Source organism: Astyanax mexicanus, chromosome 19, assembly GCF_023375975.1.
Source record: "Astyanax mexicanus isolate ESR-SI-001 chromosome 19, AstMex3_surface, whole genome shotgun sequence".
NCBI lineage: Eukaryota > Metazoa > Chordata > Actinopteri > Characiformes > Acestrorhamphidae > Astyanax > Astyanax mexicanus.
This window is the reverse complement of record NC_064426.1, coordinates 27302465-27354540: the sequence shown is the minus strand read 5'-3', so window position 1 is coordinate 27354540 and position 52076 is coordinate 27302465. Positions and strand designations below refer to the sequence as shown.

The window sequence follows — 52076 nt, the reverse complement described above, 5'->3', positions numbered from 1 at the left end:
TTGTGGTTCTATTTGCAGCGCGTTTTTCTTTTTGCAGCGCGTTTTTCTATTTGCAGCGCGTTTTTCTTTTTGCTGCGCCTGTGTTGTAATTTTGATGGATGTGTTTTGTGCTTTTGCAGCGCTTTTCTATTTGCACTGCGCTGGGCTTTCTCGGCCACCGTACACAATCATGGCGATAAGCAGAGAGGTTTTCCTGTTAGAAGGTGAGGTAAGATTATTTAAAGCCTGGGTGGAACAAAGAACAAAGCCTTCTCTAAAGGGATTCCTTCTGTAACATAATGTCCCATAATTAAACACAGAGGGAGGTAAAGGGAACTAACAATACATTACAGTACAATTACACACTCGTTCTGAGTCAAGGCAGTGCAATTATAATTATGTAGGTTTGGAGTGGCAAGGATAATGATTTGAGCAGCTGAAATTGTGATTAATTGTGTTTAACTGCAATATTCAGTTTGTTAAAAATAACACAATTTGTTCAACTATACAGGAATAGATGTGCAACAGGGGGAAAATATCCATATAAATCTCATACAATAAATTCAGTGTATTTTTCTCTCTAGAGCAAATGGCTCATTCATTATGAGGTGTTAGACTGAGATATTTAATGTATTTTGTAATAAACCAATACTTTGCTATTTTCTTGGTTTAACACACATCACCACAATTACACAAAAAATATAGGCAACAGAAAAAATAATGATGCCTTTTAACTTTCAATGAAAGTCAGTATTATTGTTGGCCCATTTGTGAGAACAACAGTAAACAAAAAGACAGAAGGTTTTGGATGATAGTGAACATATAATTGTACCTGCAGACTTTTTACAAAAAACACATTTTGTAGCACACATTTATGTAGGTTCTTGGGGGATTTGTTTTATCCGTCCTACAAGCATAAGAACGTTCCTCTCTAGGAGTTTTCTCAAGCTAGTCCACCAGTATAACCAATGTGCATCCACAGCATCAGACAGATTCCTAAGCTTTACAGTTGTGAAGGTTTTCTTTCATAAAATGCAGTTTATTTTTTCTACCAAATTTGGCTTCTCTTAATTTTTTGTAGCACATGAAACTTTGAGTTGTGTGATGTAGTCACAGTTAATATTTTCTTTCTTTGTCTTCCATTTACCGGTAGATTCGTAAAATTTTTGCTTTAGTCTGTCCATCCCACCAGTATACAAACAGTTCTCTCCCAGAGGTTTTTACATCTCACAGATTCACCTTTTCCTCCTTTCTCTTTTCTCCTTTCCTAATGGTCAGATCATTTTTAAAGTAAAGATGTTGGTTCGGCTTCTGCTTTGCTTATATCTTAGCCCTTGCACTGCTTAGGGGGTCCAAACACAGGTAACATTGGCACACTGATTTGTATCTATTTATTTTTATGTTATTAAAGGCTTGATAACTATCTATAAGGATCTGATTAAAAATTGCAAAGGATGTTCAACATTTTTTCATAAGACTGTATATATAAACAGTGTTTTTTAATAAATTAAATAAATTAAAAAAGGAAAAACAATACATTTATTCCATGTTTCTTTTAATATGGAATGAAAGTAAATAAGTAAATTATTTAATTAATAAATGTACATTTTTGTTAATTAATTTATCATTTGTGACAAAACATTTATTTATTATTTTTGTTTTTTCACAGTACTAATTTTTTTTAAGTGTATTTATGAACCATTATTTACATAATTAATTAGCTTTTTAAATAAACTTCTTTCTTGCTAGGTTTTTAGCCAGTGTTTTACCTTGCTGTAGTAATTTCCAGCACAACCTACCATGTGGCTCTGTGTTGTATATGTGGGTCATACCATTTGTGATCATGGCAGGGGAGTCTGGTAGGATAGAAACGTCGGTCCATATTGTCACCTCATCATTAAATAAATGAATATGCATTGTAAGAGTTTTAAATAGCTATATAAACAAAATATAAAACATTTTGAAGCAGTATGCCCATGTTTCTTAACAATCAGCAGGTTAAGCAGTGTTTGGTGCGCTATGTTTTGAATCGGTATTGGTACAGCCCATGGTTTCTGCTGTAAGATGCTCTCTGTGTGAGTTTAGCAGTTAAAAAGCTGACCCAGCTGACCAGCAGCTATGAGGTGAGAATTAGAGACTATTTTAGAGAATATTGTGTTTTTTTAAGATTTTTAAGCAGATGTTTAGAGTAGATGTGGTTCATTTCATGTCTTGCACCACTGTGAGTGTAGTAGGTTAGGTGGTTAACTACCGTTACCTAGCGCTACTAAATAGCTACGTTATAAACTCGCCATGTTTTTGAGAAGTAACGAGACAATAGTTTATTATTCTGCCAGACTCGCAGTGTAAGTTATCTGTGTGTTATAACGTTAACGTTACTTATCCATGGACACTGTAGGTCCAGGTCTAGGCTTCTGTCAGTGTGTTGACATGTCGAGACATGCCCTGAATATAGCTACACACAGGTGAACTAGTTATTTAGCTAACATAATATCTAAGAGTTAAGACAGCCCGGCTGAGGTAACACTAACTCAACTAGTTAATGTTATGATTCTTAAAATAATAAGGATATTTTATTTCATTTAGTTGAGTCTGCTTTTCTGAATGACGCATGCGCAGCTCTATCGTTTCGATACAAACTGAGTCAGGACAATTTGAAAGCACGATAAAATCCACTATGAAATAAAACACAACATAAAATACCAATATAAATAACAGTTATATATAAATATAAAAAAAATACACTACGGGTTTGTTGTACAGTTGTAGAATACTCCCTTTTCCGTTTATTTTTGCCATTTAAGATATTCAGGTCCAGTCTATAACTGTAAATGGAAGTTACAGTAATGGTAATGGAAATGGTAACTATCTTACATGGAATTTTGCATTTAGCTACATTAAAACACACTAACTAACGTTAAATAAAAAAGTATATTGTGATTTTAGCACACAATCCATTGGTATTAATCGGTAGCAATGTAAATAAACTAAGCTTTGGAAATGCATAAATAAGCTACAAAAACCTAGGTTAGGTTAGCTAGCTAACCTAGCTAGTTAACAAACTAGCTAACTCAACTAACTACGTTAGAAACCATGTTTTTAAGGATAACGTTAATCTACATAAAGAAAATAAAGCTAACGTTAGCTATTATAGTCAGACTCGCCATTTATATGTGTGTAAGTCATGCAGAATGAGCTTAAATGCTACTGTAGGTCCAAGTCTAGGCTTCTGTCTGTCTGTCGACATGTCGAGACATGCCCTGAATAGATACGCTAGCTAGCTAGTTAACTAGCCTAGCTTAAAAAAAAGCTAACATTACCAGGTGAAGATACGCCGGTTGGCTGTTCAGCTAAGGTACCTCTAACTTAGCTAATGTTTTAATCCTTAAAAAGGTAAAGATATTTTATTTTTATTTGACTCACTTGGCAATAAAGCCTTGTTCTATGGGTGTTCTAAAACTTTTGACAGTTAGTGTACATAATAGGTCATTATTAATGTCTTATGGACTGAGCTGATACTTGCTATTTTTAACTATAAAGTTGTGGTACCGTACACTACACAATGCAGTCTACATCATATGTTTCAGCACAAACAGCCTTTTTGTGATTTAAGTTGCTAAACACACACATTAGTTTAGGTAACCCTTTAAATTCCTTATTCTGTTATCAGTCTTTTTTGTTTGTTTATTTTTCTCTACTTTTCTAGGAAAGGTAATGTTGGATGAGTGAGCAAGGGTGACCTAATATTTTAAACCAATCACCCAACCTTAGTACTAAACCTTTTATGATCATTTTAGAACAGGATAGACTGAACTGAGCTAGATGCAGGCCAGGGGAAATGCTTTTTGGGCTCAATGCAGTGAAATCCTCACAGCAATATTCTGGCATTTAGAATAGAGCCTTCCCAGAAAAATAAAGAATAAAAAAAAGAAACAAATTCTTTATTGTATCCTTGAGTCCAAAAATAAACTGTTGTATTAGCAGGTATCTACACACCTTTTGGACATATGTTTTTAATTCAAAGTGAGACACAAGCAACTTACATTGTTACCAATATTTCATGAAACAATATATATATGTCTTCCCTTAAGATTTCACTGAAGCTCATACACACATTTTTTTGTCCTCTCATACAGCATGCTCAGGCTTCAGAAGAGGCTGGCGTCCAGCGTCTTGCACTGTGGCAAAAAGAAAATATGGCTGGATCCAAATGAAACCAATGAAATTGCCAATGCCAACTCTCGTAAGAAAATCAGATCAGGATCTTACATGCAAGTTTGTATCTTGTAGCATGTATCATTATAATTTAATTTTTTTATGTCTGTTTTTACCTCATCTTTTAGGACAGCAGATTCGTAAACTGGTGAAGGATGGGTTGATCATTAAGAAGCCTGTAACAGTTCACTCCCGTGCCCGCTGTCGCAAGAACATGCTGGCACGGAGGAAGGGTCGTCACATGGGGCTCGGTAAGGGCACTTGATAATAACTGCTTTAAGCTGATAGCAGATTCGCCTCTTTATGGTTATGGTTTTTCCTGATTCATCATCTGACAAAGATTTTTTTAGTATGTCCTTATTAGTTTCTTAACATATTGTACATCTTGTTTTAGACAGCAATATGTATCTCATTATTGGTAGTTCCGAGAGTTTATATATATAAATAAGCAAATAGGCCAAGTTGAATGTTGAATGAATAGGATCAGACCTTTTATGTACTGTATAAAAATGCAGTTAAAATATACTGAACTGATTTTATTGTGGGCAAGCATTCCATTTAATACAATAGTATTAATGTACAGCATATTCCTACACAATTAGCTGCCTAAGCAATTTAAATTGCAGCCACTTTGCCTTTGTCAAATAAACCAACAATTTTCCGTTCAAAGTGATTATTAACAGTTAACTCTAAAAGTGGACGTTTGCAGTTACCTAATTGGTCCACACGTTGGTTTAAAGGGAGGATCTTAAAGTACAGAGCACCATCTAGTGGCATGAATAGCAAGTTCATTACTCTTTAGCAGGTCTTTTCTTCCATGTGGTGTTTCCATGACAATCCTAAAAGTTCATTTGGATCACAAATGCAGCAAACTTGCTGATTATTATAATACTGCCCACTGCAGTGAACAGAGAGCATCTGCTGTATTTCACTAGGCTTGCAGAAAAAAGGTTGGGGGAATGGTGCAGTAGAAAACTGAGCAGTTACTCAAGTGTACTTCATTGGTTTCTTGTCACAATTGCATATTATTATACTGCATAGAACAGTATGTCAACAATACATATACCACATTTAATTCAGCTCACTTACATTGTGTGCTGGGTGAATTGCTTTAAACTATGTTGAAACAGCAGGTAAAAGTGGCACAAATCTAAGCTTTTTGTTGTATGTGACACAGAATTTGACAAGTAAAATCTATTGGTGTAGTGTTTTTCATAGAATTGTGTGAAGGCAGTGTTAAAGTAAGACAGAAAGCTTAAAACTGTTAAAAGAAGTTAGAGTCAAGAACAAACCAAGGAATTGGCCATGCCCAAAAAACATGCCCTATAAGATTGAGCTTAAATGCTATCTCTTCAACAAGCCCTGCTGCCAGCCACTGGAATCTCCTGTGATGTTGGTGAAGATGAAATGAAAACTTGAACCTGAACCATAGTGTGAATTAGTGATTGCAAAAGTGGGACTTGTGAGCTGATCAAATCAATATCCACCACAGTGACATCTTGTCGGCAATCAGGCATTTTACTGTTTGTTTTCAAGTTCAAAATGATCCCAGCAGACAGCAGACCTATTTTTTTTTAGGTCCTTTCATTCCACAAATGTTAATGGTTTGACAAATTATGAGAAATAAATCATAAAGCAATGCAGCATTTGGCGATTTGTCTCCACAAAAACAAAACAAAACAAAAAAAAAACTGTTAAAATTCTGTCATGTTATCATGTGTTGTGCTAAAACTTTTTTTTAGCTGCGTACCCAAGAATACAAAAAGATTTAGAACAGTGTGACATAAAATCTGTTCTGAGGCAGTGGATTTTCATTTTAATACGGACTTTGAAGCAATGTTTTAAAACAATGTTTCACTTAGTGTGAGCAGCCTAAAAAAATCACATTAAAGCTTCTTTATCTGCTGTGTGAATGTATGGTATACACAAAAAATGAGCAGCACTGGATACGTCTGGTGAAATATTAATAAAATCATTATGATGGTTTTGGTAAGGCCCTAATCACAAATTGATGCCATTGTCAGATCTGTCACAGGTTTGGTATCTTTAAAGGCATTATTTTCATGTACAGGTAAGAGGAAGGGAACAGCGAATGCCCGTATGCCAGTGAAGCTATGCTGGATGAGACGGATGCGGATTCTGCGCAGACTGCTTAGACGCTACAGAGAGGGCAAGAAGATAGATAAGCACATGTGAGTTTTTTATGGTACATTCCCACATACACTCTACAAATGTTTGAATGTTTTCAGAGATGTAGAACAATCCTAGAGGGCTGGCCATTCATAAAAAAAATGTACTGTATGTTAAAAAATGTATTAAACTGTATTATGGATATAACTACTTGGATTTGACATTGCTTTGCCATTATGTAAATGTAGTAATTAATAACAATAATTTGTCTTTGTCACTGCATATGTATTTAATATTAGCATTTTTTGTTGTATTAAATATAGAAACACCAATCAATGTACATATAACAAAATGCAGTCAGTGGTGGTAAATTAGCTTTGTGCTCTTACAGGTACCACAATCTGTATCTAAAGGCAAAGGGAAACGTGTTTAAGAACAAGCGCATCTTGATTGAACATATTCACAGGCTCAAAGCAGACAAAGCTCGCAAGAAACTGCTGGCGTAAGTGTCCCATTTACATTTATTTTGTATATTTCAAAAGCAAGCACAGAGTCTGCCTCTGTTGAGTGTTTAGAGTGGAATTTAAAAGAATTAATGCCATGCTCAAGTTGCCATTGTAGTGAGGGAAGATTTAATCAGCCACCACTTTTGGTTCCAAAAGGATCTTTCATTTGAATGCTTTTAATGTATATATTAAAGCAAGAGTCCATTCGTTTTGGGGATTTAGTGACCTCTCTGATTAGGAATGTGACATTGCATAAGGCATGCAGAAGAGAACTTTTTAAAGGTGTGGTTTCCTTTCAGAGGGGATGAATGTAATCAATGTAATTAAATCTTGGTGAAGGAAATGTCTGCAGAGGATGGAAAATAATTGTTTAGCTAATGTTGTTCATATTAGCATTATATTGGTATATTGGTTTGTTTTAGGTATTTTGTAATGTTTAAAGAAGTCAGTATAACGGTTCTTGAACAAATGTATTAAAAGTATTTATTGATGTAACAAAAAATGGTTAATCTATGGTATCGTTTAAAGAACTTCCTGTAGAACCTTCTTTTTCTAGAAGTAGAAAATCATTTTAACAGATGTCTTCTCTGTTCTGTAATCATGTAGTGACCAAGCGGAGGCTCGTCGCTCAAAGACGAGAGAGGCTCGTAAACGCAGAGAGGAAAGACTGCAGGCCAAGAAAGAAGAAATCAGGAACCTGACCAAAGAAGAGGAGACTAAGAAATAGACAATCTGTCTATCTGAGTGTTAGCATGTGTTAGAAATGTACATGATTCTTTATGAATAAAATACAGGATGTATTTAATTAAGATATAATATATATGCGTTATTAATCTAGCTCTGAAACTATATGCTGACTCATTTTAATCCATTCAGTTTAATTTTTAAATTAATTAAAATGTTATTATTTACTACAAAATTAAGACGACACATGAAAAATAGAAAAATGATAGTGGAAAACCACTGCTTTAAAGGGCTGTACAGTCAGACAGCCTGGAAATGGTGGTTAGAAATGTACATGATACATTATGATTAAAACTCAGGATGTATACAATGAATATATAATATATAATGTGTTATTGATCTAGCTCTGAAACTCTATGCTCTCATTTTAATCCATTCATTTCAATTTAAATACATTTAAAATGGTATTATTTACTCTATAAAAAGCAAGATGACATGAAAAATTGATAGTGGAAAACCATTTCTTTGAGGAAATGTACGGTCAGACAGACAGAAAATTGAATCTTTTGAGATATCTCTTGTCAGTGAATATGTGAACATTGTTTTTTTGCCACTTTTTGTGCAGCATTGTAATGGAAATATTTGCGGTTCAACATATTTGCAGAATTTATGTGTCAGCAGAATAAAAGTTATCTACTATAAATTGTACTGCTACTGTTGCTTCTGTTTGTATTTGTGTTCTATGTGCTATTTTTTTTATTATTTTTTTTAGCTTCCCAACTCATTACAAAAGTATTAAATGGAGCATTATTATTGCAGAGAACACAGTTTGGAGGTCAATACCTCATCCAGCCCTCACCTGCCACTAGGTATGGTGCCAATATATGTTTCTGACATCTGTGTGAGTAATTGTGCACCTTTTTTATGCACTCATTAGAAGGTTTTGTCCACACACATTTGGACTTACAGTGTATGTAAATTCACAGTTAAAGTCTTAGTGTGTTGTGTTATACAGTTGCTTTAAACTCTGAACGTGTAGCAGGGATGGGTCACTGTTCATTGTACACTACATTCACATTCATTTTTGTGGTTGTTTACGTTCTATTTACACTCTTTATAGAAATCTTGGATCAGAAAGTTAAAACTTAAAAAACTTTAAAAGTTTGTCGCCATCAAGTGGCGGCTGTGCAAAGTGACACATAAAAGAGTTGCCTTGGTCATTTCTTTAATCCAGACCTGGGCATTGTATTACCTATCCGGCTCTTGGGATGTCATATGCGCCCCACATAAAGTCAATTAGAAATCAAACATATATAAGTGCAATACAACTAAATTGCTGTTATTTTTATTATGGTCCTTTTCCAATTTATGTTAGTTACATGTTTCCATGTTATGATCAGTGCGCATTATAACTTTTTATTCCTTTAAACATTTTAGGTTCTGCCACCACATTTCAATATGACTTAGTTTAGAGTTTGAAAAGACCATTCTATAGGTTTTAAAATTTAATCCGTGTAAGATAGACTTGCTTGTGTTTTTTGGATTATTTTCTTGTTGTATATCCAAACTATACTTCGATTACAACTCTGACACTCTCTTTAAGAATTTACTCAGATACAATGTAACAGTATTGAGTACAGCATCTCCAAACCTGTACATTGTGTACTACCAACACCATGTTTTACAGCTGATGCATTCACAACAGCCCGAGACATAACACTTCATCACTTCATCACATTTATCTGCACATAACAATGTTTCTGTTGTAAACTTGAGATCTTGATTATTTGATTTCTTGTTGGTTAGCAATGGTTTCCAGAGTGACGTTGAGCAGGTAATTCTTAATAAATAAGTCTTACCCAGTGTGATCTAAAAACAGTACCTTGCATGTTTTGAACATTTGAATAGTTTAATTTACACTTTTCAAAAGGTTATATTTTTAGTTTTTATTCATTGTCTTGTTGCATTACCCAACTACGCTTTGGTTCCAGCTCATAGAGATACATGTATAACAGATCCATACAGAGCTGATCTTATTTGTAGTTCTGTCAGTTGTAGCAAAGATCAGATCCTGATGCAGCACAGTACACCATCAACTTAAACTCTGCCAACACCGTGCTTCACAGTTGGTATGGGGTTGTTAATTTGAAGTGTAAAGGCTTTACTACATGCCTGGGCCAAAAATCTCCACTTCACAGAACTTCTACAGTAGGTGATTGTTTGGTGAACTTGAGATCTTGATCATTTGATATCTTGTTTGGTTAGCATTTTCTTCTGGAACATTGATTCCGTTCTCACACAGTGTTTTCCTAAACTGATACCTTATATGTTTGTGTTCTTTGACATATTCCCAGCACCTACGTGACACTGAGGATCTGGGAATGTTAAAGACCTGCACCACCTTCCATCTGACATCCATTATCAGGCTTTGCTTGAAGTCAGATAATTGAAAATTCAGAAATTTAGAATTTACAGGTGAACCCCAAACCATCACTGATTGTACAAACTTCGCACTAGACCTCAAGCAGCTTGGACTGTGTGCCTCTCCACTCTTCCTCCAGAATCTGGGACCAATGTCCAATGTCAGCGCAGCTTCTACCAGAACATTTTAGAGAACTTCATGCTTCCCTTTGCTGACAAGCTTTATGTAGCTGAAGATTTCATTTTCCAGAAGGACTTGGCAACTGCCTACACTATATTGCCAACAATGTCTGCACATCTGCATTGTTCTTGGTGTCAGGCTTGTATGCAGCTGCTTGGAAGTCCATTTATTGAAGCTCTCTATGCTCTACTGTTTTTGAACTAACCTGATCTTACACATGTGGCCATGGAAGTAATTGAAACCTGAGTTAAATGGTTTGGAAGCGAATACTTTTGCCAATATAGTGTATATAATATTCAAATTTTCTAAGACACTGACTTTCAAGTTTTTTTTATTAGCTATAAGCCATAATCAGAAGCATTAAAGAACAGTCAGTAATAGAGCAGTAGATGTAAAAAGGGTACAGGAGTCCAATTTCCAAACACTGGATTGATTTTTCTGTCTCTCTGCCCATCCAAGATGCAAGGCTCACTCAGGTTGCCAGATTTACCCACAGTGGCAAGCGACGAGTCTTATTCTGTAGCTGATCAGTAACTATAAACATTTCGTCGACCCTACTACACTAGTGGTTGTGGTGGTGAATATGCTTAGCAACCTCAGTGAAGCACAGTGATTGCCTGTTTAGCAAAAAATAGCCAGCTCTGCCTTTTACAATTTTGCAGCACACTGTTTGTACACTGTTGTTTATACCTGGCAACCCAGGGTGTGGAAATGGGACTGGGGGAAAGGCGGTGAACAGGTTCAGAGGCTAAACAGAGTCCCACACAGATTACTGTGACATACCTCAACGTTTAAATGAGAAAATACTGGCTAAAGGTCTGTTGACAAGAGCTAGCGGTGCTTTAACTCAGCATGTTTTCTTAATATCTGATGAGACATCTTGTTCATGTTCATGTTCATGTGCTCCCAACACATCTCAGTTATTTCCGGCACGCACAGAAGGCGTAAAAACACAAACAGGCGCCAGGATCATACTAACCTGCGTCCACTAAAACAAACCACGCCCACTACTACCTCATTCTCTGTTGGGCTATGGAACTGCCAGTCGGCTGTTAATAAAGCAGACTTTATCGCCTCTTATGCGAATCATCAGTCATTACAACTGCTGGCACTGACTGAAACTTGGATCAAACCTGAAAATACTGCTACTCCGGCGGCTCTTTCCAATTATTATTCCTTCTCCCACACTTCTCGTCTCTCTGGACGAGGAGGTGGAACGGGCCTATTAATCGCTAATGGCTTAAAACATACTCCACTATTACCGGCAAACACATTCAATACATTTGAGTATCATGCCACACTGGTTAATACTCCAGCAAAACTTGCCATTATTGTTCTCTACCGTCCTCCTGGACAAATGGGCGAATTCACGCATGAACTTGACATGCTACTGTCTTCTATCCCTGAGCAAGATTGTCCCATGCTCATTCTAGGGGATATGAACATCCACCATGACAGTACCAGCTTCACAGACTTCCTATCCCTCATGCAGTCTTTCGAACTGGAGCAGGTCGCCAGCCCTCCAACACATAAAGCTGGCAAACATCTAGACCTGATCTTCACTCGTAACTGTGACACCGACTCTCTAACTGTCACTCCTTTGCACGTCTCAGATCACTACTTTATGAAACTCAATGTTCATATTTCAAATAAACCCACAGCTACTCCCACCATGGTCTCGTTCCGCCGAAATCTTCGAGATCTCTCAGCAGACCAGTACTCCTCGCTGGTGACTGACAATATGCCTCCACCAGGCTCATTTTCATCACTCAATGTAAATGATGCCACTGACACTCTCTGATCCACACTAAGCTCCTGTTTGGACAACCTCTGTCCTCTTACATCTCGAGCCATTAGCTCAAACAAACCGCAGCCATGGCTTAAAAATGACACACTCAGGGAACTACGCTCCAAACTCTGAGCTGCCGAAAGAAAATGGCAAAAAACCAAAAAACAAGCAGACCTAAAAAATTACCAACTGCTCCTGGCTTCTTTTTCAGCCAACCTCACTACTGCTAAAGCTGAATTTTATCACAATAAATTCTGCTCTCTCACAGACTCCCGGAAACTATTTGCTACATTTAAATCACTACTCAACCCTCCGCCTCCTCCTCCGGCTACATGCCTTACGGCTGAAACACTTGCCTCATTCTTTACTGGCAAAGTGGCAGCCATCAGCAACCAGTTTACTGATGCACAATGTAGCAGTCCTACTGCATCCTCTACTGCCCGTTGTCCCTCCACCGAAGGCGTTGCTTTCTCCTCGTTCACTCCTCTCACTGAGAACGAGACACTGGCTCTCCTAACACGTAGCCGTCCTACTACGTGTCCGCTTGACCCAATTCCTTCAAACCTACTGCAAACTATCGCACCTGCAATCATTCCGGCTATCACTCACACGATCAATGCCTCTTTAACTTCTGGTGTATTCCCGACTGCTTTCAAACAAGCACATGTGACACCACTGCTTAAAAAGCCTTCTCTCAACCCCGCCCAGGTTGACAACTACAGACCGGTCTCACTGCTACCCTTTCTCTCTAAAACACTAGAAAGAGCAGTTCTAAATCAGGTCTCTGGCTTCCTCTCCCAGAATGACCTCCTGGACCAGAACCAATCTGGGTTCAAGAAAGGACACTCTACCGAGACGGCTCTGTTGTCTGTGACTGAAGCGTTGAAAACTGCCAGAGCTGCAGGACAGTCCTCAGTGCTCATTCTGCTGGACCTCTCGGCCGCATTTGACACAGTCAACCATGACTTCCTCCTAACTATACTCTCAAACATGGGGATCGCAGACAATGTGCTGTCATGGTTCAGATCATACCTCACTGGGCGCTTGTTCAAGGTGTCGTGGCAAGGACAGCTGTCCTCAGCCCGCTCCTTATCCACTGGGGTTCCCCAAGGTTCGGTACTGGGACCCCTTCTCTTCTCCATATACACCACCTCTCTTGGTCAGGTTGTCCGCTCACAGGGATTTTCCTACCATTGCTTTGCGGATGACACCCAGCTATACCTGTCGTTCTCACCTGAAGATCACTCAATCTCTGCACGGATATCGCAGTGTCTCTCTGACATATCCTCATGGATGAAGGAGCATCACCTTCAATTAAATCTCTCAAAGACTGAACTTCTGGTTATACCAGCAAAACCATCTTTTCAACACAACTTCTCTATAAGTATCGACTCTCTCTCTCTCTCACCGACAAAGGTTGCTAGGAACCTGGGTGTTCTGGTTGATGACCAACTCTCCTTCACGCACCATGTGGCCTCAGTTGCTTGGTCCTGCCGCTTTGTGCTCTATAACATCCGAAAAATTAGACCGTTCTTGACGCAACAGGCCACCCAACTCCTGGTGCAAGCGGTCGTCATCTCACGCCTCGACTACTGCAATGCCCTGCTAACTGGCCTCCCGGCCTGTGTAGTAAAACCACTCCAGATGATCCAGAACGCAGCAGCACGTCTGGTCTTCAACCAGCCAAAACGGGCACATGTCATCCCGCTGCTCATTGAGCTCCATTGGCTACCAGTTGATGCTCGCATCAAATTCAAAGCTCTTACAATCGCCTACAAGGTGATGACAGAACAGGCTCCTTCCTATCTGCACTCGCTCCTGAAGGCTTACGCTACCTCCCGGCCGCTGCGCTCCTCCAATGAACGTCGCCTCGCTTTACCAAACATTCACACAAAGCAATCCAGACTGTTCTCATACAGAGTTCCCCAATGGTGGAACAAACTACCTTCCACTACCAGATCAGGAGAATCTCTCGCTATCTTTAAGAAACTCCTGAAGACAGAGCTCTTCAAAGAGCACTTACTCTCTTAACACCTCTAACACACTAACTACTTCTAACCTCATTTCCTTCTTCCCCTCCTTCACTCCACTATCCTATTATTCCCCTTTGACCTCCTTTTATCCCTATCCAAAGATGTTTTACCTTTAAACTTATTTTACATTGTACTTGACTATTGTAAGTCGCTTTGGACAAAAGCGTCTGCCAAATGTAATGTAATGTAATGTAATTACGGAAAATATAAACCTTAATGGTTCTATGAGTTTGAGTTTTTGAATTTAATTACTGAAATAATTTAAGTTTCAATAATTTTCTATTTTTTTGAGAGGTACCTGTACTACACTTTAAAATGTTATTTTTGTGTAAAGCATTAGTAAAAGAATTACCCATTAAACTCCCAGCCAATTCGACATTCTGTGCTTACTACTAGGCCGCTACCAACAACGTATAAAAGAGGCTCTTCTACTGAATGGACACCCAAATTGCTGTTGACTGTACCAGCCAAAAAAGCAGCAGTGAATTGACAAAGAGGGCAGAGAGAGAAGAGGCCGCTTGTGGGGAACCCAGTTGTCAGCCTGTTTAATGTTCTGGAAGGTCTTTGATTTAGAGTTAGTTCTTAAACAGTGTACATTTGGAATGTACCTTGTTTTATTGCACACTGAAAGTAGCATTCCAAAGCCTAGGCTGCATCCAAAGTGGGCTGCATTTCTTATCTAAAGATTGTTACAAAGCAAAAGACCCTTTATATATTTGTTTGTCAACAAGTGTCTATAGGCCTACGGTATGTGCTTGAATTCGTCAAAGCTTCATACTGTGAAAGCTTTATGAAAAGGGGGCAGGTCAGCCAAGACTACTGCTGCAGTGGGCAGAAAACCTGCTGGACAAACTCTGGAGCTGGACAGGGAATTTCCAGGGCTGCTTTCCAACAGTACATTAGAGATTAAAGCAATTAATCTACACACACAAACACATACACACACTCTCAGTCACTAACACACACACACACACACACTATATTTTTACTGCTTATCTCAGCTAAGCTTTGAAATCTAAACAAATGTATTGTTCAAATAAAGCAAGTGTATCTTTTTTGCTTGTTTTCTTTCTCTCCATTTAAATGAATTAGTTTCTTCATTTCTGATTCAATTGTCAGCAGGACAGTACTCTGAACTCTGAGTCTGCACAGGCAGCCAACGTGAATCAGATTTGTCAAACTGGCTTGAATTGAATTTACTGTGTTGACGCACTGCCTTCCCGAAAATCACTTCTCCAGACTGCAGGGCTAAAAATGTCCGTGCAGAGTTCGAATATAATTACAGTACACGGACTGACGCAAAGTATTCAAAAAGTAATTCTTCAGGATGTGATGTGTGAACAGTCTAAAGAATATAAAAGGTTGTCCAGCAGTGTGAATAGTTATTATTCTTAATATTGTTAATTCAAACAATGAACACTTTGGCTTCTACAGCTTTCATCCTAACAAGCTGAATCTTTAGCTTGCTAAATAGGAGGTGCACAACGGCTCTCCACTGTCTTCATAACACCACATTAATCAAACTTTGGAGAAATACTGATAGTTGTTTTACTGTCCAATATGTGTTTAAATTCCCCCAAATACTGTACATAAATACACTCTACAGGTGTCTTAATATTATCCCATGCAAAAATTTCCAGCACAGAATCATGCCTGTTCTCAATGCAATGCCAATTGAGGGTCCAAAGATCACCAGCACACTTATGTAAAGGGAAGTGATTCCATAAGTTGGTGTTGTCATGCACTCACGTTACAAAATAAATCAATCACTTAACACCACACATGCACGGGCCCGTGGATAGCTTCACATCTGCAGTGTTCTGCACCAGGGTCAGATTTCAGGAGGACCAGAAATTGGTACTCTGCATTGCTCCCGGTATCAAAGACAAGATTTACACTTGAACAAACATCCCGATCACACAAAGCAAATGTTCCTGGATCCAGAAAAGTCTAGAAAAACAAAGTATGAAAACGTCTGTATATACATGACATTAAAAAAGGTGTTCTCATTTGTCAACTTATCAACGAAATAATGCTCATGCAGGCAGAGAGTAAATAAGTAATTTTGGTTCATCCTTGTGGCAAGTTTAGGAAATGTAACTTCTGTTTTGTTTTGTTTTGGAAAAGCCAGTAAATCAGTAGTATGACTGAGGCTCAGAGCTAGGCCGAACAAGCAGCACATTATATTGTATTTTGACTAATTGCGTTTTGTCTCCAGGCCCCAAGGCACACTGACTGGGCATCACATGAACACACACATATATATGAAGTCACCTCTTACACACCCACACACACACACACACACACACATCTAGACAAACATGATGCTCTTTGTCTACATACTCTTGACCGCTGACAGTTGTCTGTTCTGTTCCATTCACTATTCAGACTAATACGTTCTTTCTCATTCTTTCTTCTTTTATTCTTTTCACATTATCTACACATTCATTTCATCTCATGACCTTCAGTGTGAGTAAGGGGGCATGTGAGGCTACAAGGGAACTCTCATTCACATGGAGGATAAAAAGAGATAAAAGAGATAAAAAGGAAATATATTTAAAGAAAGGATCTTTTCAACTTTATACTCAGTCTTATGGTAGTCATGTGAGGGTGTAGATAGAAGTAAAATGACAGAAATATCTCAATGAACTACTATTACCATCTACTATTGCCCCTAGGCTATATATGTTCTAAATCTGTATTCATACAAGTTGTGCAATGCAGTTTAGATTAGTTCCAGCCTTCCAGCATTGGGTTACCAATACTGCAAGCCGTTTTGATAAAACACTTTATGTTTTCTGCTTGTGGGATGGCCGATAATGTGTTAGCTAGCTCATTCTAAAAGTTAATTATGATGAAAAACACGTGAATGTGTTAAAAACTGTGGATGTGTGAATGCACAGAGCTGCTATGTAGTACATAGCGATTAGTAGAACTACATAAACAAATCAACAAAACGCTCTGGCTAAGCTAAACTAAGCTAACCTGGCTAAACTCTGAATAGTGCTACAAAAATCAGATGCTTTTTAAGTCAGAATGATCATTCAAGATATCCACAAGCACCAGATAGCTTGACTTTGACGAGGTACCAATGCTTTTTTCTTTCACATTCTACATTAATATAAAGCAGCAAAGCCAGAAATTTGATCTCAAATATAGCAGGCACCAATTATTAATTTAAACACCCCCCACCACCAGCACATTTATTTGTGTAAATACACAAACAGTATTTCTTGAGATGCCATTGAGCAGCACAGAGCAAGAGCTGCTGACAAAGAAGCTGTGTCTGACTCTAACATAGCCATTCAATTAATTCACTTTTGGGGGTAAAATTAGGTGTGTAATAACATGTTAAAAATACACCAGAATGCAAAAACAGCATCTAATTCATTAAAATAAATATATTGGGGAGCACTCATAATATGTGGCTGCATCTCTCCCAGTATTCCAGATTTATATAAATATACCAGCACATATAATATTATAGTTATAAAGCTTTCCAAACAAATGTGGATACTGAAACTGTTTTTAACGTATTTGATGTACAATCGTCATAAATTTCCCCACAGGAAAAGGACAAAATTAAAACTTTGTCCACACAGTTATACTTCAAATTGAACAGGAAAACATCTCTAATAATATTAAAATTACCTTATTTAAAACCAGTCATTATATGGTAAATTTGTGAAATATTTTCTACATTTTGCGTGTTTGTTTGTAGTTACAAAATTCTGTGCTTTGCCAGAGGAAGTTCTGAAAATTACCTTTCTATTGTGTAACCACTTAAGATGACCACAAAAGATATGACTCTGTCACCCTCTATTACATCAAGAACTAAATAAAAACATTTAAACACCTGTCTATACTAAAAGAAAAATATTTTGTCCAACATAATTAGATCTGAATGCAATCAGAAAAAGTGTGAATGGGTGAAAGGGAAGTGCTCCGATTGCAGCTACACTGGTCATAAAATCTGATTGGTCCTTAGTAGCAATTATGGGTCATTAAAAAAATTCAGTTTAGTCAATTCCTTTTAGTGATTTTTTTTTAGGGGGACCAGAAGGGCTAAACTATTAATTTTTACACAAATGTTTTTTTTTGCCCCATGTATTGTACATAGCTGCCTCTGGCATTTTTTTTTTACCAGTTTGGTGTACTGTGTTACCCAGGCCCATTTGTAGGCTGCTGGTTGTACTGGAGAGCACACAGAACTAAATGGTCTGCATTTTTTTAAAAGTACTACCTTAAATTAAAGCTTTGTCAAGGCCACAGAAAGCCACAGTGGATTATAAGAGTTGAAATTTACACAGAGCAACCAGCCAGTCTTATGGTAAACAAACAAATGCTAATGCTAAGTTACCTCAGCTAACCTTGCTGTTCTAGCCCTGTGCAGCTCATATCTTTCAGCTAGAAAACAACAGAGAGTTTGTAAAGAGGTAAGAAACTGACACCAATTGTGATAAAATTATGATGAATGCTTTATTTTATTTAATGTATGTGAGTTAAATGTTGTTTATCGTCTCTCTCTTTCTGTCAGGAGTCAGATAGCGTGCTATATAGTAACATGTTAGTAACATTGAAGGCTGTAGTACTGTTGATGTTCATTTGCAGAAAAAAACACTAGAAATTAGATATTTAGTGTTTAAATATACAGTATGCTGTGCTTTTTTTTTGCTGTAATAAATACTGACAATTCAACATTATATTTTGTTAGGGTTACTATCATATCATATTGTATACATTTATTGCCTTTCTCTCGCTCATACTGAGATATAAGCTTTTTTAAAAATCACACATATCCTGTTCTGACTCTAACTATTCTGAGTCGACTGACTTGCTGTTAAACAGATATAAAATGTGTGTATATTTCTGTCCGCTGACATTCCCCAAGTGAATATAGTGGTGTTATAATAGAGAATTTTTTAACAGAATGCACCATAAAATTTGCATTAAAATCACCAGTAATGTGCAGGCCATGGGGATTTCAGCACCTGGGAATCTAAGTTCTATTCACATGCATAATAGAAAAACAAGCTGATTTAGCTGAAACAGGAAGAGTATGTGCCAAAATCCATAGTAAGGAGGAACAACCCAACAAAAGCAGTGACAAAAAAGGGTAAACTGCTTAGAATTTAAAATTTACAAGGCTCTACCAAACAAAACCAGGACACTGGTAAACATAATGAAGAAGCCAACAATAAACTCAAAAGGCTTGTTGGACTTAACCCAGCACTGCACAGACCAGTTGGCGCCTGGCTCAGTGAGGTACATGCCAGTTAGGTTGTTTTGTCCTGACTTGCATTTAAAACATTAAACTTTGGATTATATTATCACATAGAGTTTACATTATAACCCCTGTAAATTATATAGGGGCTGGGGCAGTGGTGGAGCAGTGGTGGCTCAATGGTTAGAGCACCAGGCCATTAACGACAAGATTGTGGGTTTGGTACCAGGGTTTTGCTGGCCGGTTGCCACTGTTGGGTCCTTGAGCAAGGCCCTTACCCCTCAATGCCTCCCGGGCATGTGTGCTCAATGTCTCTCAGTGTATGTCTTTCAAGTGTTCTCACTAGTGCATATTAGTGTGTTTACTCTAGGGATGGGTTGTCTTATCTGGTCTAGACAGTTTATGCATATTTTGGTGATTGCTAAGGCCAAAAGGAGTGCAGCTTGTTAGGTTATCACTAATGTGATAGTCCCTACAAAGTTGTTTGAACTAAACAGTACAGATTCACATCATGCATGTTCCTGTGCAGTTTGTCACTCTCCAGATTATTGCACCACAAGAAAACGATCTAGAAGTGATACAGTTGACCCCACCAGGATGTTTTTGTTGTGTCGACCACATTTGGCTTTTCCACTTTGCTTCAATATCAATAGTTAAAGATGGCTAAAATGAGAAGAAAAACACAGGTTATTTAAGAAAGTTGATAAAATAGGTGTTATAGATATCTTTATAATCATTGTGAGTAGACAAAAAGTACTTTTCACGTTTTGTTATGTCACTTGTACTATACCCATAATTCTGCACTCAGTAGCCCATAATGACTAAATGATTATGGACTTAAGAATTCAGACTCTTTGCTAAGACTCCCATTTTTTCTTGATCAGCTTTTTTGATAATGTTTCAACACCTTGATTAGCGTCTAGTTAATTCAGTTGATTGGATATGGTTTGGACACCCCTGTCCATATAAGGTCTCAAATACTGACTCATATCAGAGCAAAACCTCCAAGCCACAAAGAGAAAATAGCTGCTTATAGAAACCAAAACAGGACTTTGTGGAGGCACAGATCTTTAGAGGCTACATACAATCTGTTGCACTGAATGGCCTCTATTATTCTTTGTTTTATGTAAAAAGTTTAAACTTAAGTAAAATGTTTAATCTCTTAGTCTAAGAGTCCTTTAGGTCCTTTTTTGCAAACTCCAGTGAGAAGCTTCTGGCTGGCTGCTTGACCATAAAGCCCAGGCTGGTGAATTAATGCAGTGATTGATGGTTGACCTTCTGGGAGTTTCTCCCCATTTGCACACCGAATAGAAAACATTGGGTTCTTGGTCAGTTCTCTTAACTAGGCCCTTCTCCCTTGATTACTTAGTTTGCTAGGGTGCCCAGCTCTAAGAGGAGTCCTCTATGTTACAAACCTTTTCTAGAATTTCAGAATTATGGAAGCCACTGTGATCTTGGGAACTTTTACTCCAGATCTGTGCTCCACACAGTCCTTTCTATTCTGTCTGAACTCTACAGCAGCTCTTTCTGTGTTCTTTCCTTTGGTGTTGACAGTTGTGAGACCTCATGTACAGATGGGGTGTGTCTTTCCAATTCATTTATAATTAACTGAATTCAGTACAGGGCATAGAAACATCCCACTGATGATTAGCAGAAATTGAAAAATGTGTAATTGCAAAGGGTCTGAATGGGGACTTATGTCCATGTGAATGCATTGTAACTGTGTACATTTATTACTGCATGTGCTGCAGGTAATATTGTAGGCTTCCACGTGCATCATACCCATGCGGGTTATCCTTCAAAATCATCCTTAATTTTGATGATGCTGTGTACTGCACCTTACATGTGTATTGGATTCATTTCTAAGGTTGCGTACAACTGACAAGCCAAATATTTTTGCATATATGAACACATAGTTACAGCAAGTATATCTTTAGCCTAAGGGATGGATGTGATGAAGCAGAACATGATGTTCTGTGAATTTTTATTTATTTTTTGGGCATGGGATTTGAAATTATAATAATAACTAACATCTTTTCATAAAATTTTAGCTAATATATGACACCAATATGGGAATAACTGTTCTTTTCCTATTGTAATATATTCTTAATATTAATACATTATAAATAATCTCCATTACTTTATCTGTGATCACTTACTGTAGATCACACATTGCTTGGAGGCTATAGACTGCCATGAATATGACCAGCTCTGCACCATACAGTACATGACCAAAAGCCAGAGGCCTTATAGTGACTCCAGACCATCTGATCAGTAACATATTTCCCCCTGTACTCATGGGATTTGTCATGGGATTGAAGTATGCCGACCTTTTGACCGTTTAATCTTTGGAAAAGGTTTCCAGCTGCTTTTTTCTCCAGCATGTTATATTCATAAGCTTACTGAGCACAGAAGGCAGTAATGGTTGCTTTATTGCTTTCAAAAACAACAGAACAACAAAAGGCATCACAGCTGGAAAGTGGTCTTTATTGTGTTGAAAGGCCTTTGTTACACAAGCGGTGTGACTGACTGTGTATTAGCGCATTGCTTTGAGCCCTATAATAAAGCTTTAGTTGTTTGAGTAAGGGCTCAGCTGGGTTGGGTGGTCTTGGCAGATGCAGGGGAAGGGGGAATTCATTTCATCAGCACAATTCTGTTTCAAGGATTAAAGTCAACAGTGTTTTAAATTAAGGTTCTTGGCTGGATACAAGCTGGAAAACAGCATGGAAGTTTGTAATAGTAAGCAGGCGCTTAGACATTTTATTTACAAAAATTGTTCTTTAAATAAGTGTCAATTGAAATGTTGAACAAAATTAATTGATTGTGGATTGGTGCAGAAGACCCAGAATTTTGTGGTTATATTAAAAAAAAAATTGATGTTATGAAGTTTTGAGGCATCTCTTTTTGCATATAGTTTCACACTGTCAGAAATAAAAGTTCTACAAAGAGTTCTTTAAGCAACGCCAATTGTGGATCCATAAAGAACCATGTTTGTAATAGCTGGTTTGTGAGTGTGAAAACTTTACATCAATTAAAGTTTCTTCACACCCACACAGGTTTTTAAGTACAGTATATGGCTTTGCTCAAAGAACCCATTGTACATTTTTACTACAGAGATGTATATTAAGTATTTTTTCTTTATTTTTATTAAAAATAAAGGTCTTAAAAAGTGTTTTTTAAGCGATGCCATCGAATAAGCAATTTTGATTCCATAAAGAACCATTTAAAAAAAAGTGTGTGGGAAGAGCCATTTTAAGCCAATTCCAAAGTCTACATACAAAGAAAAAATCTATTTGTGTCGAACCATTGTTAAAAATAAAGCTTCTACAAAGGGATCTTTCAGAGATGCCATATAAGAACTATCTTTAAACCAAAAAGTTTAAATAAGTGGATGTAAATATTCTTTACATTTGTATCCAAAATGGTTTAATATGTAACCGAAATTGTTCTTTGCTCAAAGAACCACTTGTACAGTCTTAAAAATATAATTACAATCTTAGGCCAAAACAAATTGTGAACGACATTTTAAGAAGTTTAATGAAAGTTTTTTCCACGCTCACAATAAAAAAACGTTTCTTCTATGACTTCACTCAAAGAACCTTTTGTACACTATAAATAATAAGCATCCCTCCAATGTTTTTTGGAATGATACCATAGAAAAGGTTTTTTTTTTTTTTTTGCAAGAGAGAAAGCGTATTTAAAGATCATTTTTAATATTTAAAGAAGTCAATGCCATTAGTTCTTTTCCAATTAAAATGTTTTTTGTCATAATCAGTGGTACTCAGTTAAAAGATCCCTATGTATAATAATGTATGTGTATTGAAGGTGCTGCAATGTGTTCTTTAAGGGATGCCATCCAATGTTGGTTCCAGAAAAAAAGAATTTGCCAAAAAAATTGAAAGAACCTTTTAAAGGTTTCAAGAAATCAATATTAATGTTCTTTAAATGTACCAATTTGAGAGTTCTTTACACTTGCATATACATAAACTCTTCTATGTGGAACCAAAATTAGTTTTTTGACATCACTCAAAGAACCCTTTCTACCCTTTAAAATAAAATGATGCCATAGAAGAATCAATTTTATTGACAAAATATATGACATCACCAAAAAAAAAACTAAAAAATAAATGTGCCACAAATAGTTCTTTGAGGAATGCCATAAAAACCATGTTTCTAAAGAACCATTTTGAAGGCTTAAAACTCAAAACTCAATAATCTCTATCTACACTTTTGAAAAACAAGAAGGTTCTATGTTTTTTGGGACCCCTTTTTGGGTCCTTGTAGAATCACTTTGGATGCAAATGTGAATAACCTTTACACAAATCCCCATAAAAATCCTTTTTGAAAAGAAGAACCTTAAAAAGTTTTAAAGAAGTCAATGCAAGTTTTTAAACTCAGTTTAAGTGATTTTTTTTTTTTCGTATTAACATGAAGACTTTGGGACTCTGGAACGAAAAATATGTTTGTTTTTTTGTGGCCTTGCTGAAAGAACCCTTGTGTGGACATTTATTTTTAGGAGTGTAGCCGGGACATGCAGCAGAAACTCCACTGTAAAATGGTGTGTGAACAGATTTGGGACTTCTCAGACTTTATAGCAGGATTTGATTGGCTAGCGGTCAGTCCTGGGTAGTAGCAGTCATTGGCTACTTCAGTGAAAGGAAAAAACAGAGCCTACACACACACACTCACACACACACACACACACACTTTTCTTCCTAGTCAACACAAGCTAATTCAGTACCAAGCACTCAAATTACTGAGCCAGGAGAAGGGAGGGGGCGCGAGGGGTAGACTAGCAGGAGGGAGGGAAGGAGGGAGGGAGAGAGGGATAAAGAGGGTGTGGAGTGGGAGGGAGAAGAAGAGGGAAAGGGGGGAGGTGGTAGAGAATGCAGAAGAAGCAACAGCTTGAGATTTTCGAGGGAAACGGACTGAGAAAGTAAGAAAGAGCCAACTCTCGAAAGAATTAAAGATTGATAAATAGAGTTAGTGACAGGGGGAGATCGAGACAAGCGTTGAATGGTCTCGGCTGGAAAGCTGAGGGAAGAGAAAACAGGATTTAAAGTGAGAGAGAGAGAAAGAAAGGCTGGGAAAGGGAGAATTGGAGAGGAATGCAGTGTTTTATAAAGAGCAGAAGGAAGAGAGAGAGAGGGGAGAGGCAGAAAGGCTGAAAGTGAAAGAACTGGAGGCAAGAACTGAAGAGCAGCAGTAAAAGGGGGAGGGAAGTGTGTGTGTGTAAGAGAGAGAGAGAGAGAGAGACAGAAAGAAAGAGAGTAGTAAGACAGAAAGAGAGAGAAAGAGAGAGAGAGAGATGGCCTCAAACAAGGAGAGTGGAAGAAGGACTGAATGGAATAAGTGACATAAAGGAATAAATGAAGATGGAACAAAGTAAGCAGAAGAGGATATGAAGAAGACTCGGCCGGCTGGAGTGTGTGTGTACGTCTAGATGTTTATGTATGTGTGTACACGCATGTGTATGTGTGTGTGTGGATGTATGAGGTATGAGGCTTCTGATCCTAAGGCTGCTGGGTGTCCTGTTCATCACCTCCTTCTTCAGTGTGGTGCTCTGGCACTTTCTCAGTAACAGGTGAGGCTGATGATCTGGTCCTGTCTGCTTATTTACCGACTAGGGGTTTACGAAAATATTGCTATCCTATATCACGATTTTATTGTTTTGCAATACTGTATCGATTTTCAAAAACCCAGTATCATTTTTTTGGTTTACATGTAAACTAAGATTTGTGTCAGAAGTGTGTCATTATGTGTTGTGTTTAAACTGCGCCCACTAGATAGCATTATAAACTAAACTTTACATTTATTAACTTTAAAGATTTATGATAGTGTGTTTTTATACTATGACAGAATATACTATACTAATTTTATAATATAATGTCTGTCAATATATTGCCATGCTTGCAATATCTCAATATATTACAATATATTAAATCGAAAGCCTTGAATCATGATAAGTATCAAGTGCTTGTCAAGTTCTTTGCTGACTATCAAATTCTCCTTCACACAGCTATCTGTTAACTGCTTTCACTTCCTTTGATGATTGATATGTATCCATGTCTCTTTGGACTGCATGTTTTCCAAGCCTGTCTGAGCCAAGATCTGGAGATTTACTTTAATTTAGTCTAATCATGCGATTAAAACCTGTTTTATTACTTATATTAATGATATAGTGAAACTTTTTCTAGTTTTGTATTGATTTTTACTAAAATGTTTCTTTAAAGAAACATCTACAGATATTTTGCATCATATATGAAAGTTGTTTAATCACCGAAAACACTGTGGTTCTATGATCTTTCCACAACATTTATATTGAATTCCGATTAGAAATTGTTTGGCTTTTGTCAGGGTTTTTAGGGTCATTGTCTTGTTGCATGACCCACAATATCTTAAAGTTCAGCTCACAGAGAGATATCCTGATATTTTCCTTCAGAATTAGCAAGGAAAATGCAGAGTACATTTTTCTGTCAATAAAAGCAGACTGTCTTGGCCCTAATGCAGCAAAACAGGCCCAAACCATAATAATATTACCACTGTTTTTTTTAATGATGGGATATGGTGTTTTCTTTTCTCCACACACTTCTTATATATACCTAAAAGATCTATTTTGAAACATTGTTCAGGTAGTACTCTGGCTTCTCTTTCTGAGTTTTAACTGCGGCAGGTCAACAATGTTCCTTTTGGAGAGCAGCAGCTTTCTCCTTGCAACCCTGCCATGTATACCAATCTTGGTGGACAGTCACATTAGTCAATGTGAGAAAGGCCTTTAGTTGCTTAGAAGTTACCTTGGGTACCATTGTGACCTCACAGACTATTATTATCTTACTACACGCATCACTCTTGACCTGATCTTTGTTTGTCGATCACTCCTGGAAAAAGTAATAATGGTCTTGAATTTTCTCCATTTGTACACTGTCTGTCTGAATGTGGATTGGTGGAATCCAAATGCTTTAGAGGTGGATCTGAGCTCCTCCAAGTATCTGTCAGAGTTTGAACTTCTGATCTGACCTGGACAGACGGAAACTCCAACAAAAGCAGAATCAATTTTTTTTTATTCTCCATTGATTTACGAAAAGATTGCAGACCTACAACAAGTTCATTGAACAATGTCATAAAAGTACCTCTTGTGGTTCCTCAAAACCACATCTAACATATAACAACTTAAAGGTTCTTCCTAGAACCTTTAAATTAGATACTGGTAGTGATTCTATAAACTTTTTTTAAAAAAGACTGTTCACACTTACACATCTCATTTTCCTGGTGTCAGTCTTCTGTTTCCTACCTCTGGCTCAATCAAATCCACTCACTACAACTCCCACAATCCCCCACTTCTTGATACCAGCATCACAATCACCAGCCAACTGATCAGTGATAGTTTCCAACATCCACGTCACCGGAGTACTAATCTCACACATCTGTTTTCTATTTCACTTTAGACTTTCTAAACCTTGGCTTGTTTGCTTGTATGCTTTCACATTCAAATGAACTTGGATTAATCTTAACCCACTGGGTTTAATATGATGCTGGCCCACCCTTTACAGCTAAAACAGCTTCAATTCTTCAGGGAAGTCTTTCCACAAGGTTTAGGATTGTGTTTCCAGAAGCAAATTTGTGAAATCAGAGAGTGATGTTAAATAAGAAGGCCCTAGCTCACAATCTCCACTCTAATTTATCCCAAAGTTGTTCTATCCATTCTATCAGGACTCTGTACAGGAGAGTCAAGTCCATTCTCACTTAACTTGTTCATTCATGACTTCCGGTTTTGGCGTGGTGCTAGGTAGACATGCTCTGGAGCCCGTCGCTAACATTCTGTAAAATCGACACTAAAAAACTTAATTGATGTCTTTATGGATTCATGTCTTTATGATCCTAAAAAAACACAGCTTAATCCCCCCTCCACCAAACTTTGTTATAATTCCACTGACAGTTGACTATGGAATATTTGGTAATGAATTTACACTTGTTGCACAGGTGGCATCCTATCACAGCACAATTCTGGAGTTCACTGAGCTCTTGTGAGAGACCCATTCTGTCACTTATGTTTGTAAAAGTAAAAATTCAATTATTTTAATTATTACTTTTGGCAATGTAGTGTATGTATAGACAGTGTGGCAAATCAAAAAAGTAAAGCCAACATAGATCCAGTGCCTCTGCTGGCTGGTTGCATTATGATGTGTAGCTCCACCCATATATTTTGTATATTTCAGTGGAACAGAACAGCCCGACCCATTTTCATTTCCCATTTGTCATTTTCCTCGTCTCAACTGTCTTTCCATATTTTTGTCTAATTTTTATTTCCAACCAAAATTCTGTTTTTAATTCAGCTGCATTCACATTATCTTAAAGAATTGGGGGTAAATTTAGGAGTGAAGTGATTGACAGACTTGGACCTGAAATAGACAGAGGCTTTAAGCTTTTTTGTGCTGTTGGTTGCATTAACAGACAATCTGTACAAAATTCTGAACAGTTTTTCAAAGTCTGATATTACTGTAAAATGATCAGCTAATGTGAACACAGTTAGACATGCTGGACTTGGTAGTATTTTTATCTTTGCTGTTCTGGAGTCCAAATACTGTTAAAACAAAGTCAGTTTATGTATGCTGAGTCAGCCATCAGCATCAGGTTTTTTTGACCCTTTGGTGACCCTACCATTTCGCCTTAAGTCTTTGGTAACTAACCCCTTGCATCATTTTACATCTATGTGCATCTAGCTTGTACCTCAAACATAGCACAAAAATGGCTCTCTAAAGTTGTTCTTTTATTGAATTGATTTTCTTTGGGCACTTTTTGGTGCAGATTAAATTAGTCTTTTTAAATTATGGAGTGGGTTTTTAGGGTTTGACATGTCTAAGTGCTAAATAAGCACAATTATACAGCATTCAGGACTGACTATAGCTCAGAACTAAATGTTATGTTTTGAAATGATTTGCTTTTTAATTACCAAAACAGTAATTAGATGTTGTTCAGATGTTCACAGAAGTTGCGCTTGAGTCCACGCTGTTATCTGAAATGCTAACACCACTGATATGTAATCTGTTCCCATGTGGTACAGAGCCATTTTTAGTATTTGAGTCATGTGAGAGCACAAGCAGTGCTGGATGATTTAGGACAGACACACAGCGTGCCCAAGATGGACCTATGACCTATGAGCATTTCCATTAGACTAGACTGGGTATTGTGGGAAAATGTGTCAGTCACATCTAGAGATTAAAATCCTCATTTAAATAGTTAAAAATCACACTGTAAACATTCTTTGGCTCCCTCGAAGTTGTGTTAACCTCGGTGTTAAACATCCACAGGGTTGGGGTTATTTCTCAGAGTTAAAATTCAACTCCCCACAGAGTATTCTGTCTCAAAGACTCTGTCTCTTGATTTTGCTTCACTCCCAGCATGCTCTACAACCACCAGTATTCTCAGGCTGGCCTGGGACTCCCAGAAGAGTGGACCCAACAAGTGGTTATGAATTTAATGCAACAACAAACTGTGTAAATTCTGTGATGGTCAATGTGGGAAAGTATGATACTGTTATCAGAATCCCCCCCAATGGGCCCCTCCCACTAGTTGCTGACAATAGCCAGCCAGATTAGTGATTCCTGCAGATGGAAAAATACTTTGCTTGGGGCCCCAAATGTCTTAAAACAGCCCTAATTATTATTTGTTTGGGCATTGTAGCTGGTTTTATGTTGTTTGTGAGGTTTAAATATGTATTTGTGTATGTGTTATATGTGTTATATATTTAGATACATGAGATTTAATTGTGATGGTTCCACTGGTGAAGTGTTGGGTTGGGTTGGGTTGAGTTGGGTTGGGTTGGGTTGAAGGGTAGATAAGGACAACGTTCCAACAGAGAGTTGGCCTATTATTGCATGACCACTGCCTGGTTTGCATACTTTCTTGGTGTTACCCTCAGAAAAGGGTTACTAGAAGACTGAGAAAGGAACAGGCAAACTATTGTCAGCAGGATGCAGCAATAAACATCCTGTCAATGAATCATCAGGAACAATCAAGACTTGGATTTTCCACTAGTTGCTGACAATAGCCAGCCAGATTCGTGATTCGTGCAGCTGGCAAAATATTTTTCTTGGAGCTCCAAATGCCTGATTATTGTTTGTTTGGGGATCTTAGCTGGTTTTGTGTTGTTTGTGAGGTTTATATGTTTCTATGTTTAAGTGTTATATCTGTTTATATATTTAGATAAATCAAATTTTATTGTGGTGGTTTCACTGGTAGAGTGCCATTTACCATGTTGGTGTTGGGTTGGAGGATGAAAAAGGGCAACTCTCCAACAGAGACAGATACAACAAAGCTTATTATTGGAGAACCACTGCTTGTTTTGCATACTTTCATGGGATTACCCTCCTGTTTTAAATTAAGCTTGCTCAGAATAAATATATAATTATTTCTGTGGTATATCTGATGTATTTCACGAGCCTCCTATATTTTGTACATGTACTTGCCTTTTTAAAGAGCTGTTGTAGCTGTGGATGACTCCATACGCTGTTGAATAATAACTCTTGTGGTTGAGTTATTTTAACACTGCAGCAACTGGGACCATATGTTATCCAAGGCACTGTTAAATTCTACTCTTAAACACAAAGCTAATTTTACTCTGTAGCAATTGTATGCTTGTCAAATTGGGTTTGTATTGGATTGTAGAATTACCACGTACACTAAAATTAGCATTTCTATTGTCCTAAAAAAATATACCAATGGAAGAACTCGTCTAAAGGTCCGTAATTAGAACCCTTTTCAAAGTTATCTCTTTAAAAAGAGTCCAACAAACACATCGTTATGATATTTTTGACTCCGCACGTGGTCAGAAGACTCAGAAGTGGTAGTTGAATCAGAGAAGAGTTACTAGAAGACTCTAAGAAAGGAACAGGCAAACATCCTGTCGGTGAATCAGCAGGAACAATCAAGACTTGGATTTTACAAAGGAAAATGGAAAACCCTAGGTCCCCCCTGAAGCTGTTTGTTTTCTTTATTAAAGAAATATATATAATGGTAGATGCAGTCTAAGAAATTCAAGGCTTTTTGAATATTGTCACTGTCCTGCAAAAAAACATGTGTCTTCAATTTTGGTGTTTTTCAATGTGAATCCGGCTGCTGTTCTTTATGTTGTTGCTATTTTCCGAAGTCTAACCGATTTTGAAGCATTGCTATCAAGACAACTAGCTACAGTAGAGCAATAGCATGCTCGGGATGTTGGATGATCAGTACTCTACCTCATTCCCAACTCTTCAACTCATTCTAAATATATTGACTTGAGCACTATCATTCCAGAGAACACACTTCCACTGCTCTACAGCTTTCTAATGTTAGGTTTTAGACCTGACAATAGGCTTGGTGCCCACTGGTTTATGTTGATCTGCTGCAGATAATCCTATTCTTTTGGCAATACTTCTCGACAGGGACTTGAGCATCTTCAGATAATACTTGACACTTGTTGGATTTTTTTGAATTTGTGGCATATTTGTGCACATATTAAACATTGCTTGTCACAGTTGTCTCACATGTATATGACACTGTTATCTTAATCTGCTGTCATATTTTGTCATTATAGTTTATTCCGTGTAGTCTCTGAGTGGCTTTTTTTTATTTCCTGTTCAGAGGAACAACTATCTACAGTAGTCATCTTCCTTCCTCAAAAACAAAAACTATATATAAACTCTCAGTTCTGCTGCTCCACGCAAGCCTAAACTCATGCCTCATATCATGCTAGGCCTTAAATCAGCATTTTATTCCTCCTAATAAAACAAGGCATCCATTTACTGACAAAGTCCCGCCCTTCAATAAAAAGAGAGCCAGTGGGTGCCACAATGCTGTGAAAACACCCCCAGCTCTTATGAGACCAGCTTCCCATATTTTTGAAAGGGGACAGACTAAACTTTTGGGAAACCCTGGTGAAAAAATAGATACTTAATTGTGCTTAAAACATATTAAGAAATGTCTAATTATGCTGTAATTATACTAACAGATTTATGTACTTACTTAAAATATATTAAAAGTACATTAATATTATGCTTTCATCAAATGTTTAAAAGTAAACTTTAATCATACTTTTAAAAAAGTACAATATAGAGTATTTTTAAAAATACTATGAAGTACACTTTTAGTTTTAATGTAATTCAGTATATTTCTTAAATACTTTTTTTCAAATATACTTTTGTAGCAAAAAGTGTTAAAAACAGTTGTTACATTGGTTCACTTAAAGTACAATGTATCATGCAACTTTTTAGGAAGTAAATTAAATTACTACTACTAATTAAAAAAAAAAGTAAATTTGTAAAATGCTAAAAATTGTAGTACAGTATATTAAAATATATTTTTATACCCAATGAAGTATACTAGAAGTGTGCTACTTCAAAAAAAAGAAAGGAACAAGAAGCATATTTGTACTTTAATGTAAATATAGTTAACATCAATTCTTAATACATTTCTAAAATACCTGGTGTATAATAGAGATACAGTTGTAATACTCATTAAATGTATTATAATTTTACTCTAAGTATATTAAAATATGGGGTTACATACACGAAGTAGTATGTTTAAATGTTACTTCAGTATATTTAAAATAGTTCTAATTTTGTTATAGTTAAATACACTTAGCATAATTTAAGTAAGACTTTTGTGCTGTTTTTATAGAATTAAAGTATAATTAGTACAAAAAATGTTCTGTTTTAGCTCTCTTTGAATGTACTGATTAATAATGTGGCTACAAGAACACTTTAGTGCACTATAGCATAATAATGCTTAGTATACTTTAATCTACTTTTTTCACAAGGGAATTGAAGGTGAAGTTAGTTTTTGAATCATATTTTAAATCACTGATCAAATCTGACAAAAACTTCATAAACAGTTTGTAGTATTTGGATCAGTAATGCACAAAAAACAGGATTTTTTTTGTCTTTGCATAGATGCTGCACTTGCGCAGATCTCCACAGGAGATCTTTACCTTTAGTATGCTGCACACAGTGTAATCAGCAAACTGATTAACTTAACTCTTTTTAATAAAGTGGGATTTTATCTGTAAACAGATGCCATGATTAGCTTTAATATAACTCTAGATCAAGATGTTACATAAGAACTGATAAAGAAATTACAGGGTTTTAAGCCGTAATTCGACCTTCATGTTCAAGTATTTTTATTTATTAAGCCTCTGTGATTGGAAATATCTGACTGGTGGCATTGCAAAAATGCCTGACAAGTTAACAGTAAACTTTCCTATCAAGATTTTTGTAATGCAGTAAAGTAAGCATGACTATTTTCCTATTGGAGATTTTCTTTATTGCTAGCATTCAGCACTTTACTGCATTTTCAGTGAACAGCGCTGTGCAAATATGTAACTGAAAAGTGAATTATGAATGTGAATGATGTGACATAGAGAAGACATATTGACCGGTTTGGTTTGGAGGCATTTAATAGTCATTTTAATATTTATAACTGTACTGTTGATGTAAGGAGCAGCCAGATTTAAGAGAAGTTGCAGAGACCCATTCAGACTGGTTTAATGCTCACTTTATTGCTTGACCCTATTTGAATCTCTTCCTGTTTTCCATCCTGACTGTCTGTTCTGAGCTTTTCCTCCTTGTCCTGAGCCAGTGTACTCCACTGCTTTTCAATGTTCTTCTGCTTTCAGTAAAACTCTGATATAATCATTAGAATTTCAGGCACGGTCATGTAGGCCTGGACAATAATTCGATATCGGTATTTATCGCGATAAGAAATGTTTCAATAACGGTGATATCATTTTTGTGGTATATCGATATGTATTATTTACAGATCTGTCACGGACATGCGATTTACTGGCGTCAGCTCGCCGCACAGCTGAACACAATCAGCTTCCGTAGCTGGACTATCTCTGTGCGTGATGACGTAATCACATAGGCACGTAGCCAGATAGGCTAGGCTAGGCTAGATTTGGCTAGGCTAGGCTAGGCTCGGGTCCGCTACGCATCTAAAATGCCTCGCGCTGGAGCCAAACGGAGCCGGCACGAGCGGATCCAAGGTTAAGGTAGGCTCGGTTTGCATCTGAAATGTTCCGCGCTGGAGTGGAACGGAACGGAACCGAGCCTAGCCTAGCCTCGGGTCCGCCCACGGGTCCGCTCGGTCCGCCTACGGGTCCGCTCGGTCAGCGGTCAGTTGCGGGTCCTCTTTGTCAGCCGCGGGTCCTCTTGGCTCCCAGCACGGGACATTTTTGATGCAAAATGAATGCCCCTGCCGCTTCCACAAGTGATTAATTGAAGGAGGGAGGTCTAATTCAGTGGTGAGGATTTGGTTCGACTCTCGGAAGGTCTGCTAAACTTCAGTTTGCTGCAAATTGTGCCGGAGAGTGGAGCCGACCAGCAGCGGTAACGTTAAAACATCTAATCTGTTCCACCACCTCAATCAGTTCCACTACATACAATATTTTCCTTATACTGGCTGAATCACTTTTATAGCGTATGTTGTAAGTTATTTAAGTTATTTAAAGTTTATGAATCCTTTAGGTTTGTTTATTTGACGGGGATATCATGTTCCTTTTATGTTCATAAAGAGTTGTATTTTGGCTGAAGCACTTTTGTAGCTTATATTGTAACTAAGTTATTTATAGTTGATAAAGCCTATAGGTTTGTTTATTTGACGGGGAAATTTTGTTGCTTTTATGTGTATAAAGGCTTCTTGTGTTCTTTATCCTAGTTGGAACACTTTTGTTTTGATCTGTTAAATTTGTTTACAAAAGACTAAGAAGCTCTGCTTCTATCCTAATTTTAAGTTATTTTTTATTGGTAATAGTTATATTGGCTTATGTTTGATAGGGATGTCATGTATTTATTTTGCTATATGCAAATAAAATTGAGCATTGATTTATCTTGACTATTGTTTATTTCTTAAGTATTATAATGTTTTCGTGAAAGGAGGTTTCAAAGACTTAAATTAAGTAGACAGTAGTAGGTACTAGGGGTGTGCCATATCATATATCACGATATTATACTCTGAAATATCGTGCCACATCACTCATCCCTAATTATCACATCAGGGTACTAATTTTTTTGCTGTTTTAAGCAAAATAAAAACTCACACATTTCTAATTTCCTATTAAATATTTACTAGAGACAGATTATATCTGTAAAGTGTCATTTATTTTACTTTAATACTGGATATATGGAGATATTTGGAGTGCATTATTATTATTAGTATCATGTAATTCTCAATTACTGACTTCTGTTATAAATCTGCTGAAATTATTGTTTTTTTTAAATATCTTAAAGGTGTGCAATATCATATCGTATACAATAATAAAAAAGTTTTTTGTTTTTTTGTCATATCGCCAAGAGTATCGTTATCGCGATAATACCATGAAATATTGTGATATTATTTTAGGGCCATATCGCCCACCCCTAGTAGGTACATATTTCCATTGCAGGGATTCTTAGCAGTTTTCTGAGGCCTTCTAAGTATTTATATCGATATCGGAATTATATCGTATCGACCGAAATTAAGGAATATATCGTGATATGAATTTTGGCCATATCGTCCAGCACTACGGTCATGCTATATATTTGGAAAAGAAGGCATGGAGAAGTACAGCTTGACTCTGAGTGAGGCTTAAAAGTGATCTAAATAATAAAACTTTAGTTCCTTTCTCTGACTTTGCTATTTATAGGTATATGTTTGAGTCAAATAAACATTGTTGTTTTATTCTATAAACTATAAACAATGTTTCTCCCAAATTCCAAATAAAAATATTGTAATTTAGAGCATTTATTTGCAGAAAATGAGAAATGTCTAAAATAACAAAAAAAGATGCAGAACTTTCAGACTTCAAACTATGTTTTATTTATTTTTTTAGAGTTCAGAAATCAATATTTGGTGGAATAACCCTGTTTTTTCACAGTTTTCATGCATCTTGTAATGTTCTCCTCCACCAGTCTTACACGCTGCTTTTGGATAACTTTATGCCACTCCTAATGCAAAAATTCAAGCAGTTCCGCTTGGTTTGTGGTGATCATCCATCTTCGTCTTAATAATATGTCAGAGGTTTTCAATTTGCTAAAATAAAAGAAACTCATCATTTTTAAGTGTCCTCTTATTTTTTTCAGAGCTGTATATCATTCTGAGACCTGTCAATTCATTTTTGTCATTTTGTAGTGGACAAAGTTCTGGCCCTATAAATCGAGCACCATTTATGAAATCTGTTTGAGCAATACTTTACTGCCAAGAGAACATCTTGGACTTTCTAATGCCAATTTGAGGCCTCAGTTATGGATTTGAGCCCAATCAATAGAACAATGGGGACCTTCTTTTTAAAAATTAGATTACCATTACAGCTTTCATATTTTGTGGCAATATGAGGGGCAGGGGTTTCATTCTTTGCAGATATTTTGCAAATAATCAATTTGTTTCTTAAAAGAGTCTGTTCTGTAAGATTTGAGCAATTGTATAGTATTTTTAACCTTTTTTAAACCACAGCTTTTCTTTAATCTCTTCTGTAGTGGACAATCTGACTTTGTGCTGCTCATTTTTCCCTGTTTCTAAATTTTTTGGAAACAGAGTATATCAATTTTTTTTTATTCTTATTTGTCTGAAATATTTTAGTGCGTGTATAAATTTACAATGAAACAAATCCCTGATGCACAGAGACCGTTAACAGATCTTTGTTGTACCTAAATCTTGAAAATAAACCATTCTAAATAAAGTGTGGCTTCCACTTCCAAGAGTTTAGTGAGGCCAAGGCTCTGTTTGTGCCCTGATTAATCCCCTCTAGTACTGCCAGTCTCTCATATTGTGTAATGCAGTAGTTTTTATGTGAGCCTGTGAGAGCGTGGCAAGGCTACCACCCCCTTTTACTGCTGAGAGAGGACTTTTCCTGAGTCCAGGCCACTGTTGTTAGTGTTCAACAGGACAGATCTGACAAATTTAGGTGAAAGACAGGATGCAGGCCATTAAACAGTCATAGAGTTCAGTGCTTCTGTAGTGGTTACGTCATTTGGAGCTTTTTCTTTTCCTTTTTTTTTGAGTCCTGGCCCTGAAGCAGCAAAGCAGCCCCAGACAATCACACTACCACCACCATGTTTTACATTCAGTATGATGTTCTATTTCTGAAATTATGCGTTAGTTTTACGCCAAATGTAATGGGACACACACCTTTCAAGAGTTCCACTTTTGTTGCATCAGTCCAAAGAATATTTACCCAAAGTCCTGGGGATCATCAAGATGTTTTTGTTTTGGCAAACGTTAGATGGGTTTTTGTTTTCTTTTTGGTCAGCAGAGTTTTTGCCCTGAACTCTCCCAAGGATACAATTTTCAACCAGCCTCTACCTTATTGTTAAATCATCAACACTGACCTTAACTGAGGCAAGTGAGACCTACAGTTCTTTAAATGTTGTTCTGTGTTCTTTTGTGACCTCTTGTATGAGTTGTCCATGGCCTTGTGGAATAATTTCAGGTGAGCTGGTCACTCCTGGAAAAGGTTCACCAGTATTCCATGTTTTCTCCATTTGTGAATGATAGCTCTCACTATGGTTCACTGGAGTTCCAAAGTCTTAAAAATTAATTTGTAACCTTTTGCAGACTGATCAAATGACTTTGTTTTCTCGTCTGTTTATGCATGTCTTTTGGCTTTTTGAGATCTTTTAGTTGCTTTATGTTGTCAGATAGGTTCTTTTTAAGTGATTTCTTGATTCTACAGGTCTGGCAGTAATCAGATCTGGTTTTGTATAGTGAAATTGAACTCTGCTTTCCAAAAAGTGTGATTAATCACAGTTAATTGGGGGGGGGGGGATAATTTGGATAATTTTTTTCCCCATATAAATGAAATTATCATAATTATATTATATTATATTATATTTACCCATGTTGTCTTTGTCTGATATTAAAGTTTGTTTGATAGTCTGAAAAATATGTGAATATGTAAAGTGAATATGCATCAGGAGACAGCTTGCTAAAATGTTGGTAGCAAAAACCAGGGTGCGAATTACGGGGGTACTGGGGGAGTCAGAACTTCAACTCCCCCGTAAAGTGGTAAAAACAATAGTTTTGGGGGGTCAAAACATTTAAACATACTTCATACATATAATGTTAAATACTACAAAAACAATGCAGTATCGTCTGGAAGAATATTGTGACACGATTTCTAGCACCCCTAAAGTCTCGTTTACCTGCCTGCTGCCTCATTATTGGTCAGGTGACTTACGTGTACGGTAAGATAAGCAAGTTGCTCGAGCTACAGCATTACCTGTAAGTAGCTTGCTTTCTACTTAGCTTTCTTAAATACGCACTATAAACACACTTTTCCTTACATAAATAACTCACATTAATTTGCTATCCCACCTTAAATGCCGCTAATTTACCATTCCGCCTTAAATGCTGCTGTGGCGACACCGAGGAGGCTTCAGGCTGTAGATTTTTGTTTTGTGGCGCTTTTAAGGTGGAACAGGACATTCAGATGGGAATCCACGTTCTGTTTTATATGGACTGTTTGTGATTTTTTGCTCACCCTAAACCGAAATGTGTAAAACTCTTAAAACACTTTATTATCTACTACAGTCTAAAGAAGGGAAACTATGTTTTAACGTAGATAAAGTGTGTTTTAATGCAGGGAACTATTAAGGTGGAATGGATATGTGTTTTAAGGCGGAAGGGAAATGTGAACAAGAAACTAAAAACTTCATACGCTCCAGTAGACCTAGTAAGAAATTAGTTACTCAGATAAGTAGATTTACTTATCTGAGATAAACTGGTGTATTGCAATTTTTTAAGGTAATACGTATTTCCTATCTTTTTATTAGGCCACTTGAAAAGGAACAATAGCCAAGCTTTTTAAAAGGCATTAGCCAGGCTATATAAATTCATTCCTACATATCTCCCCTTAACATTTTATGGAAGCCCATTTCCGCCACCTGAAGAAAAAAAAACGTCCTCAACTAAGTCATAATTATGAGATAGAAAAGTCATAATTATGGGATAGTAAGTCATAATTATGAGATAGTAAGTCATAATTATGAGATAGTAAGTCATATTTATGAGATAAAAATTCATCTCATAATTATGACTTTCTATCTCATAATTATGACTTAGTATCTCATAATTATGACTTTCTATCTCATAATTATGACTTACTATCTCATAATTATGACTTACTATCTCATAATTATGACTTACTATCCCATAATTATGACTTTTCTATCTCATAATTATGACTTAGTTGAGGACGTTTTTTTTTCTTCAGGTGGCGGAAATGGGCTTCCATTTAATACTGTAGTCCCAGTGTCAAAATATGTGGATGAGATGGGACAAAAGCCGCAGGGATTTGCAGTTACTTTAATTTCTATTTATTTAGAATTAAATAACAAATGATTCCTGTGGAAGAGATTCTGCAGAATATGAATTTAAATTTAACGGCAAAAAAGCTGATAAAAGATAGCAGCCAATAGCATTGTGTGTTTTTGCAGGATTAATGGTGGATTTTGATGCATAATATATTATTTATGACTATAAAGGTTATTGTGTGTTATGGGCTACATTAGCTGATGTAAAGCATTTATATTTTACATTGTAGACATTACAGTAAGGAACGAGACACTATAAGGATTGTAAGACTTCAGTTTAGTGAAGCGTGTGCCTTTGCTGTACTGTTTCCATTTACACCCCAAATAAATACTTGACCCTCCACCGAATATCATTGTATAATTTGCACCCTGGCAGAAACCCAAATCAAAAAGCAACCATACCCAAGTATTAACAGCTCACTGTTATATATGAGTGTTTTGCTGTGTTGTTATTAGCTGTTAGCATTTTCTTCCAATAAAACACAAGATTATAAACTTTGATTTAGACATGACGGTTGCCTTCCTACCTCAGCAGAATCCTGCCTGAGCAGCCAGCATTTCTTACATTTCAGACACAGCTAGTATCTGTAAACATTGCAGACAGATCTTTCCACACCACAACGACACCAACTGTCCTAACAGCAAGCGAGCGTTCAGCTGTAGTCATCACTTAAAATGTAAACACACTGCAGAACTATCAGTTAGAAGTAGATCTAAATGTGTACTACACACTACACACACTGTAAATGTGTCGTATTCTCTAAAAATCTTTTGTTAAGATTAGGATGCATTAGGCTATGTTCACGTTACCAGGTTGAAGTGACCAAAACAGATTTTTGACACAGATCTGAAATGTGTCACTTTCATATATTTGGACTAAGACTGTGAATGGATATGTATGTAAAATAAATGTAAACAGTCAAATCTGATTTGAATTCTTTGTAGGCTTTGTATGCTGAGATTAGAGCTGAATCCCATGCTGTGGGTCAAATCTTTAAACACACATGTTTAAAGATTTATAGAAATGCACAAAGATTAACTCAAAGGTCTGTCGCCATCTCTTCTGAAACTAGACTTTAGACTTTATTCTCGGACTTTGTTCGAATGTAGGGAAGACCAGAGACAGTTGTAACATGGGGCGGCTATCAAATCAAATTTATTCATACATCGATTTTAACAACTGATGATGGTGCAAAGCAGCTTTTAGAAATATGATCGCAGGACAGAGAATCAGATGAAACATTGAACATACAACACAGAACCCCTAGTAAACAATGGAGGAAGAAAAACCTTGGGAGGAACCAAGACTCACATGTACCTTGTACTATCACATATACTATCTCACATGTACTATTAAGGCTAATATATAAGGGAGGACCCATCCTCCTTTGGTCAGACAACTTCTAAATGAACGTTAAAGTCTTTATACATCCACATTAGTCTAATATATTCAGGTGAATAGCCAAAACAGCAGTAGAAGCAGTTAGAAAATTCCTAGTAAGTGTTCATATAAACTTTGATGTAATCAGTAATAGAGAGCGAGCAACTAGTCCGAGGCAGGTGGCAAAAACTGGATCTGTGGTGGGTGATGGGGAAGTCTGACTTCCAGAAACTTCCATCAGTTTGGCCGGACAGGTGACAGGAGATCCTGAGGGTCAAACATTCATCAATATCGGGTCAGACAGGTAGGCAGTCAGTAACTAAGAGGAAGGCAGAGAGATAGAATTCGTTTTGACTGGATTTATGGAGAACAGAAAAATGTTATATTAGAGTGTGGCTAATGACTCCGACCCCCTAAAATGATGAGTTTCTTTGATTTTACCAAATTGAAAACCTCTGGAATATAATCAAGCCATTAAACTAAGCTGAACTGCTTGAATTTTTGCACCAGGAGTGGCATAAAGTTATCCAAAAGCAGCATGTAGGACTGGTGGAGGAGAACATGCCATGATGCATGAAAACTGTGATTGAAAACAGGGGTGTTTCACCAAATATTGATTTCTGAAATTTCAGCCATTTCTCATTTTCTAATAATAAATAAATAAATGCTCTAAATGACAATATTTTTATTTGGAATTCAGGAAAAACATTGTGTGTAGTTTATAGAATAAAACAACAATGTTAATTTTACTCAAACATATACCTATAAATAGCAAAATCACAGAAACTGATTCAGTAACTGAAGAAGTCTCTTATTTTTTTTCCAGAGCTGTGGGGCTAGTACCTAGTGACAAAAGTCCTATGACTTTTACCATGTCCCATGTAAGCTTAAAATTGATACAATGGCCTTCTTTATTAAATGTGGATGTGATTTCTGACAGAGTCGCTTGTTTGTTTGCATCAATGGTTCAAGTCAGACATTCTTGATCACTGTCACTGTTGTTGTTAATGTTCTCTATGATATATTCCTGGTATACACGACACTGTGGATCGAGTATAATGTGTGTGTCTCTCTTTCTCTCTCCCTATTTTCCTCCACAGTGCTGCAGGTCTTCATGGTCCACGGTACAGTGAAAGAAAAGCGGCAGGCCCAATTAAGCCGACAACTAGCAGGGCAGTGAAGTAAGCATTGAAAACATTTTATGTGGGTTCCATAAAGAAGCATTTTTCTTATTTGTGAGTATGAAGAACATCTGAATTCTGAACAAATATGGGTATATGGGACCTCCACTCGCCTTTGGCTTACTCACAAAAGGCTTTCTATGTCAGAAAGTGGCAATTTAAAGTTTTGAAACTATGTTATAATTAAACCTGTGAGTGTTTTCACTGACACGTATTAATCGTATGTGTCCTATGCTAATCATACACTAGACGACTTCGAAAAAAATGGTACAAATGTAGTAAAACTGTAAAACAGGTAAAACGATAAACCACGGTAAAAACATGGTAAAAATATAGTAAAACATGATAAAAAGATAATCATGGTAAATCTGTAAAAGCATGATAAAAATATAGTAAAACTGTAGAAACATGGTAAAACCATAAAGCATGGTAAAAACATGGTAAAACATGATAAAACCATAAATCATGGTAAAAACATGGTAAAACATGGTAAAACCATAAATCATGGTAAAAACATGGTTAAACCATAAATCATGGTAAAAACATGGTAAAACATGGTAAAACCATAAATCATGGTAAAACCATAAATCATGGTAAAAACATGGTAAAACCATAAATCATGGTAAAAACATGAGAAAAAATGGTAAAACCATAAATCATGGTAAAAACATGAGAAAACAGTAAAACCATGGTAAAAACATGGTAAAACCATAAATCATGGTAAAAACATGGTAAAACATGGTAAAACCATAAATCATGGTAAAAACATGAGAAAACAGTAAAACCATGGTAAAAACATGGTAAAACCATAAATCATGGTAAAAACATGAGAAAACAGTAAAACCATGGTAAAAACATGGTAAAACCATAAATCATGGTAAAAACAGGGTAAACCCATAAATCATGGTAAAAACAGGGTAAAATAGTATAACCTTTTTGCCAAGTAGTGTATATCTGAATTTCAGACACTAAATATTAATAACATGCAATAATCGTATATTGATCTGTGATGCTTCCTCATTGGCTATCTGTGTGTTTGTGTTTTTCAGGGACAATGCCATTATTGATAGATTGCTGAAATCATATTCACCCAGATGGAAAAGGCGTGAAGCAAATTTTTCAAAATTCAGGTCAGCAAATGTGAAACTACTGGCTAGTTAAGATAGATTAGCTAACTATTATAGCTACAAAGGCTCACTTGTTTTAGAAGTGGTTTCATTAACTTTGTGGCTAATATTTACACAAAAGGCAAAATGACTAGATTTGCAGGAAGCAACTCATGAACATCTCTGGTGTCATGTAGCTTTATTTGTTACTACTGTATAAATTCATCTACACTCAGTTATTTCACCTTTGTTTGAACACTCAATTTAAACTGAACTTCTATAGTTTTCTGTGATCTGAAATTTTTAAAAGATGGATTATATTATCTGTTATCAGTTTGAAGAAGTATTTAATTGTCCTAGAGCAGATAGACAAGCTTCACTTTTGTGCACACCGCCCTCTGCCAGGTTCACCCCAGGATTGTTGGATTGTTTGTTTATGCATACACATGAATGCAGAAAGATTAACTGGAGCCTGATGTGTGAAAGGCAATAAATTTGATCAATTTGAGGAGTTCTAGCTACACTTTCAGAGAAAGTCTTTAAATATAAAAATCTCTTTCAGGTCGTTGCTAAGCAGCAGCTGTCATGCCGTATCCAAGGCTGTTGTTACACAGTCTAACACGCCTGTGGGGTCAAAGGTTGTGTATGATGGCGAGAAGACAAAGCCACTGCAGGTGACAAAAGCCCTCTTCAGCACATTTGCCAAGGTATGCAATGCATGCATTACTAATTTACTGTAATATGGTGTATTGTGTGTGGTGGTATGTACTGTATATCTGTGTGTATCCATGTTTAGGAGCAACCCTTTGGAAATGCTTCTTGGGATACCTGTGCTGTGGTGGGCAATGGAGGGATCTTGGTGAATAGCAGCTGTGCAGAAAAAATCAACTCTGCAAACCTTGTCATCAGGTCTGAAATAATAAGCAATAATTATATTATTAAATATGTTACTGTGTATAGCTAAGCAATAAGGAAGAGGTTTTTTAAAGGCTCAAATACAGACAGTCTATTTGGATATTTTTTTGTAAATATATATAAGTATATATTTAAATCATGACTTTTTTTCAGAACCTTTTTTCTCAAAAGCATCAAACTTGGTTAGATGTTTCTTTAAAAAACTTTGCCAGTGACTTTTGTATTAAGGACCTAGGAAAGGTTTTTATTGTAATGGCTCCTCCATGAAGGTCATATTTGTGCAGGTTCTGGGTGCAGACATCTTTTATAAGAATTTTCAGAAAGTTTCCTGGTCTCACAGATGTGACCTTCGCCATTCTTGTTGGCTGCAGTGTTTTATTATATTTCAAACTAAGAAAAACTATACTTTTCTTACAGTCTTGTGGGCATTAGTTTTTTAGGCAGCTGCTGGAAAGAGTATTTTCCTTTGTGCATAAAGGTCTCCTCTCTGTTCTCTCAGGTGTAATCTTCCTCCATTAGGAAATGGCTATGAGAAAGATGTGGGGAACAAGACAAGTCTGGTTACAGCCAACCCCAGCATCCTCATAGAGAAGTGAGTATGAGTGCATGTGAAGATGTACACCATGTATAAACCATGGTAAAAACCTGGTAAAACTGTAAAACCATGGTAAGAAAATATAGTAAAACTGTAAAAACATGGTAAAATGATAAACCATGGTAAAAACTTGGTAAAACGGTAAAATAAAGTAAAACAGTAGAAACATGGTAAGACAATAAACCATGGTAATACATTAAAACAGCAAAACCTTGGTAAAACTGTTAAAAACATGGTAAAATGATAAACCATGGTAAAAATATGGTAAAACATGGTAAAACAGTAAAAACGTGGTAAAACAGTAAAAACTTGGTAAATATAGTAAAACTGTAAAAACATGGTAAAATGGTAAAAACATGATAAAATGGTAAAACATGTTATAAATATAGTAAAATGTAAAAAAAAAGGTAAAATGATAAACCATGGTAAAAATATGGTAAAACATGGTAAAACAGTAAAAACTTGGTAAAAATATAGTAAAAATGTAAAAACAGCGTAAAATGATAAACCATGGTAAAAACATGGTAAAACAGTAAAAACATGGTAAAAATATGGTAAAACATGGTAAAAATATAGTAAAACTGTAAAAACATGGTAAAACTGTAAAAACATGGTAAAACTGTAAAAACATGGTAAAAATTTAGCAAAAATGTAAAAACAGGGTAAAATGATAAACCATGGTAAAAACATGGTAAAACAGTAAAAACATGGTAAAAATATGGTAAAACAGTAAAAACATGGTAAAATGATAAAAACATGGTAAAACAGTACAAACATGGTAAAATATAGCAAAAATGTAAAAACATGGTAGAGGCATGGTAAAATTATGGTGAAATAAAGAATGAAAAACTGTCAAAAACATTGCAAAATAGCAATAATTGGTAAAAAAAAACATGGTAAAACAGTAAAAATAGGGTAAAACTATAAACATGGCAAAACATGGTAAAAACAATAACTGAAAAAAAAACTGATAAACAGGGTAAAGTTTGGCAAAATAGCATAAACATAGTAAAACTGTAGAAACATGGTGCTATTTGAATCACATGTGAGTCACAGTTACAAAAAGAAAGGCAACAAACAAAAGCTGAAGTTTGGGTTGGGAAGCTTGTGTCTCAGATAACGTACTATTATAGACCTCTATAGCTCTTTTCTGTCAGTTAAAAAACAGCCAGTAAGGGAAGAAAGTAAAGTTTGTGAGGATAGTAGTTTGTGCATGTAAAGCATTAAAATGAACTTGAATCTGCTGTTTAAAATGTCTTTTTTTCCCCTCTCTGTGTCTCCTCAGGTTCAGCGGGCTGATGGAGCGACGGCGTCCGTTTGTGGAGAGCCTGCGTCCTTACGGTGACTCCCTGCTCCTGCTACCGGCCTTCTCCTACAGCCACAACACGCCCGTCTCACTGCGCGCTCTCTATGCACTGGAGGACTTTAATGCCGTTGGACCGCGGCCCGTCTTCTTCAACCCGGAGTACCTCAGCAGCCTGGCCCGCTTCTGGCGTGGGCGTGGCCTCCGCACTGCTCGCCTCAGTACGGGTCTCATCGTGACCAGCCTGGCTTTGGAGCTCTGCACCAACGTCCATCTGTACGGCTTCTGGCCCTTCAGCCTGCACCCACACGGCCGCCAGACAATCACCAATCACTACTACGACAACCGGCAGAGCAAGAAGAACGTACACTCCATGCCTTCTGAGTTTGAGCACCTTCTGCGGCTCCACGTGAGCGGCGTGATCCAGCTACATCTGGGGGAATGCTCAACGACTGACTTGAACCACACAGAGAAGACCTAGTTTAGGCTGTGGACAAATTGCCTGAGAATATTTTTGGAACCCTTGCTAAAAACAACAGAGAGAGTTAAAAACAAGTATTTTTATTAAAGGGATAAAAGTACCAAACAGGGAGCAAAGTGCCAGAACTACAACACCCAGATCAAGCAAGAGCTGTGGTTGTCCAAGTCTGCCTTTTTACTGTTATGAAGAAGAGAGCATCATGGGAGATGTAGTCAGGATGGACTGATTAGCACTGGCTTACTGAACCAGACTACACCTGACTGACAGTCTGGCACTGTAGTAAAAAGTAATTTTACTTTGTAATAATATTTAAACAGTTCAAGGGGTGAAGGAAAGTGTACATATATGGTGTGTAATGGTTCAAGTTGCTGTTTTCACATATGGACTTTCAGGAGTATCAGGTCCGGACATTATTTAGAGGTGCCCTTTCACACATGCAGTGTAAAGCCAGATATTTTAAGGTAAGATTCATTCTTACTACAGAAAATATTCCACAATGTTTAGGCATGGGTTTAGGCATGCATTACTACCCTGTGATACAGCATGTTTCACTGTGAATTAACTTGCTCTATTCACATTTCAGACCACCTCTAATCGTGGTTTGGATACGATTTGCAAAAATCGGATTTTGTTTTAAGGCTGTCCACACTATCAAAAATTAATCTGGGTACAATATAAATACAATCTAGACATGCCAAAAATCTGTTTTAGGCTGGCAGTCTAAACATATCATATCCTTGGACATAACCCAGACTAAAAGGGCTGGATACAGACATAAGACTTAATAAACCTGTAAAGATCTAGGTTTCAGTGCATGTGTGAAAGGAGTTAATATCAAATAAATCAGAAATAATCTAATTCTCTATGGGGAAACAGGAATTCTCTAAGGAAAGTCCTAGTTTTAGTTTTTGGTCTTAGCTATTTAAACTACCACTCAGGGAAACTGGCCCACACTTTAAAACCGTTGGTCACCAACTTTTCTTATGGAGATCTACCTTCTACCCAAACTTATCCAGCACACCTCATTTATCAAATTATTTTTTTAATGATTCATTTTTACCATACAATGAAAAAATGTATTTGAACTCTCATTGGCTGAAACCTCGTGCTGTGTCGGATAATCATAGTGCCATAAACCTGTCATGAAGTATCACAGAGTAATTCAGCTCAGAAAAAAACAGTTTGTGTCTCAGCTAGCCAGCTGTTAGCAATGCAGCTAACCCTAATGCTATTTTTTGCTTTATAACTATGGTTTTGAGTAACATAATATATAAAATACAAAGATTATATCATATCATACATGTGAACTCTTTATCTCTACATTCTGGAGCAGGTAAGTCATTGTGCTTTGTTTATTTGTCCTTTTGGAATTTTAAAAAGGTCTACAATAAATGCTTTTAAAGTTTTGTAGTTTTGTACATTTGACAGTATAAATATAATTATAAAAGAGTATACATTTGATTTAGGTCAGTTATATCATTACAGTAGTGGAAAAGGTAGAAAAATGAATGAAGACCTGTGAAAAAAAATCAAATGCCTTTTTTTTTTTTTTTTGCCCAAAACCTTATATTTTCATACATCCCTTGGTGAGGTTGATTAGGGTTGGAGCTGACATTTGCAAGAACGCAGAACTCCTGGTCTAAGGATGGTGACCACTGTTTTAAAGTGTTTAACCTGGACTGAAGTAGAGAATTTGAATACAGTATTTAACATTTGATTTGCAGACATGTTTAATGTTTCATATGGAAATGTGAGTTGAAGTAGGGGCTTGATAGGTTACGTTCACACTAACAGGCTGAAGTGACTCAAATTAGATTTTTTTTGCTCAATGTGGCTCAGATCAGATTTTTTCATGGTTGTGTGAACGTGCCAAATCTGTTTTTTTTTGTTTGTTTGTTTTTTTTTCCCCTTTCATATGTGGTCCTAAATCGGATATGTATCTGATCTATGCACATGCGACATGAATGTGAACGATCAAATCGAAATTCATGCCTCTTTTTGCTTTTAAGGATGCGCTACATGCTTCTCTCTCGTACCCACACATCTCTTGGTGCAGCTGTGCAGCTATAGCTGTAAAAACAGCAAAAGCAAACTGCCTGGTCTTTTTTCACGTCCTCGACCAGCTGTTTGCTGTTTCTCCACTCCGGCAAAAGATGCGGCTTGTAATGTGAACGTAGCCTTAGTCCCAGTGTTAAATTTAGCTAATTCTGCATAAAGATGAAGATTTCTGATGTATGTGATGTTCTTTCTTAGAAGTATTGCAGCAGTCAGTGCTAGATTTCGGCCCTAGACCAGAACAATGGAATAATTACTGGCTGTAGAATGGTGGGTGACGTCAGATACTACACACTGTTTAATGGCGATTTTACTGTGACACTTGAAGGAACCACCATGTTGCCTTTAGAGGAAAGAAGGAATGGGAAGTGGGTCAAAGTTGTTGTTTCCAAGTTTCCATTGTGCCTCATTGATAGAGTGGCTGGCTGCTGCCATTCTTAGAGATTCTTTTAGGATCTGAGTTTTGGAACGGTGCTAAAGAAGGATCTCTTTCTGAGGGCTATGATATTTTTTATTGTTTTGCACTGCACTGGTTTTGTTAAACTTTGCCACTTGAATATGACTGACATATAACATAAAAAAACTACACTGGTTTCCCCTTTATGAGGTTTCTTGTAATATGTTGCACCTGTTTTCTTTCTCAGAACATTCGTTTGCTAGTTGAAAGCACGGTTTCTGACTGAGCTGGACTGGGGTTCTGTTCTGCTTCTACTTTTGATTGTTAAACTCTGTGAATTTTATATGTACATATATGTACATCCTAAGGATTAGAATTTAGTGACCACATGGAAACCAAGGGTTTAGCCCAAGAAGAAATATTGCTCTCTAAAATCAAACACAAAATGAAATCAGATTTTAATCTACAAAGGTCACACTCTAACATTTCGTTGGGCGGCCATTAGTTTTGATTACGGCATGCATTCACTAGGGCATTGTTTTGATAAGCTTCACAAGATTTATTTCAATCCAGTGTTGCATTCATTTTTCACCACGATCTTGCAGCAGCATTGATGATGGTAGAGTCTGACCACTGCACAAAGTCTTCTCCATCTATCACATCCCAAAGATTCTCAATGAGGTTAAGGTCTGGACTCTGTGGTGAACAATCCATGTGTGAAAATGATGATCTCATGCTCCCTGACCCGCTCTTTCACAATTTCAGCCCCATCAATTCTGGCATTATCATCTTGGAATATGGCCGTGCCATCAGGGAGGAAAAAAATCCATTGATGAAATAACCTGGTCTATATTCACTATGTTCAGGTTGAGTCAGCTGACCTCATTCTTTCAGCACATACTGCTGCTGAACCTAGACCTGAGCAACACCAGATCATTTACTTAGTTAAATCAGCTAAATTCCATCCAGTGTTATCCATCCAGATATCTCTCACGTCCATTTACTTTTTGTCTGTTTTTTGTTTTGCTTTTTATCTCTCTATTGATTATCGCTCCCTGTGCTCACCTTGCGTTTTGTAATGATTGAAAATAAATCTCACTGTTTTCTTGCTTTAACATCCTTTCAACTCATGAAGTCATGGTGGACGAGGACAGAGATGCAGCAGCTTCAGTCGCTGTGTTTATGCTGAAGAATGACTGTAATGTTCTTGGCTTCTTTACCAGAGAAGAATTTAATTACCCAAATGATTCCCAGAACAGCACTTCCTAATATTTTTTCCTTTAGTCAGCTTTTAACATGCCATCACTTGCACTGCACTGCCAACGTTACCATTTGTCACATTTCTGTAGTGCCAAATACTCTTCCAGTGTGGTTCTGTGCTAAGAATCCACGCTCACATTTATTTATGGTGCATTTAAGCAGTAACTGGTAGTTATTTCAGAAAGCCTCAGGCTATTTGCATCTCAGACCAACATGATTTTTGTTAATTGGATCATCTTTTTATGTTTTTTACGTCAGCATTCCTGTGAAGAGTTTTTATTTGTCACAGTACAGTTCAAGAAGGTAAACTGAGGCCCCGTCCACACGAACCTGGGTATTTTTTTTAAATGGAGGTTTTTGTTTGCGTTTTGGTCTTCCGTCCACACGAAAACGGCGTCTTCGGTCACTAAAAATGGAGGTTTTCGAAAACGCCTTTCGAGGTGGAGATTTTTGGTAACTCTGTTTCCAGCAGAGCCGTGTGGACCAGGGAAAACTGAGGTTTTTGAAAACGCTGACGTCACACAGCGTAGAGATCGGGAGGGAACTCTTTTCAGCGCAACAACAGCGTGGAATTACCCAGAACCAGCTTTAAACGCTGTAACATGTTTTACCAGTGTAGCTGAGACGAGTGATAGTGGCGTGTTTGGCTGTTCTACACGCTACTCTATCGGTATAAGCTTTAATTATACTGCTCCAACACCACCCTGGATATACTGACAGACCAGCTACATCAGCAAACTCAAAATACATCATTTACTGTTACTGGAGCTCCTCATCCAGCCTGTTTACTCCCCAGCCTCTCTGGATTTTACAGCAGGTCAGTAATGTGGGTTATAGTGATTTGTTTATAGATTCTTATTAAGTTTATTATGCAGTGAAAAAATAAGATGTTTAGTGTTTGTGGCTCGTCGTTTTAGTACATTAAGCCACGTTAAGATTCGTCCTTTAGACTTTAGTGGAAAGAAACCCCACATTAAGCATTTTTACGTTAAGTGGTTCTTCATTTAGCGGGGTTAGCTCTGTAGTTTTGGAGTAACACTAATGCTCTACTGCTGCATCACTCAGCTCGCCTCAGTGAGGGCAGATAGTTTAGTTGATAAGCTAGTTAGTTGTTAGTTGATTATGCAGTTTTTTCCGACCCTCCTGTCCGGAGGTACAGACCCTACCTCCGTTTCCGTGTGGACGGAGATATTTTTGAAAACTCTGCTTGTGCGGATGAATACGTTTTTAAAAACGGAGACAAAAACATATCCGGCTTCGTGTGGACGGGGCCTAAGAAGCAGTATGATCCAGACACCCACATTTTCAGTCTGGAACAGGTCTGACGATGAGACTGGTCATGAAACAATATCTCTGTCTTCAAGTTAAGTTCTTGAGACGACAGCAGTGTGTGGACAAGGACATTGCTTATGCTTTTAAATATCTGTTTCAAATAAAGAGCCTTTTGGCTGAAATAAAAAAACTCCACATCTCTTATGGACATTAATCCTGTTTGGTTGAACTGTAGGAAAGGGCTAAAAATAAATCTGAAGAACAACTGATAAAAAAAAACACGTCTATTAAACATTGTTGTGAGTTCAAAGCACTGCATGACCCTGTTTCCTCCGGGAGATGCCTGAATGGAATGTGTGTGTTGCCAGACCAGAGAGTGTATCAAAGGAAGAGACAGAAATGAAGACTACCTCATTCTGCTCAATAATTAACATTAAAACAATTTTAGTTCATTAATTATGAATGAACCTATCTACAATATTTAGTATATAATAAAACATTAGATATCAACTGTATCAGCACTGAGTTCTTTTTCCATGCACTTTATAATCTAATTACTGTAGGACATCAGTTCAGAAGTTTGTTTGTAATCTGATCAGCATGTTTACATGAGCTTAGGTAAATTCACTTCAGTAAATTTACATGATTTAGGTAATAATCAGATTTTTGCTTTGCAATCAGCCAATAATCTCCCAGAATAAGATATGACGTAAACATGTGAAACCCAAACATCATACTTCATACAGCTAGAAGAACATTTAAATCAGGGGTGTCCAAACTTGTCTTGTTGGGGGCCAGAAGGAGAAATATTTGTGGAACCACGGGCCACAGACTCTGTAATAAAACAAATAAAGAAATATACTGCTTATAATACATTTCCTTGTCTACTGTAATTTACATATCATTTTTCCTGAGTTACTATCTTAATCTATCTTTGACGGTGTTGTGTAAACTAAGATGTTTCAAATTGATGTTTCATTTATAATGTCTCTTAATAATATACTGTTTCCTGACATATTATACACACTTCCCTCTGAAATTTTCTGCATTTAGCATTTTCCGTTTCTTTGGAGTTGCCATGTTTTCCAAAAAAGGTCAGGAATATTAATGTAGGCAGGGTTGCCAGATCCAACAAAAATATCCAGCACAAAGTCAGTGTAAAACCCGCCCTTCAGAAGCTTAAACTAGCCCAAAATATATGTCTATCACTTGTTTGAAGCAAATGGCAAAACAACTATGAGACTAACGGTGAATTTACACTGCTCCGACGCGACAACGCACACGGTCGCACTACCCCCCTCCAACCGGTCGCATGTGGGCGTGACAAAGGCGTTCCCTGCGTCGTCCAATTGAATCGTTTTAATAAATGGGAAATGCTTTTTTATATAAGCTATTATTATTTCCAATAATTAATAAATATAAATGTGTCTTTATAGATATAAATGTTTGAATGAGCTTCATTACACTGTCTAGTGAGCATTATATAAGCGGACAAAAGCAAACTTTTCCAATTAAATTACATATTAATATTTAAAAAACCCACCAGAGACTCCAACAATCACAGCAGCCTTTCTCCTCGCTGACAGAGTCCCTGTGAATCAGCGGGGATTTTATAAAGAACAGGGAAGCCTGAAACTTCTCTTCCAGGC

The 52076-nt window shown here is 36.9% G+C and overlaps 2 protein-coding genes across 3 annotated transcripts; both read left to right on the top strand.

Moving 5' to 3' along the window:
* Positions 1-1999: 1999 nt before the first annotated feature.
* On the top strand, positions 2000-8222 carry rpl19 (ribosomal protein L19). Of its 2 annotated transcripts, none has more exons than XM_007256297.4 (6): positions 2000-2102; positions 4116-4222; positions 4323-4445; positions 6266-6386; positions 6716-6826; positions 7437-8222. In XM_007256297.4, the coding sequence occupies exons 1-6, from the start codon at positions 2098-2100 to the stop codon at positions 7555-7557; spliced, it is 588 nt and encodes a 195-aa protein (XP_007256359.1). In that variant the 5' UTR covers positions 2000-2097; the 3' UTR covers positions 7558-8222. The 2 variants fall into 2 exon arrangements, with proteins under 2 accessions (XP_007256359.1, XP_049324117.1); XM_049468160.1 differs by having other exon boundaries at positions 2100-2324.
* A 15788-nt stretch (positions 8223-24010) lies between these two features.
* On the top strand, positions 24011-51305 carry st8sia6 (ST8 alpha-N-acetyl-neuraminide alpha-2,8-sialyltransferase 6). The gene is made up of 7 exons (XM_022672372.2): positions 24011-24746; positions 40963-41043; positions 42093-42173; positions 42712-42856; positions 42946-43058; positions 43564-43656; positions 44945-51305. The coding sequence occupies exons 1-7, from the start codon at positions 24661-24663 to the stop codon at positions 45441-45443; spliced, it is 1098 nt and encodes a 365-aa protein (XP_022528093.2). The 5' UTR covers positions 24011-24660; the 3' UTR covers positions 45444-51305.
* Positions 51306-52076: the final 771 nt, after the last annotated feature.

Bases quoted from the DNA above. Each gene is read 5' to 3' on its own strand.
- rpl19 (XM_049468160.1), top strand. From the start codon at position 2,272: ATGTTTTTGAGAAGTAACGAGACAATAGTTTATTATTCTGCCAGACTC. The intron at 2,325-4,115 runs GTAAGTTATCTG...CCTCTCATACAG, and splicing joins TATTCTGCCAGACTCGCAGT to CATGCTCAGGCTTCAGAAGA. The intron at 6,387-6,715 runs GTGAGTTTTTTA...GTGCTCTTACAG, and splicing joins AAGAAGATAGATAAGCACAT to GTACCACAATCTGTATCTAA.
- st8sia6 (XM_022672372.2), top strand. From the start codon at position 24,661: ATGAGGCTTCTGATCCTAAGGCTGCTGGGTGTCCTGTTCATCACCTCC. The intron at 43,059-43,563 runs GTCTGAAATAAT...CTGTTCTCTCAG, and splicing joins TCTGCAAACCTTGTCATCAG to GTGTAATCTTCCTCCATTAG. The intron at 43,657-44,944 runs GTGAGTATGAGT...GTGTCTCCTCAG, and splicing joins CCCAGCATCCTCATAGAGAA to GTTCAGCGGGCTGATGGAGC.